Below are 70,581 nucleotides of genomic sequence, written 5' to 3'. Positions count from 1 at the left end.
AAAGAGGACTTAAAAAAAGAAACACCAAGAAACAATATCATTAATAAACATTAATGTGAACATATTAAATGAAATACTGCAAAAAATACAGCAACATATTAAAAAATTATTAAGACCAAAAACGAATTGTAGCTAGTATGGAAGTTTAGTTTAATATCAGGAAAATAATCAGTATTTAAAATTCCTATGCCAATGAAAAATCCTAACATATTATCATGTAAAGAGAGAGAAGGCTTGGTAAAATACAATAGTAAAAGGGAGGGGTCCAGAACAGAAAAGAATCTGTTTGTTTCTGGAATGAGTTCCCTTAGGGCTTTGTGCTTGAGTATAAGTTTCAACAAGGCTTGTTTAAAGGGACAATGAAAAGCTTATGGTAGGAGAAAGAAGGAATGAGGCAAGATCGGATTTAATCCTGAAATTGACCATCTCCTATTCTTTATTTTATTTATTTGTTCGTTTGTTTTATTTTTTAGTATTTTTAGTACCAGTAAAGGGCATTGGCTAGCTTTTAGGGGAAAGGGAGGAAAGGGAGATGATGACTTTTCCACCAATGTGAGTGAATTGGTCCAGTCACTAGGTGGGATGGATAGAGAGAGCCTTTAGTACTGAGGCAAGCAGGGAAGGGCACAGAGGGAGATCAGTTCAATCTTATAGACCCTCCGGGAGGTAGCTTCTCCTTGCTGTGTTCAGTCAGAAATCCAAGTTATGCCAACCACCCCCCCCCCAGGTTAAATTTCCTTATAAATCTATCCATGGCCCATGTCATTTTAGCTAACCCCCTTTTGGATTAGCCCTCCAAGGCATTCTGCCTATGTTTTCTCCTTCCCCTATCCCTCTCTTTCCTCTTTTCCCTTCCCCCCAAGCCTCTAATTTTTTTGTCCTATCTCATATTTACCATTCCTGTCTCTTCCTTTTGTCTATAACCTCTTCTAAATAAACCTATCTTTTGCCAAAGGGAACGGCCATTGTGAATTCCTCACATGGCAGGACCCCAATATTTGGTGACAAAGGCCAACATTGGGGGCCAATGCTCCTCTAAATCTCATCATTTGGTGTTAAGTCTCAAACTCATCATGAGGATAATTATTACACAAATAGCATATGGTTGTTGGGAGAACCAGGCACAGAATTGCCTAGGGGGGAAGAGAACACAGGTGTTTTTTTAGTTCTTATGGGAGTTCTTTGGGATATTCTTCACAATTGGGGTTGCAGGTTTGAATGCAGAGGTAGGGGAGATGGTTGCATTGCTACTTCTGCTGGGGTAGATAAAAGACTCAGAAAATGAAAAAGGAGCTGATTCATCTTGGACCAGGCCATCTTCCCCTTCCTTCTGCAACATTAGAACTTGGGTAGTCTTGTCAACATTTCAAGTTCATCCTAATTTATTTATTTAGTGCTATACCAATCAGACTCCCAAGAAACTATTTTAATGACCTAGAAAAAATAACAACAAAATTCATATGGAAGAATAAAAGGTGAGAATTGCAAGGGAACTAATGAAAAAAAACTCAGAGGAAGGTGGTCTAAATGTACCTGATCTAAAGCTATATTATATAGCAGCAGTCACCAAAACCATTTGGAATTGGCTAAGAAATAGACTGGTAGATCAGTGGAACAGATTAGATACAAAGGAAAAAAAGGGTACATCTATAACAATCTAGTGTTTGATAAACCCAAAGATACCAACATTAGGGATAAAAATTCATTATTTGGAAAAAACTGTTGGGAACACTGGAAATTAGTATGGCAGAAATTAGACATGGATCCACACTTAACACCATATACCAAGATAAGCTCAAAATGGATCCATGATTTAGGCATAAAGAATGAGATAATAAATAGATTAGAGGAACAGAGGATAGCCTACCTCTCAGACCTGTGGAGGAGGAAGGAATGTATGACCAGAGGAGAACTAGAGATCATTATTGATCACAAAATAGAAGATTTTGATTACATCAAACTAAAAAGTTTCTGCACAAACAAAACTAATGCAAACAAGATTAGAAGGAAAGTAACAAATTGGGAAAACATTTTTAAAGTTAAAGGTTCTGACAAAGGTCTCATTTCCAAAATATACAGAGAATTGACTTTAATTTATAAGAAACCGAACCATTCTCCAATTGATAAATGGTCAAAGGATATGAACAGACAATTCTCAGATGATGAAATTGAAACTATTTCCACTCATATGAAAGAGTGTTCCAAATCACTACTGATCAGAGAAATGCAAATTAAGACAACTCTGAGATACCACTACACACCTGTCAGATTGGCTAAGATAACAGGAACAAATAACGATGAATGTTGGAGGGGCTGTGGGAAAACTGGGACACTAATACATTGCTGGTGGAGTTGCGAAAGAATCCAGCCATTCTGGAGAGCAATCTGGAATTATGCCCAAAAAGTTATCAAACTGTGCATACCCTTTGACCCAGCAGTGCTGCTATTGGGCTTATATCCCAAAGAAATACTAAAGAAGGGAAAGGGACCTGTATGTGCCAAAATGTTTGTGGCAGACCTTTTTGTAGTGGCTAGAAACTGGAAGATGAATGGATGTCCATCAATTGGAGAATGGCTGAGTAAATTATGGTATACAAAGGCTATGGAATATTATTGTTCTATAAGAAATGACCAGCAGGAGGAATACAGAGAGGCTTGGAGAGACTTACATCAACTGATGCTGAGTGAAATGAACAGAACCAGAAGATCGCTGTACACTTCAATGCTGTATGAAGATGTATTCTGATGGAAGTGGAAATCTTCAACATAAAGAAGATCCAACTCACTTCCAGTTGATCAATGATGGACAGAGGTAGCTACACCCAGAGAAGGAACACTGGGAAGTGAATGTAAATTGTTAGCACTAGTATCTGTCTGCCCAGGTTACTTATACCTTCGGAAGCTAATACTTAATGTGCAACAAGAAAATGGTATTTACACACATATATTGTATCTAGGTTATATTTTAACACATGTAAAATGTATGGGATTGCCTGTCATAGGGGGAGGGGGGGAAGGGGGGATAATTTGGAAAAATGAATACAAGGGATAATGTTATAAAAAAATTACTCATGCATATATACTGTCAAAAATTATAAATAAAATTAAAAATAAATAAATAAATAAAAACAAAAAAAATTTCAAGTTCATCAAATTATATTTTTCAAATGATCTGAAAGGGGGTCTATTTTCTTTCTTTTTTATTAAAGCTTTTCATTTTCAAAACATTTGCATGAATAATTTTTCCAACACTGACCTTGCAAAACTTTGTTCCAAATTTCCCCCCTTCCCTCCCCTCTCCTAGATTGCAAGTAATCCAATATATGTTAAACATGTGCAATTCTCCTATAAATATTTCTACAATTATTGTGCTGCACAAGAAAATCAGCTCAAAAAGGAAAAATAAGAAAGAAAATAAAATGGAAGCAAACAACAAAAAAAGTGAGAATGCTATGTTGTGATCCACACTCAGTTCCTACAGTCTTCTCTCTGGATGTGGATGGCTCTCATCATCACAAGATCATTGGAACTGTATTGAATCATTTCAATATTGAAGAGAGCCACATCCATCAGAATTGATCATCTTATAATCTTGTTGATGTGTATAATGCTCTCCTGGTCCTGCTCATTTCACTCAGCATCAGTTCATGTAAGTCTCTCCAGGCCTTTCTGAAATCACATTGCTGATAGTTTCTTATAGAACAATAATATTCCATGACATTTATATACCTCAAGTTATTCAGTCATTCTCCAATTGATGGGCATCCACTCAGTTTCCAGTTTCTTGTCACTACAAAAAGGGCTGCTACAAACATTTTTGCACATGTGGGTCCTTTTTCAAGAGTGGTTTCTTTTCAAGGGAAATCAGACTTTTCAAATCAGTGTTGAATCAAGGTTCTGTAATTCTTTTCAATCCAGTTAATCCAGAAGTAGAATCCATATATTATAATAATTATATCCTTTTATATTATACATTATATTTTTTACATAATATACTGTTATAGTATTAATATTAATCCAATATAATCCATAATCCATAAGTGTGACTTATTTGGGGAGCTACTTATTGTTCTGGCTGGGGTGGAATATGATGGGGAGAATTATTGTTTCTCTCTCACATACTATTTAAATAGCTAAAAAGTAATTAAGCCTTGGTTGATAATTACCATGTTGTTGCTGAGTATTATCTGACTCTTTATGACCCCATTTGGGCTTTTCTTGGCAAAGACACTGGAATGGTTTCCCATCTCTTTCTCCAGCTCATTTTACAGATGAGGAAACTGAGCCAAACAAGGTGACAGCCAGTAAATAAATAGGATTTGGATTTAAATTCTTCTGACTCCAGGGTCACCTACCTGCCCTCAGTGTGATTAAGAATAGTTAAATAGGCAACATCCTAATAGGACATGACAGTTTTCTTCACTATTTCATAGGAACTTATATTTAGAGCTGCAAATGATTTTCTAGGTTATCTAGTTTAAGGATCATTTTGTAGATTAAGTTAGAAATACAGAAGTATAGCACTGATGCTGCACCCAATGTGGATACCTCATAGGCTCAACACTCCTGCAGCTCAGAATTCCTGAGCTCAGGAGATTCTCCAGAGGATGGGGATTGACTACATGAACTTTCCCAGAATCCCCTCTTTCCCATCCTTTCCCTCTTGCACTTTTCCATCTGTTACCCTACTTAGCACAGCAAATTCCTGTTACATGTAGAGATTATTGCTGCCTAAACTTTCCCAAGATGCTCCACAAAGAACTTGTTGAAGGGGAGCTGCTAGAAACAGTAGGGTGGAGTGGAGGTGGAATGAATAAAAGTTTCATATAGAAGGAGGCACTATAGCAGAACTTGGAAGGAAATTAGGGATTCTTAGAGGTGGAGGTGAAGTGGAAGTGAATTCAAGGCACAGGACATGGCCATTACAAAGGAACAAATGGGAAATAGAATATGTAAGGAACAGTAGGATGACCAATTCGAACTGTAGGATTTGTGAAGAGGAAAAAATAGGTGGGAGTCCGGTGGAAAAGGTCCTTAAATGCCAAACAGAATAAATTTGTATTAATTTGATTTATGAGGTAATAATGAACCCCAGGAGTTTGTTGAGATGCATTAGACTTGTGCTTTAGGAAAATCTTTTTGGCAATTGTCAGATATGATAGAGTGGAGAAAGGAAAGAACTGAGATGATAGGGAGCGCAGTTCTTTTTTTAATATTTTAATTTTTCCTCTTTTAGAAAAATTTTAATATTAGTTTAATAAAAAGTTTGATTTCCAATTTTTTTCTCTCCATCCCTGCCCTCCCCATCTCCCTGAGGCAATAAGCAATTCAATTATCAAAACATATTACCTCAGTCATAACAGTTATTTTCACCTTTTTTGTTGTTTGCTTGCTTGTGTTTTTATTTCTCATTTTTCTTCCCTTTTGATCTGATTTTTCTTGTGCAGCATGATGAATGTGGAAATATGTTTAGAAGAATTACACATGTTTAACTTATATTGGATCACTTGCTGTCTGCGGTGGGGGGAAAAGGGAAGGAGAACAATTTGGAATGCAAGATTTTGCAAGGGTGAATGTTGAAAACTATCTTTGCATGTGTTTTGAAAAATAGAAAGCTATTATTATAAAAAAATTACCACATTAGTCATATTGTGAAAGAAAACATAAATCCAAAGTAAGGAAAAAAAAACTTTCCTGTATGTAAAAATACGGAAAGTGAAAAATAGTATATGCTTCCATCCACACTCAGACCCCACCTGTTCTTTCTCTGGAAGCAGATAGCATTTTTCTTCTGGAGTCCTTTGGAATTGTTTTGAATCATTTCGTTATTGAAAATAGTTAAATCATTCACAGTTGATTATCATATAATATTGCTGTTACTATATTTTCCTGGCTCTGCTCAATTCACTTTGGATCAGTTCATATAGATCTTTCCAGAATTTCTCTGAAATTCATCTGCTTATCATTTCTTTTACTTATTTTAAAATACTATTTTATTTTTCAAATACATGCAAAGGTAGTTTTCAACATTCACTTTTACAAAAGCTCGTGTTCCAAATTTTTCTCCCTCTCTCCTCCTTATCCCCCATCCCCTAGACAGCAAGTAATCCAATGTATTTTAAACATGTGCAATTCTTCCAAACATATTTCCATATTAGTCATGCTATATAAGAAAAATCAGGTCAAAAAGGGGAAAATGAGAAAAAACAAGCAAACAATAACAAGAAGGTGAAAATATTATGCTTTTTTCCACATTGTCTTCATAATTCTTCCAGTTGCAGATGGTACTTTCCATTACAAATCTATTGGAATTGCCTTGAATCACCTCATTGTTGAAAAGAGCTAAATTCATCACAGTTGATCATCACATAATCTTGTTGTTTCAATGATTCTTCTCTTAGCATCAGTTCATGTAAGTCTTTCCAGGCTTTTCTGAAATCAGCCTGCCCATTATGTTTTATTGCACAGTAATGTTACATTATAATTATTTGCCACAGCTTGTTCATGCATTCCTCAATTGATGGACATCCTATCAATTTCCAATTCCTTGCCATCACAAAAAAGAGCTATTATATTTTTGTAAAAATAAGTCCTTTTATCTGCCATCTAGGAGGGGGGAAGGAGGGGATAATTTGCAACAGAAGGCTTTGCAAAGGTCAATGCTGAAAAATTATCCATGCATATGCTTTGTAAATAAAAAAAAACTTTAATAAAAAAAAGGAAAAAATGAAATTAAGTCCTTTCCACTTCTTCCTGGGACACAGAACTAGTTGTGGTACTGTTGGATCTCAAGGTATATGGTTTTATAGCCCTTTAGACATAGTTCCAAATTACTCTCCAGAATGATTGGATCAGTTCACAATTCCACCAACAGTGCCTTAGTGAGAGAGCTCAATTTTTAGCCTTTGTTATGTCACAGACCCTTCTGGTAGTCTGGTAAAGATTATAAACTCCTTGAAATAATATTTTTCAATGCATAAAGTATATGAGGTCACAAAGAAAACTATATCAAAGTGTAATTATCAAAACATTTTAAAAAGTTTACAGTCCCCAAGTTAAGAACTCATAAATTCTGTTATTTCAAAATTTTACATCAAGCTAATAAGAAACTGAATTAGTGGAGAAAGGGGGACAGATATGTAGGTAAGGACCCTCTAATTTGGGATTACCCATAATGCAATTCTATGACTGAATCATATCTCCCTTCTCTGGCTGGAAGGTTAGATTCTGGGAATCATATTACCTAAGACAGTGAGCTCTCCTTCCAGCACCTCTCCCCTTCCCTTAAAAGGCTAGCATTCAAGAACATCAGGAATGACCTCCTTCCTGGGCCAAGTGGATATGCACATAGCTGCCTCTTTCATGTGCTTTTGAAAGAAATCTAACTATACCCTAGCTGTTGCTGTCTTGTAGGCCGAGAGAGTCCATTCCCAGGCTCTTTCTTGGCAGGCCACGGAGCTGAGCTCATCCACTTCACCTGCCCAAAGTGGTCATTACTAGTTTCTGGAGGGGAGGAGGCAGTAGGTTCTCAGGCTCCCTCCTCATTTCCACCTGCCCTAGTGTTCCCCCAGACTACTATGCACCAATCAGTTCTCTGAAAAGAATAGGAAAAAAAAAGCAAAAGGATCCAGTAGCAACTCTTACTTTCCTTTAAAAGCCAGCTCAAGGGAGATTTCTTTTTATTTATTTATTTATTTTTCTCTTTATTATTATTGTAGCTTTTTATTTACAAAACATAGGTATGGGTATTTTTCAACATTGACCCTTGCAAAAACTTCTGTTCCAACTTTCTCCTCCTACCCCATCCCCTTCCCTAGCTGGAAGGTAGTCCCATACAGTTAAATATGTTAAATTATATGTTAAATACAATATATGTGTACATATTTATACAGTTATTCTGCTGCACAAAAAAAAAAAAATCAGATCTAGAAAGAAAGAAAAAAAAAACCTGAGAAGGAAAACACAATGCAGTAAACAATGACAGAAAAGAGTGGAAATGCTCTGCTGTGGTCCACACTCTGCTCCCATGGCTCTCTCTCTGGGTGCAGATGGATCTCTTCTTCACTTTGCATATGCAATTATTGTAAACATACTTCCATATTTGTTATATGGTGCAAAGAAAAATCATATCAAAAAAAAAAAGGGAAAAAAAGCAAACAAAAAAAGGTGAAAATACCATGCTTTGATCCACATTCAGTCTCCGTAGTTCTCTCTTTGAATGCAGAGGGTTCATTCTATTCCAAGTGTATTGAAATTGTCTTGGATCACTGTATTGCTGAGAAGAGTAAAGTCTATCACAGTTGATCAATCACATAATCTTGCTGTTGCTGTGTACAATGTTCTCTTGGTTCTGCTCATTTCACTCAGCACTGGTTTGTGTAAGTCTTCCAAGGTTTTTCTGACATCAACCTGCTCATCCTGACAATATTCTTATAGCCCAGTGCTGTTGTTTTATATTCCCCCTTTGTTACCTGTTCCCATCCTTCCTACATGTCTTGATAAGGAAAGTAGATGGTGGGTGGTACAGGTAAAGAGTGATTACACACACACACACACACATACACACACACATTTATGTGAGTAAACCTTCCTCCTAATTTGAGAACAGGTATCCTGGACATGTGCTTTGTCACCTTGTTTAAAAACAACCAGCAACTCGTGATGCATTTCTGATTACTGAAGCTATCTCCCAAGTGGTTGGCTAGCTGGGATTCAGGAGAAAGGTTCTCTTGTAAGAAATCCCCCTTGAGGAAAGGGACCCACATGGGCAAAAATGTTTGTAGCAGCCATTTTTTGTAGTGTCAAGAAACTGGAAACTGAGGGGATGCCCATCAATTGGAGAATGGCTGAATAAATTGTGAATAATAATATTCATATTCATATTATGGTATATTATAAGAAATGACCAGCAGGAAGATTTCAGAAAGGCCTGGAGAGACTTACATGAACTGATGCTGAGTAAAATGAGCAGAACCAGATCGTTGTATACGTCAACAAGACTATCCGATGATCAATTCTGATGGAAGGGGCTTTCTTCAATATTGAGATGATTCAAACCAGTTCCAGTTGTTCAGTGAAGAAGAGATCCATCTGCACCCAGAGAGAGAGCCATGGGAGCAGAGTGTGGACCACAGCAGAGCATTTCCACTCTTTTGCAAAACTTTTCCATAAAACTCATGTGAAAGAAAACATAGACCTCCCATCTTAATAAAAAAAACCAAAACCAAAAAAACAAGTTTAGACACAATTCTTTCTCTGGGTATGGATAGGATTTTTTATCATAAGTCCTTTGGAGTGGTCATGTACTGCTGAAAAATAGCAGTCACTGTGGATTGTGGATCCCTGTTCTCACAACATTGCTATTCCTTTGTATACGGTACATTTCACTTGGAGTTCATGGAGGATTTTCCTGTCTGTTTTTTTCTGAAAGCATTCTATTCATCATTTCCCAGGGAACAATAATACTCCATGACAACACATACTGCAATATTCATCCATCCCCAATTGATGGGCGTCCCTCAATTTCCAATTCTTTGCCCTGAGAAGAGAGCTGCTACCCGTGTTTGTACATCTGGGTCCTTTTCCTTTTCTCTTTTTAAAATTTCTCTTGGTATTTATTCATGCCTAGTAGTGGTATTCCCCTATGCTTTTGAGCCGGGAGAACATGGCAAAGACCACTTAGATTTACTTTGATCAGTACAATCACTAACCATTCTACCATGTTTCCAAAGGACTAATGAAGCATGCTATTCCCCTTCTGACAGGATGGGAAAGGAAGGGAACAGGCATTGTATAGCACCTACTGTGTGCCAGCAAATTATCCCATTTGATCTTCGCAACCACCCTGAAAACTACTGTTATCCCCATTTTCTAGTTGAGAAAACTGAGGCAGTCAAAGATGACTTGCTAAAATCACAGAACTAGTAAATGTGAGTGGCTGGATTTGAACTCAGGTCTTCCACAATTATACCACCTAGTTGTCTGATGGAGAATGAGCCATTTTTGGACATGACCAAAGTGATAATTTGTTTTGCTTGACTATTTGTTGCAAAGGTTAGTTTTCTTTATTTAATGGTGTTGGAAAGGTTAGGTGGGGAAGAAAATAGTTGGTAATTGAAAAAAAAATTCAAAATTTCAAAACAATTCTTAAATCTGTATTTGTATTCTGAGCCAAGGAAAACGATTTTTTAACGGAAAGGTCAGAATGGCCAGCAGGGAGTCCATCCTTTCTCTCCCCCTCTGCTCCCCAGAGCCAGCCTAGAAAGCAGCAGTCCAGTTAGAGCAGAGCCCCGTCTCTTTACTGGGGTGTTGGGTGCAGGGCCTGGCCAGACCTTGGATCTTGGGCTGCCTGCAGGCTCTCCACCGACGGAGTTCTTGGGCTGTAACTGAGGTTGTTGAGAAGCCCTCCCAGAAACTTCTGCAGGCCTCTCTTGGCCGGGCCGCAGCTCTCCCGGCGGGGACCCCGGCCCCCCTGGGAGCGGCTCCACGGGTGTCGGGAGCTGGAGCTGTCCCCGCCCCCCGCTCCCTGCCCCTTGGAGGGGTCCTGGGCGGGCAGAACTTGGGGGGTCTCGGGTTTAGGAGGCAGCTGGGAAGCAGCCTGACAGAAATTCCTTCTCCCCCGCTGGGGGGGCACCAGGGACCTTCTTGCAGGCTGCCGGCTTGTAGGCTTCTTGCTGCTAGAGGACTGACTCTTTCCCCAGCCTGCATCTCCTCCTCCCTGGTCTCCGGCTTTGGCTCTCCTGGAGTGTTCCCTCTTGCGGCCCAGGACCGCGGCCTTGGCGTGGCTCTTGCCCGGGGCTGGGGACCCTGGCTTCTCGGAGCCCCCCACTCTTGGCCTCCTGGGGGCATATGGCATCTTGGCAGCTGCCAGGCTCTTGTAATACTGACTCAGGGGCTGGGGCTCTGCGACCTTGGTGGCCTGGAGGTCGGGAATTTGGGGAGATGCCAAAGGGGCTTCTTTGCCCTCCCTGGCAGGGTCTTGCCCGTCTCTAGCTAGCTCCTGCAGCAGTGGCTGATGGGTAGCAGCAGGCTGGCAGAGCAGGGGCTGAGCACCTTGAGACATGGCCTTCTTTGCTTGGACGTGGACACAGTTGGGTGGGGTTCCCACAGTCCCGTGGTGGGTCAGGTTGGGGGCTGGGATCTGACAAGTTGGGGGACATAGCTCTTGTGGAATAGAGGTCGTAGGAAAGAATAGGCCCGGGAATGGGGGGATGGAGGCTAGGGAATGGGGGTCAGGGTTGTGCTGGTGCTTCTTAAACTGGCTTTGGGGTTCTTTGTTCCAGGCACAGCCTTCAGCTCCAGGGCCCGGGGCCGTCCGGGTGGGGAGAGGCGTCTCTCCCATTGCTCCCTCCTCCTGGGGCATCCCGGAGGCTGAGGGGGTCTCTGGTGGGCAGCGCTCATCCTCTCCAGTGTCAGGGGGAGGCCACATCTGGGATGGAGGCTCCAGGGGAGGGGTGTCGTGCCTTAGGGCCCAGGGCTGGACTCCCCACCCTGGGGGCTCTGATCCAGCCAAGGGGACAGGGGCTCCCTTAGAGCTTGCTCCTTGGGGTTCAGCCTGGGACAGTGCAGGCAGGACTGGGGTCCAAAGAGGCTGGGTGCGCATTATATCCCAGCTCGGGGCTGTCCCTTCTGGGATCTGAATGGGGCTGGCTCCTTGCAGCTCAGTCTGAGAGCTCGTGGTAAGCCCTGGGGCCGGAGGCCCAGCAGGCGTGTTGTACCATGGGCCCTCAGGGGCATGAAGAGCCATGGGAGCGGGGACTCTGGGACTCGCCGTCAGGCCGGTTCCTTGCGGGCTGAGACATGAAGCTGATGTCCCAGTAGCCCAGGGGAGTTCGCTTTGCTGGGTGTTGTAGCATGGGGCTTTGGGCCCAGGCAGAGTCATGGGGGCCATCTCGCTCCAGGTTCCCATGAGACCGGATCTTTGGGGACTGGGCAGATGTGGTGGGGATGCACTGAGGAGGGGAGTGGAGGGTTCAGGGTCCTGGGGAAGCTGGGTCTGCCACTGGTCTTCCAGTAGGGCCTCAGACACTCTTACTTTGAGGTCTTCCATTGGACCATTTACTCCTCGGGTTTCAGGAAAGGGGACTGAGGTTGAGCTGGGGGTCTGGGCCAGGGATTCGGGGAGCCAGGCTAATTCACTCTGTTGTATATCCTGGGACCCGGGAACCTCATATTCCTCTGAAGCCATCACTTTTGTGACTTCCAGGAAGTCAATTTCTTGGGGCCCCACTGGGGAATGTGGGGGAGAAAATAAAGGTAGCAGTGGATCTAGGATTGGCTCCTGGGACTCAGCAGTCCACCATGAGATTTTGGGGTCATTTGGGAGCTCAGGAAATGCCATTTCTGCATCCTCACAATTTGCATGCAAAGCAGGGAAGGGAGAGATTGAGGGCAGGCATGGGGGAGGAAGGGACACTGCTTTAACTAACAGGTTGGGTAGGGGGAGGTAAGAAAGCTCATTGAAGAAGATAAGAGGAGTGTCTGAAAACGGCTGTTGGGTAGTGGCCCCCATGGGGAAGGTGCAACCAGACTTTGAGACTATCTCTAAAGACTCACTGTGAAGAGAAGGGAGACCCCAGAAGAGCTGAATGCTTCCTTTTGCCTTGGCGCTTGAGGCAGATGGGGGACCAAGGGAGGAGGGGACCTGGATCAGGCCAGCAGGGTTGGGGAGGTAATAAGAGTTGGGCACTGGGTCTGGTGTCACTGTTCGGCCTGGGAATCTTTCGGAACCTCCAAAAGGCTGGTATGTCCCACCAGGACCCCAGAATGAGGGGCACAGACTCCCCACATTTTCACCTGGTGTCCCTAAGGTCTCTCTTTGGAACATGGGGGTCTTCGGCTCAGCTTCCATCTTGTTAGGGTAGAAACACCACCAAGGGTTCAGCCTCCTTTGTCTTAACAAATCTTCTTCTTTCTCCTCTTCATCCTCCTGCTCCTCCTCCTCCTCTTTCTCTTTCTTCTTATGGAACAGAAGTCCTTTCCAGCTCTGACGCTTCCAACTTTTGGCTCTCTCTAGGAGGTTATGGGAGATAAGGCATAGAAATGGAAGGACCTGTAGACAGAGGGAGAAGGGAATAGCGTAAGAACTGAAGGCCTGGCTGGGGGTGGAAAGAAGTGGAGAGTACTTCTGCCCCGTGTCTGGGGGCAGGACTCAGCGGTCACTCACGCAGTCCTTCCATGTGCCAGTGGTCGTTTGACCTGTCCGTACCCAGAGATCCGTGTCGTTTATTCTGCATTGTGTCTGATGGTCCCCGACTTTGCCTTATTACTAGTCTATGGCAATCACCCTAGCCGCTCCATGTCAGGGGCCAGGAGTTTCTGACCGGTCCCATTTCTAGGGTCCCTGGTAACTCTCCCTTTCTTGGGTTCCAGGAGTCCTCCTTTTCTCTGTCTGGGGACCAATAGTGCATCCCTGGCTGTGTATCTGAACGTCCCTGGTAACTCACCCAGTCCTGGGTGTTGGAGCTGGTGGCCACGTGAAACGGCCCGTCCGCTTTACGTCCGTGATCACTTGTCTTTCCCTGTATTTAGAAGTCGTTAGTCCCACACTCTTTCCTGTGTGTCCGGGGAAGGGATCAATGCTCGTTCTTACGTCCAGAAATCAATAATCTCTCAGTGTCCTGTGTCCGGGAGAAGTCAGCAGTTTATCACTGTTCTATTATTTTGGAATCAGTGGTCACTCTGCCTTATCTCCTGGGGGTTGTTGGCGGTCGCTCACTCTGCCTCACGTCCAGCAGCGATTTCTCATTCTACCTTTCACCTGTGGGTCAGGGATCATTCACTTTGCTCCTCTGTCGGAGGGTCAGCGGTCACTCAGTCTCTGGCATCCAGTGAAGGAGAATCACCAGGATCTGAGGGCTGGAAGCCGTCGCCGGTAGCAATCTTCCTTACGTCAAGTCTAAATGGACTTTCCTGAAATGTCCACACTTGGTTGCTAGTTCTGTCTTTGGGGGTGTGGCGGAGGTAAGTCCATGGCTCTTCCAGATGAGATGCCGTCTCCCTCTCAACCCGCTCTCCTTCAGGCTCAGCCCTCCCTGTTGGGGACCTCAGATGACGTGATCTTAACAAGATGCTTCACTGCCCTAGTTGTCCAGCTTAGGGACGTCAAATAGTCTTATTTTACAGATGAGGAAACTGAGGTTTAAAGAACGTAAATGACTTGTCCAACTCACACAGATAATAAGCGATTGAACTGAGCTCAAATTTAGGGGTCCCCCTTTCTGAACATTACTCTGCTGACTCCCTTTTCGTGTCTTTCCTAGAGTGCGGTGTCGCCTTGTCCCTGGCCTAGGAATCAGTGGTGGCTCACCCTGCCATAGTCAGTGCTCAGTGACCGCTAATCTTTTCCTGTCATGGGGCATCGATGATCCTTTACCTCAACTTATGTCCAAGAGGTCAGTGGTCACTTGCCTTGCTTTATAGCCAATAGAAAATACTCATTCCCCCTGCCCTGTGTCACGTGGGTGGCAGTGATCCATTTTGTCCTGTGTCTGGGGAAGGGGACGGCAGTCACTCACTGGGTTTTGACTCCCACCCCTCTTGGTTGGGAGCCATTGGTGATACTTTCTCCGAAAATGCCAAATCAGGAACAGCAAAAGGATCAGCAGGTTCCCAGGACTCTGGGGGCAACTGCAGCCACACTGGGAGCACCCCAGCGGCAGCAGAATTTCCTTTATCTCTCCCCAAATCAGGCCAAGTTGGGCCTTGACTTTGAGCATTCTCATCCAGTCCAGCTTCCCCAGGAGGCCCCTAGAAACAGCAACAGATTCCACTGATGTCACAGACCCTATAGAATCAAGGAATGTCTCCCAAGGTCTCTGCTCCGGCATCTCCTTTCTCGAATCTGGCTTTCAGACAGCCTTTCTGAAATATTTCTAATGCAGAGATCTGACCCTGTTGCGCTCTTATTAAAAGATAAAAAAACAAAAACCAAACCCAAAATTTTCAGGGGCTCCTTATTACTTTTTTTTTTTACATTAAAATTGATTTTATATCATTTTAAAAAATAGTACATTTTCAGCAAAATAACTCCTTGGACATGTATATATAGATTGTATTTAACATATACATTTTTTTTTTTTTCCCTGAGGCTGGGGTTAAGTGACTTGCCCAGGGTCACACAGCTAGGAAGTGTTAAGTGTCTGAGAGCAGATTTGAACTCGGGTCCTCCTGAATTCAGGGCTGGTGCTCTATCCACTGCGCCACCTAGCTGCCCCCCAACATATACTTTAACATATTTAATATGTTTTGGTCAACCTGCCACCTGGGGGAGAGGGGGTGGAGGGAGGAGGGGAAGCATTGGAACAAATATTTTGCAATTGTCAATGCTGAAAAATTACCCATGGATATATCTTGTAAATAAAAAGCTATAATTTAAAAAAATGGTACATTTTGGGGCAACTAGATGGTGCAGTGAATAGAATACCCCGAAGTCAGAAGAACCTGAGTTCAAATCTGGCCTGATACTTTTTTTTTTTTTTTTAATTTCTGATCCTGTAGCTTTTACTTTTTTTTTAAACTTTATTTCTTTTTAAAATAATATAATAGTATTTTATTTTTCCAAATACATGTAGTTTTCAACATTCATTTTTGTAAGATTTTGTGTTCCAAATTTTTCTCTCTCCTTCCCTTATTTCCAAGACAACAAATAATCTGATGTAAGTTAAATATGTGCAATCTATTTAAATGTATTTCCATAGTTGTCATGTTATGCAAGAAAACTCCCTATAGGAGTATCTAGGTGGTGCAGTGATTAGAGCACCACCCCTGAAGTCAAGAGGACCTGAGTTCAAAACGTCCTAGCTGTGTGACCCTGGGCAAGTCACTTAACCCCAATTGCCTCAGAAAGAAAAAAAAAAAGAAAGAAAACTCCCTATTACTTTTAAGCAACAGATACATCTTAGCTGCAATTACAGGTTTTGGAGGCAGAGAACCTGAGTTTGAATCTTGCCTCTACTATTTATTCCCACATGACCTTGCTTGACCTTGGACAGGCACTAGGTGGTGAAGTGGATAAGGAACCTGAGGAAGACTCATGTTTCTGAGTTCAAATATGGCCTCAGACACTTAGTAGCCATGTTAATCCGGGCAAGTCACTTAACTCTGTTGGCCACAGTTTCATCATCTATAAAATGAGTAGAGAAGGAAACGGCAAACCATTTCAGTATTCTGCCAAGAAAACCCCACATAAGCTCATGAAGAGTCAGACCTTGGAAAGGTCCTTTATCATTTCGAGCCTCACTTTCTCATTTATGTAGTAATTTAAAAGGTTCAAGCAACATCGTTTCTGGGCAATACTCATTTTATTAATAAGGCCAGCATACTTATTAATAAAAAGATGGTCATTTGACCATCTCTCTTAGACCAAAGTCAATCATGACGATGGACTCACAGTTTATATATCCTTTGAAGATTCCCAGGGTGAGAATCAGTCCTAATTGGTTAATAGCTAATGAGAGAGATGACAGGAAAAGATAATGATAAATGTTGGATGGGATGTGAGAAAACTGGACACTGATGCATTGTTGGTGGAGTTGTGAATTGATCCAGCTATTCTGGAGAGCAATTTGGAACTATGCCCAAAGGGCTATCAAACCCTAGTATACCCTTTGATCCAGAAGTGTCAGTATTGGGTCTAAATCTCAGAGATCATAAAAGAGGAAAAAGGACCCACTTGTGCAAAAATGTTTGTAGTAGTTCTTTTTGCAGTAGCAAAGAATTGGAAAATGAGTATTGGGGAATGGTGGAATAAGTTATAGTGTGTGAAAGCAATGGAGTATTATTGTTCTTTTTTTAATCTTTTATTTATTATTTATTTTATTTATAATTTTTTTGACAGTATATATGCATGAGTAATTTTTTTATAACATTATCCCTTGTATTCATTTTTCCAAATTTTCCCCTCCTTCCCTCTACTCCCTCCCCCCGATGACAGGTAATCCCATACATTTTACATGTGTTACAGTATAACCTAGATACAATATATGTGTGTAAATACCATTTTCTTGTTGCACATTAAGTATTAGATTCCGAAGGTATAAGTAACCTGGGTAGATAGACAGTAGTGCTAACAATTTACATTCACTTCCCAATATTCCTTCTCTGGGTGTAGTTATTTCTGTCCATCATTGATCAACTGGAAGTGAGTTGGATCTGCTTTATGTTGAAGATATCCACTTCCATCAGAATACATCTTCATACAGCATTGAAGTGTACAGCGATCTTCGAGTATTATTGTTCTATAAAAAATGATGAACAGACTATTTTAGAAAAACCTGGACAGATTTACATGAACTGATACAAATGAGGCAAACAGGGTCAGGAGAACATTGGACATAGCAATAGCAAGACTGTGTGATAATCACTTTTGATAGACTTGGTTCTTCTCAACAGTTCAGTACAAGGCAATCTCAATAAATGTTAAAATGGAAAACACCATCCACATCAAGAGAGATAACTATAAAGACTGAGTGTGGATCAATGCACATTATTTCCATTTTTTCCTTCTCTTTTTCTTTCTCATAGTTTTCCCCTTTTGTCCTAATTTTTCTCTCCTAACCTGACTCATGCGGAAATATGTAAAAAATGAATGTACATGGCCAACCTAAAAAAATTAATGAGAGAATTAATATTACAATGAGAGTCTAAGAGTGACATCATGTCACCTTTGGACCAAGAGGCTATCTCTATATCTAGAGCTCTTCCAGGCTTAGACAATTTATTAAGACAAAGGGGTCTGTCAGTCAAGTTTGATTTCATAGAATTCACCTTAGACTTCAATTTAGATTCTTTGTAAGGTTGGGTGAAGTTGGATAAAGGAAGTTAGCTGAAACTTTGGAGAATGAAGTCTTGGAATAAGGATAGAAAAAGGAGGAACTCTGAATCTCCCCAAATCATTACTATATTAGTAATCATTTCTCTCATCTATAAGATAAAAGAGTTAGAAGAGATAAGCTCTTTCATCTCTATATTTCTGATCCTATTTAAGGTTTGATATATTCTAAGCTGTAATGTGAATGTGTTCTCCTTTAGGGTTTCTCAAAGTTAGGAAAGAGATAAACTTAATGAGATATGGGGGCATAAAAAAGTCAAATTGTGAAAAAAGTATATAAGATATTATAATAATTTTATATTTTAAACACTAACTAGGAAAATCTTAACCTGGGATCCATAAGTTTGGAGGATTTTTTTCTAGTGTTGTAAGGGTAATTATGAATATACATTTATTCCACATATATACACATCTGTTCTTAAAAAGAAATCAGACATTTTAGGGTAGAAAGCTGTAAGTACAAAACTTTAGAGGATTTGTATACATAATTGCTAAGCGTTTTAAATTGAATGCCCTCTCTGCTTTAAAAAACAAATAAACCCTGAAGGTCATACTTCTAAATTTTTCTATCTTATTAATAAATTATATAGCAATATGATTATTTAAAAATACAGGCTATTTTGTCTAAATAAAAACTGATCTGTTAAAGTACAAAATCATAATCATAAATATATATCTATAAAATTCTTCCTAAGGTAGTGATAGGCAAGGATGCTATTTGAGGACTTCTGAGGTATACCTCCCAAAGTGATCCGAAGCACAGAATTCACGCCAATGTGAACATGCAAGTTCTAGAATCTGTGTGTTTAACCTCCTTCAAGGTTCTGAGATTAAAAAATATTTTAATAATTGCATTTCAATATAATTGGTTTCTTTTATATTCCCATGTATTTTGTTTTTTGTGTTAAAAGCGTTATTCTGCTTTAGCAGACTGTCAAATTTGATTGCATGGAATTCATCTTGGACTTCAATTTTAGCTTTAGCAGACTGTCCATAACACAAAAGGATTAAGAAAAATCCTCTAGTGAAACTGAGAGGAATTTGAACCAAAGTATTTCTATATTATTTAAATTTTTTTTATTATATATATATATATATTTTATAATATTATCCCTTGTATTCATTTTTCCAAATTATCCCCCCCTCCCTCTATTCCCTCCCCCCGACGACAGGCAATACCATACATTTTACATGTGTTACAATATAGTCTAGGTACAATACATGTGTGTGAATATCATTTTCTTGTTGCACAATAAACATTAGAATCCGAAGGTACATGCAACCTGGGCAGACAGATATTAGTGCTAACAATTTACATTCCCCTCCCAGTGTTTCTTCTCTGGGTGTAGCTACCTCTGTCCATCATTGATCAACTGGAAGTGAGTTGGATCTTCTTCAAAGTATTTCTATATTAAGGAAATCTTCCTAAATACAGGATTAGATAAGTGGGGTTTTTTTTGGTTGTTGTTTTCAGTCTTCTTGACACCTTTAAAAGTTTTTTTTTGTTTTGTTTTGTTTTTTGGGCAAAGATACTAGTGAGATTTGCCATTTCCTTCTCCAGCTAATTTTACAGATGAGGAAACTGAGGCAAACAGGATTAAATTAGTAACTTGCCCAGAAAGACCCAGCTAGTTAGTGAGTGAGACCAAATATGAACTCAGAAAGAATCTAACTAGCTATTTGTCTCAGGCAGACATTATCATGAAAATAATAATAGCATGCACCAACCAGTGTTGTGAGGATGAAATGATATATAATATTTATAAAGTGACTTTACAAATCATAAAGTGCTGTAGAAATTCTAGCTATTCTTCTTCTTCTTTTTGCAAGGTATTTGGGGTTAAGTGACTTGCCCAGGATTATACCTCTAGTATTAAGGGTCTGAGACCATACTTGACGTAGGGTCCTCCTGATGCTCTATCCACTGCCCCATCTAACTTCCATTTAGCTATTATTCTTGTATCTTACAGTATATGTTGACATTAGCAATAGGCAATTAGCATGAAGTTAAAGGTTTAAAAAATTCAACTAAGCATTAGACCTTCAAATTTCATTTACTTGTAAACTTGGGGTCCTCGTTCTGTTTTTATCTTGCAAGGGTAATTTCTGTATGTTTTATCTACTCTGTTGTGTCCCTGTTCCCTGTCACTCATCATGCTGCCTGTTTTGTGCAGTCTGTGATTTTTCTCCTAGCACATTTGGCTTTGCATTGTGATTGACACACAAAAACCTCTTAACAGATGCTTGCAGGTGGAGTGCTTCTCTTTATTGGAGTTTTGTTCCTATATCGTTGTCTGTAACTGATTCAGTTGCTCCTCAATGGAAGGGATTTTCCATAGGGATGGCAGCTTAGCATCTCTTTGCCTTCTCATGGTCTGAATGTGGGGTCATTTTAGGAGATTTATTCCTGAATTTTTATATGAATCCCAGGCATCTATCATGAACAAGGAGGAAGGAATTTAGGTGTAATTTTGTTATATTATGTTGATAAATAATATATATTTAAAAAAAAACAACAACAATAAATATCTCCCTAGATCCCTATGGGAAGCCTCATTTAGCCTAAAACACTAGATCTACTGTTCCCCGGCCCCCCATAAAGGACTTCATTCCACATGCTTTACTCTTTTATTTCTAGAATCTCAACTTTCCCTATTTTCTGATTCCTTTCTCTCTGACTAAAAACCATTTTTTAAGCATCACTATCTTGAAAAAAATTAATTAGAAAAAAACACAGAATATATATGACTACAACAATGTAAATAGAAAGAACAGACAACACATACATAAAAATACAAAAAAAATCAAAAGCAAATGTTGCAAAACTATAAAGAACAAGCATGACTTGAAAGAAGAGCTAGGAGACATTCCTAAGTCACTCCTTAGCATATGTGGGAGGTTCATACAAGTATTACACATATTTTCAGACTTTTTTTTTGCTTTTTCTTCTTTTTTATTTCTAAAAATATTATTTGTTATGTATTATAGTTCTCTGGGAAAAGAAAGAAGGATGGAAACATTTATTTGTTTATTTTTCTCAAAGGTATTTTATTTTTCCAATTACATTAAAAGGTAGCCTTCAACATTCATTTTTGTAAGATTTTGAGGGATGATATAAAACATAAATGACATCACTGAAAACTGTTTTTTCCCCAAAATGAATTATAGGTGGGCAGCTAGATGGTATTGTGGATAGAGCACCTGCCCTTAAGTAAGGAGAACCTGAGTTCAAAAAAATTTCAAATACTTTGTATTTGGGCAAATCACTTAACCTCATTGCCACTCCCTTTCCCCAAAAATAATTTTAAAAAGAATAAACCATGGAATCTTAGAACTGAATGAGATCTTAGAGATGCCTCATATAATGTTTCACAACCCAAGATGTACTATGGACTGATGGGTAACTAAGGATCTAAATTCTCTATATGGTGATAATGATAATGATTATTGCTAATCATGATATGAACCTGCATTAAAATTCTTTTAAACACTTAATATTAAATTTAAGTATTTAATTTTAAAATAGCAGTTTAAGTTTTACAATCCTGGGAGGTAGTGTATAATTATTATGATTGCCAATTTATAGATGAGGAAACTGAGGTTCAGATTACTCAACTTGTCTCTGGCTCATCTAATTAACAAATGCCAAAGCCTCAGACCTGGCAATTCAGAAGGAAACATTCAAGAGCCAGGGAATGAGAAAGGGAAGAGCAGACCACACAGTTAACAATGGATCCACCTGTGTTGCTATTATTTGTTTTATGTGATTTGTCATATTCTTTATTTTTTATTAGGAAATCACAAATCTGGCTTTCACAGGACAATAACAGCCCCAACCTAAGCTTTGGTGGCTCATTGTTTAGGTTTTGTAGGCTTAGAATGAGGGTAAATAGGAGTTGTTTTCTATTCTGTCCAGAAACTCTAGAGGATCATCTCCTCCCAGAGTGATATCTTTGTGATGGTAAATTGGGCCATCTTTTATCTACCTGGCCCTTTGCTTCAGACAAATCGAGACCTGGAAAAGATCTTAATTTAGAAAGGCCAAAGTCACCCACTGCATCCTGGGCCTTGGCCAGTGGCCTTGACCTTTGTCTTGCCACTGGATTTGGATGACTCTCCCTAGCTGAAATCCAATACGTAATCAGTCCACATCTCTTATGATATCTTTGGTTCTCTTTAAAAATGAAGGATGAATAACCACCAGAAATAGCACTTTTATCACTGAATAACCAATATCAATGTTACTAATATCATTGGATAGTAAGATATTTTTCACAAATATTACATTTTTCTATGTCTACCAGTAAGTTTTCTTTCAAAAAATCTGTGTAGTTGTATCTATGTGTGCATGTATGGAAATATAAAGAATATACACACATATAATCATTCTGACTAGGACAAAGCTCAACAAATATGAGAACTTTCAAATACAAATAATAAAAAAGGATTACAAATAAAGTCACAAATTACCATTATATACAGCTTGCTTTTGGGAAAAAAAAGTATAATACATTTAACATCATAGTTTCAAAATTGTCTTGCTTATCTATCTCCCTGTGAACTTCCTTTTCTTCTCTTTTAAGTATTAAAAATGTTTCAATGTCTCTCCTTTCTGTCTTTTTTTGGAGGGTTTTTTTGGTGGACATTACCATCCAGAATCCTCTTCTTCCTCCAAAATCTTGCTTCCCATTAAAAAAATAAAAATAAAAAAAATAAAACCCAAAACAACTCTTGTGATAGGTAAACAATCAAGGAGAATAAATTTAAGCATAATACATTCACATACTGAACTTGTCTACATCATATTCCTAAGCTTATTCTATAAGATTTTATGTTGCCCTAAATACCATGCCTACAATGTTGTTCACAACCACTACCTCAATGTAGGTAGCAGCCAGATGAGTATTAGTGCCACCTATTGGATAGACTTTTTTCCACAAGAAAACAATCATTATACATTGTCTTCAAATAATTGTTACACATTCTCTTTCAGGAAAAAAAAAATGAGCTGTCAGATATATCTTATTAAGATAGGATTACTACTACAAATAACAAATATAATCATGGCCCAGTTTGACCCAATAATTTCATCTTTGGGAAACTATCCTGAAAAATGTTATCAAAAGCACCAACAAAAAAGAGCTATTTATTCAAAATTGTTTACAGAAACATTATTTGTAATTGAAAAAAAAAAACCTGAATGTGACCTAAATGCTTGATATCAGGAAACTTGTTAAATATTGTGATATATTAGTGTATGAGTATGACATATTAGTGAATATATTAGTGAATGAGTATGAGGAATATAAATATAAATTTGCATGCTTGGGTATGGTCCATTGAAACCATTCCACAGAATGTGTCCTGAGACCTCCTGGTAACTTCCAGGGAAATGTGAGATTCTGTGAATGAAATGACAAAGCAGCCCCCTATCACTAGTCATTAAGCCAAAGGGAAAATTCTTGTGATCTCTCGTTCTAGCAACATAAACACTATGGGCCCCTAGCAACTAATGAAATGTGTTCATTCAGATGATCTGGATTTTGGGCTGGTTCTATTGTATTTCTTTGCTGAATATAGAGGACTGAGAAATAGTTTTGAGTGGGTTGATCTCACTTTGGAAGCAATCTTGTGAATTCAAGATATCTGGAAAACTTGGGTCCCTCAGTGAATTTTGACTGGCAGGCAGAGGAGTTTCTAGTTGCAAGAGAAGGAGCTCTTTCTCTCACTTGGCCAGAAGATTAAAAACTAGGAACTCTACCTCTGCATTGCCAGAATAAACAGATTTTGAGAATTTTAGAAAAGGTAGTTAAGGTGAATTAGGATCAACTAGAGTCCTGGAAACTACTTCATGTTTGATGTTTTAAATATAAAATTTCTTTCTTTCTTTCTTTCTTTTTTTTAACAGTGTCCTCATCAGTTTATTTATTTTTCATTAAAACTTTTTATTTTCAAAACATATGCATGGATAATTCTTCAACATTAACCTTTGCAAAACTTTGTATTCCAAATTTTCCCCTCTTTCCCCCACCTCCTCTCTTAGATGGCAAGTAGTCCAAAAATATCAAATTTCTAAGAGAGTATAACAACACTAAATTATTACTGCTTCTTGTTTAAATCTTTACTAATGCATACTTTTGAGTATCTTGTGTTATTTCTTTTATGTATGGGAGATAGCTGGCAAATATATGATTTACTAACTCCCCACTTTGGGGAAGAGGCTTGCTATTGGGCAAACCTAAGTTTTGGGTATTTTTCTCTGTATCTCTGCAGCCAGAGTAACTCCAAGCTTTCTCTCCATAGAAGGCCAGACTTCCCAAGGGTTGGACCTGGTGCACCTGTATAGTACTAGAGCCAAGAGGAAATAGAAAAAGACATGCACCCCACCCAGATCACTGGGCAGAGCTTTATGAAATAATGCAAAGTAGAAAAAGAAGGCACAGAAGAAGGATGTACACTTACTACAACCACATAAAAGGAAGAGCAAATAGAAATGCATGGACAAAGGATCCTGATGGAGATTTAGAGGGAATGACTGAAAAGTGATGCTATTTTGCACACTGAAATCCATTGACTTAAATGTAAATTCTTTAAAATTTCTAAAATTTTTAATAGCTATTTATTTTACCAAATACATGCAAAAATAGTTTTCAACATTTACCTTTACAAAACCTTGTGTTCTAAATCTTTCTCCCTCCCTGCCCATCCTTCTTCCCATAGACATCAAGTAATCCAATATAGGTTAAACCTGTGCAATTCTCCATATTTATCCTGCTGCAGAAGAAAAATCAGATCAAAAGATATAAGGAAAAAAATCCAAGCAAACAAACAATAACAACAACAAAAAATAAGATGAAAATACTATGCTTTGATCTATATTCAGTCTCCACAGTTCTCTGAATGCTTTTTCCATTACAAATCTATTGGAATTGACTTGAATCACCTCTAAATGTAAATTATTTAAAAAGCAAATTTAACTGGTTGTGTCAATGTTTTATATTTATTGTTTTGACTCAGTGAGTGACTCAAGAGATTTTTGATGTAACACAGGCAATTTATAATTATATTTTTAAAGTCACAACACATAAGGATCTGTGGATGTTGTAGGAGATCTGGAAAATACATAACAGTAATCAAGGGAAGTTTTCTAGAGAAAGTAGGCTGAATACCAGCATTGCCACTATTAAGAAGGCAAAGCCCACCCTTCAGGGTAGGGGATTTCAAGCGGAGCTGAAAGCAGAAAAGTTTTCTTAAGAGGAAAATCAGACATTAATGTGGAGGCACTTGAATATAAAATACAAAGGAACCCATAGCTAGGAGAGGCAGGGACCACAAAGGGTTTAAGGAGGGGTTAGGGTAAAAAATGGACAGTCTTTCCCAGGAACAGAACCAGAAGCAGGATGTATTATAGGAAGAGTTGATCAAAAAGGCTGGTTTAGGCTAGTTTTTTTTTTTTTTTGGGGGGGGGGGAAGTAAAGAAGGATGGTGAGCTCAGCAGGGTCAAGCATTGATCACCAGCAGAGGCTTTTGGGAGTGAGTTTTTCATTGCAGGTTTCTGATTGACTCCTTTTGGCAAATAGGTTTCCTTTGTGCCTGGGAACTAGTAAGGTAATTCATAAGAAATAGCATAAATCTAGGGGGTACTCACACCCTAAATCACTATAAAGCTTCTAGGTTATAGGCCTTAAGTTTGAACCTTTTCTAGGTAACACAAGTTAAGTATTGAATTTGGCCCTGAGGTTTCCACCTTTTGCTGTTTTATGAATTTAACATTACTGAATCCTATCTTTAGGAGTCATACTTCAGACCTTCACAAGTCCCTGGATTTAGAGATCTGGCATATTAGGTTCTAATTATATTCCCCCCCCCACTCCCTGCCTTAAGTGAGTAGCTGCCACAGTTAGACACTATAGATCATGAAAATGTTTATTTACAAAGAAAAACATAATATACAAAATTAGAAAATTAGAAATTTTAATAGAATAGAGAGTTAACATGATGTAGTGGGTAGGGAGGCGGACTCAAAACAAGAAAGAGCGAGGCTCAGGGTTTTTTTTAATAATAGTTTTTTATTTTCAAAATACATACAAAGATAGTTTTCAACGTTCACCTTTGCACATTTTTTTTCTTTTTTCTTTTTGACATTTTTAAAAATTAATTTTATAATTATAACATTTTTTGACAGTACATATGCATAGGTAATTTTTTACAACATTATCCCTTGTACTCCCTTCTGTTCCGATTTTTCCCTCCTTCCCTCCACCCCCTTCCCTAGATGGCAGGCATTCCCATACATATTAAATATCTTATAGTATATCCTAGATACAATATATGTGTGCAGAACCGAATTTTGTTGTTGTTGTTGTATCAAAGGAAGAATTGGATTCGGAAGGTATAAATAACCTGGGGAGAAAATAAAAAAATGCAAACAGTTTACACTCGTTTCCCAGTGTTCCTTCTCTGGGTGTAGCTGATTCTGTCCATCATTGATCAATTGGAATTGGATTAGCTCTTCTCTATGTTGAAGATATCCACTTCCATCAGAATACATCCTCGTACAGTATCATTGTTGAAGTGTACAGTGATCTTCTGGTTCTGCTCATTTCACTCAGCATCAGTTGATGTAAGTCTCTCTCCAAGCCTCTCTGTATTCCTCCTGGTGGCCATTTCTTACAGAGCAATAATATTCCATAACCTTCATATACCACAATTTACCCAACCATTCTCCAATTGATGGACATCCATTCATTTTCCAGCTTCTAGCCACTATGAAAAGGGCTGCCACAAACATTTTGGCACAGACAGGTCCCTTTCCCTTCTTTAGTATTTCCTTGGGATATAAGCCCAGTAGTAGCACTCACCCTTGCAAAATCTTAAGTTCCATATTTTCTCCCTCCCTACCTCTTCTCTCTCTTAGACAACAAGTAATACAATATAGGTTAAACGTGTGCAATTCTTCTATACCGTGTTCCACATTTATCATGCTGCACAAGAAAATCAGATCAAAAAGGAAAAAATGAGAAAAAAACCCAAGCAAACAAGCAACAATAAAAAAGGTGAAAATACTATGTGGCGATCCATATTCAGTTACCATGGTCCCCTCTCTGGACGCAGCTGGTTCTCTCTATCACAATTCTATTGGAATTGGCCTGAATTATCTCATTGTTGAAAAAAATCACATTCATCACAGTTGAAAAGCTCCGGTCTCGCTTCTGATATATATTGGCCGAGTAATTTATCCTGACAGGTTGCTCTAGACAATTCTCCAAGATTATAAATTGCAGAGATGGTATTGACTTGCATTGATAAAATAAATTTCTTTCTCTAGGAGTTCCCTGTGTCAAAAAAGATAAAAAAGTCTAGGTGGCTAAACTTGGATCCAAATCCAGCCTTAGACATTTATTAATTGTGTAACTTTGGGCAAGTCACTTAATCACTGCCTGCCTCAGTTTCCTCAGCTGTAAAATGGGGGCACTTACAAGATTGTTTTGAAGATCAAATGAAATAATTTTTGTAAAAACATTTAATGATAAAGTCCAGAGTAACTAAAGTGGGGTTAGCAAGGAATAAGCAGGAAAGAGCACTGTTGGGCATCAGTTTAATTGTATTGTCCCATCCTCTGTGGAAGTTGTAGAGAGCCCCACCTTGCTGAGTACAGCCAGAAATCCATGCCAAACCCCTGAGGTTAAATTTCCCCTATAAATCTGTCCATGGCTTAAGCCACCTTTTCTGAACCCCTTTTGTGTCAGTCTGCCACAGTATTCTGCCTCATGGTATCTTTCTCCTTATAGCTAACTCTTTTAGGTGCTAAATTCCTCTATGAATTTTGCCTGCCAGCTAAGAGCATACCCCATCCTTATGGGGTGCTACTCCCTTTCTCCTGGTTACTTGTGACTTCCACTAGGGCTTACATGCTCTCCCAAATCCATTTCATATTTACCATTACCGCTTCATTTTGTCTTAACCTCTTCTCCAAAATAAACCAGTATTTTGCCAAAGAAAATAGCCAATGTTAATTCTTCATATGAACAAATCTTATCTGGTACTAAACCTCAAACATCATTAGGAACTAGGAATTGCTATCCTGAATACATCACTCAATGCAGTGCCTGGTGTAAAGTAGGTAAGCACTTAATAAATGCTTATTCCCTTCCCCAATCTCCGTCTTTGTCTCCCCAGCTCCACATCCCTTTTCATCCCTACCATAACAGGGTGAAACTCACCGATCCCAGATTTCTTTCCTCCCTCCTTCCCTCCTTCCCTTTTTCTTTTTCTTTCTTTCTTTCTTTCTTTCTTTCTTTCTTTCTTTCTTTCTTTCTTTCTTTCTTTCTTTCTTTCTTTCTTTCTTTCTTTCTTTCTTCTTCTTTCTTTCTTTCTTTCTTTCTTTCTCTCTTTCTCTCTCTTTCTTTCTTCTCTCTTTCTTTCTTTCTTTCTTTCTTTCTTTCTTTCTTTCTTTCTTTCTTTCTTTCTTTCTTTCTCTTTCTTTCTTTCTTTCTTTCTTTCTTTCTTTCTTTCTTTCTTTCTTTCTTTCTTTCTTTCTTTCTTTCTTTCTTTCTTTCTTTCTTTCTTTCTTTCCTTCCTTCCTCCTTCCTTCCTTCCTTCCTTCCTTCCTTCCTTCCTTCCTTCCTTCCTTCCCTTCCTTCCTTCCTTCCTTCCTTCCTTCCTTCCTTCCTTCCTTCCTTCCTTCCTTCCTTCCTCCCTCCCTCCCTCCCTCTCTTCCTTCCTTCCTTCCTTCCTTCCTTCCTTCTTTCCTTCCTTCCTTCCTTCCTTCCTTCCTTCCTTCCTTCCTTCCTTCCTTCCTTCCTTCCTTCCTTCCTTCCTTCCTTCCTCCCTCCCTCCCTCCCTCTCTTCCTTCCTTCCTTCCTTCCTTCCTTCCTTCCTTCCTTCCTTCCTTCCTTCCTTCCTTCCTTCCTCTCTTCCCTTCCTTCCTTCCTTCCTTCCTCCCTCCCTCTCTTCCTTCCTTCCTTCCTTCCTTCCTTCCTTCCTTCCTTCCTTCCTTCCTTCCTCCCTCCCTCCCTCCCTCTCTTCCTTCCTTCCTTCCTTCCTTCCTTCCTTCCTTCCTTCCTTCCTTCCTTCCTTCCTTCCTTCCTTCCTTCCTTCCTCTCTCCCTTCCTTCCTTCCTTCCTTCCTCCCTCCCTCTCTTCCTTCCTTCCTTCCTTCCTTCCTTCCTTCCTTCCTCCCTCCCTCCCTCCCCTCTCTTCCTTCCTTCCTTCCTTCCTTCCTCCCTCCCTCCCTCCCTCTCTTCCTTCCTTCCTCCCTCTCTCCCTCCCTCTCTTCCTTCCTTCCTTCCTTCCTCCCTCCCTCCTTCCCTCTCTTCCTTCCTTCCTTCCTTCCTTCCTCCCTCCCTCCCTCTCTTCCTTCCCTCTCTTCCTTCCTTCCTTCCTTCCTTCCTTCCTTCCTTCCTTCCTTCCTTCCTTCCTTCCTTCCTTCCTTCCTTCCTTCCTTCCTTCCTTCCTTCCTTCCTTCCTTCCTTCCTTCCTCCCTTTTTCTCTTTCTCCTATCCTATCCCCCCCCCTCTCTCTCCTTTCTTTTTTTAAACTAACCACTTAGCATGACTCACCCTGGATAGACCTTTCATCTGGCACTTGTTCCAGACAATTATAATATCCTTCCCACCAGAAAACTGAATTAAATTTTTTTTATTATTCAGAATCATTCTCAGGTTGACAGTGGTGGAGTTAACCTTAACCAGTTAAGCCAAAAGTTCTAAACCTGAAGTTTGTTTAACTTAAAAAAAATTTTTTTCATTGATAACTGTATTTCAATATATTGGGTTTCTTTTGTGATCCCATGTATTTTGTTTTATTCATTTAAAAACCTTATTCTCAGAAATCCAAAGACTTCACCAGACTGACAAAAGGGGTCCATGACAGAAAAAGTTAAGACTTGACCTAATTATATCGTTTTTCTCCCTCCAGTTAAACAGTTGGGAAGGAAATGACACTTGGGCAGTTTCACATTATCTTAAAAACCAGAATAATTCAGTCAACTATATGGGGGCATTCCCATAGACCACAAAAGAAAATCTTTTCCTTTATTTGATAAGTTCAAAGAATCTAGAGAAAGAGAGGGGTTTATGAGGAAAGTGGGGGGTGGGGTATGAGCCATTATCCATGACCTCCTCAATTGCTCCTTTCTTCCCCTTTGTTACTGACCCAAATTCCATAGGCCCTGTGATGCAGCCTTGGAATTCTTACTGGCCTTGGTCATTCTTAGCACCCCAGATGTCCTTTGTGGGATCTGAGCTTTAGAGAGAATGGAAGCATGCCCCTTCGTTCTGAGAGATCTTGGGGTGACCTGGAGCATGATAGAACCACTGGTGGGTCATGTCCTGAATGCACGGGGGTTTGGCTCTGGCTTCTACTTCCTGGGCAGTGTGTTGCTACTTTTGCTGCTCTACCATTTCAATAAGTCTATCTATCAACTTCATTTCAAGAGGAACAAAATTTTCTCTAAGGTAAAGGGAACCAGTCAGATTCTGTACAGAGATGTCCCTCCTATTTCTTTCATGCTGATTCTTCTTAATTTCTACCTTTGCTCTATACCATTCTGCATTTTGCAACAATTCCCTCCCTTCCAATTCATACATGTTCTTGAGGAACTTAGGATAAATTAAGGAGATAGATAAGGGTATTTTGTTGTTTTCTGTACTATGTGACTCAATTTGGGGTTTTCTTGACAAATACTGGCGTGGTTTCCCATTTTTCTCCTCCGGCTCGTTTTACAGATGAAGAAACTGAGACAGACAGGGGTAAGTGACCTGGCCAGGGTCACACAGCTACTAAGTGTCTGAAGTCAGATATGAACTCAGGAAGAGGAGCTTTCAAGCTTGGTGCTCTAGTGAGCCACCTAGCTGACCCTAAGTGCTACGACATAAAGCCTGTATTGGAGTGGAAAGTGGAACTCGCTAGGATGTGAGGGGGGCCTATTTAGCATTTTCCTTCTAGGGAGAGTGCAAACCTTTAAGGGAACACTATAAAGATGGGAGAGAATAAAGGCTCCTGGTGCAGAAAGTGGAAATCACAGAAGGAGGTGCATGTATGGGGGGTTCCTATGAGCCACTGAATCCTTTATATTTTCTGTGGGGTGAAATAAAAGCTGTCCTCTGATCCATATTGTTCCTTAGAATACCTTCACAGAAACTGGAGACCCTTTTACTTATATCAGTGGAGACCTAGACATGATCTTCTGAGGCTTCTTGTAGGGGGGGCAAAACAAGGCAGAAATAGGATTTTAGCACAACTCCCCTCTCTCTCCCAAGACTGGATCTGGTCTATGTAAATCTAGAGCTGTTACAATTACATTATAATTATTACAATTATATTATATTATTATATTTTATATTATGTTATTCCATATAATATAATGTATTATATTATGAATGGAGTAACTAGTTGGTACAGTGGCTAGAACATTGGCTCTGAGTTCACATTTAGCCTTAGACACTTACTAGCTGGGCAAGTCACTTAACTCACACTGCCTAAAATAACAATTGTATTACAATTACATGAGCACCTTGAGGAGACTTGGGATCTTTTTAATTAGATGGAAAATGGAAGGGAATAATCAGGGAAAACTCCCTGGAGGAAGTAGTTGGTTCAATAAGTGGCCACTGGGGGAAGCCCTAGAGCCCAGAAAAAAAAAGAGGAGAGGAAAGGGAGATGATGGAGAGGGGGTAGGAGGGACCTTGAGAGGAAGGAGTTCTCCATCTTCTTCTGATTTCCCCCTCCCCCACCTGGAGATTTTTCTTTGTGACAATCTCCATAAGTCAAATTCTAGGGCTCTATGATGCAGAGCTGGAACCCCATCTGGAGTGGGACATTCCTAGGCTTAGAAGCATTTGTTGGTGTTGCTCTTTGGGAAGGATGGATGTCGGCAACCTTGTACAGGATGACTGTGGAGGGACGTGGGATCTACTACAGATACTGATGAACCAAATACTGACTCTAGAGGGTATTGGCTCAGTGCTCTACTTCTGCAGCATCATGTTCTTCCTTGTGTGCTTCTATCACTTCTCAAAGTCTCTATTTCTACCCCACTTTAGGAGGAACAGACATTTCAGTGAGGTAGGTCTCCTATGGAGACCAGCTTTTCTTTTTCCCTTTCCTTCCGCTCTTGTCCCCGATCTTCTGTGCCGACTCTTGACCCGTGTTAGCTTCTTCCCTTTCTCAGCATCACCTCTTAAAAACTCTTTCCCTCCATTCACACAGCCCGTCCTGGGTGAGCTCCTGGGTGGAGACAGAGAATGTGACGGTAAAACGCCCGAGTTGTCGTCCCTCACAGACCCATTCCCCATAAGTTACCTCTGCAAGCCCAGTTAGATCTTTGCACTGCTCATTATTGGAAATGAGAAAAGGGAAGACAGGACTGAACCTTTAGGAAAATCTGCATTTATCTAATGGGGGAGATTTTGACTTTGGAAATACAATTATCTGATAGGCACCATAGTCCTATAGGCCTGAAGCTAAGAACCTTTCTTTTGGGGGAGAAACTTCAAATTTTACTCATTATTATTTTATGTTAAAATGTCTTTTATTTATTGCATTTTTGCCTATACTACTGCCCTCGGCTTCTCCCCAGTGAACTTTCCCTTGTAACAAAAATTAAAACACACACACACAAAACAGGCAAAACTAACAAATTGTGTCTGACAACATATACAACATTCTATGCTCATAGTCTTCCGCCTCAGGGGCCAAGCTTAATTATTATAATGGCTCAACATTAAGTTTTATGTTATTATTTAGACTTCTCACCATAGGAAGCAACTATATGAAATAAAGAAGAAAACATAAGGAAAAATTTGTAATTTTCTTTAAGTGAAATACAAAATATCCTTTAACAGTTTTTTAAAATAAAGGTAGAGAAAGATCATAAAACTGTTAAAATACAACTAATAATAAACGAGTTCTATAAGAAGAGACAGAAACCCCAAAGACAAAAGACCATCTCAGAGAAGGTAAAGAACTATGTTTCCTGAAACAACACCACCATCTTGTGGTCTTTAGGAAGAAGCCTTTTAAAACTATATCCCATCTTACTCCAGAGATGAATGTGACAAAGAGCCTTGTAAATAATGGGCTAAGAAAAGACTAGAACTGTGAAAATATGTTGTGAATCACTAATATTTAGAGAAATGCAATTTTAAACAGCCAAGATTTAATCTTATATCATACAAATTAATTAATCTTAAGATTAATTAAAATTAATCTTATATGATACAAAAATGACCCAAAAACTGGCAAGTCAGCATTGGCAGGATTGTGGGAAGGTTAAGCACATCAATTCACTCTTGGTGAAACTCTTGACTGCAGCCATTTTGACTAAGATACTAATTTGGAGTTAGACAGCAGAAGTATCCAACCTTAATACACCCTCTGGTTCAGTGGTCCTACCATTACCAGACATACAGCTGCTGCTCACCACGACTACTTTTTCCTCATTCAGAAAAGAGACTGGGTGATCATAGACTTAATTTTGGAGAATGGCTGAAACAACAAGTATATGAATGTAATGGATTATTGCACAGGAGGAAATTGGGGATATGAAGAATTCAGAGAAACATGGGAAGATTTACATGAAGCAATGCAAAGCAAAATTAGAAGTTAAATCAAGAGAATATTAGAAGCCACTGATCAGAAAAAGGGTGTGGAACTTTGGAGTAACTGAAAAACTGTCTAAAGACCCTTGGAACAGATGAATCACGTCTTTCGGCTCATTATAGGGAGGCAGGGGACTACTAGGGCAGAATGTTGTATACACTGTATGATATAGTCACTAAACTGTATGTTTTTGCTTTTCTTTATCATTGAATGAGTTGATTGGGATGGGGTGGGGTTGGGTGAGTATTGAATTGAGTATTGACTAAAAAAACTTTGTTTCTTAAAAGAGTGGTAGATTGGAAGCTGGGAGATCACATAGGACATGATTACAATGACGCAGACATGAAGTATGAGCATCAGGATAATGGTCTTGAGTAGAGAGGAAGAGAGAAATTATGAGAGATGAGGTGGAGGAAAGATGGATGTGGTGAGTGGGCCTTGAGAGATAAGAGAACCTCTGCATAAATGATCCTTGAGAAGTAAAATTTCCTTCTTTGGATCTTTATTTCCTCATCTGTAAAATGAGGGGGTTGGATTAGTTGACCTTGAAGGTCCCTTCCATCCTTAAATCTATGATTCTATTAGCCCAGAGACTTTGCTGGGTGATGGTGGGGGTGGTAGGAGTAATGATTAGAGGGGAAAAAACCCTACTTTCCTCATCTTATGGCTTCAAAGTTCCCTCAATATTAATAATTGTTTCCTGAGCTTCAAACTACTAGGCCCTTTGAGGGTATTTTTATAGGTATATTTGAAGCATGGCCGGGTGTGCATATTGGATGATAATAGTAATAGCTAGCTTTTACAGAGTGCTTCAAAAGTTGCAAAATACTTTAACCTATGGATATCTCTGAAAGAAAACCGACTTATTGGAGACAGGCAGGTGGTTATAATTAGATACTATTTGGAAAGAACTGATTTGATGGCCCGGGATCAAATCAGAGATTCCCTTATACGCATCCTTTTAGTCCAGACTCCTTGGTTCTGATTCCAATTCTTTTCCATGCATAGGAGGCTGTAAGTAGAATCAGGCTGGGAGACTGGGACCTTTGGGGAAGGGTTTTGGTTCCAGGTGAGATCAGATTTCCAACTACTTCCTCATTTCTGTCTTTCAGAGTTTTAGACCAGAGAGCAGAGAATCTGCAGAGGGAGGTAAGGTCCTATGCTTTATGTCTTGAACTTCTTTGGGATTGGGTCACAAGTCTTGTGGTCCATTCCCTTGAGGCTTTATCCCCATCCCCACTCTTTTCCTCAAGTCTACTGCATCCTATCTCTACTCCTATCCCATGCCCACCCCCAGCCTCATTCTTCCTTCCCATCCTCTCATCCCCATCACTATCCTTATCCCTGTCTTAGTCTTCATTCCCATCTCCTTTCTTAGTCATAGACTCTTGAGAGCTAGCTAGAATGTATATCAGAGGTTATCTAGTTCAGCCCACCTCTGAACAAAATCCCTTCTATCACATAGGAAATGAACAGTTATAAGGGTTTTACCTAATGAAGGGAAATCCAATAGTTTCCAAGGCAAGCAATTCCAGTTTGGGGAAGCTCTAATTATTAAGAAATTGTATCTCATATTTAGTTTCTATCTCTATACATTGCTCCTGCTTCTGTCCTCTGGGACCAAACATTTCACATGACAGTTATCATGGCTCCTGAAAATATTTTTTCCTCTAAATTGTGTTAGTCAATAAGCATTTATTAAATGCTTACCATGTGTCCCGATACTGTGCTAAATATTAGTGATAACAAAGAAAAGAAAAGACAGTCTCTTCTCTCAAGGATTAATGGGTGAGACAACACAACAAATAACTAGGTACAAATAAGATAGATGGAGGATAAATTGGAAATAATTGGAAGTAATTTTAGGGGGAAGACACTTAAGATTAATCCCTCACACCCATGAACTTGAGGCTCTTTCTTAGGTTATTATCAATGACTCTTCAAAAATGCAACTCCTAGAAGTGAACACCATATTGCTATGGTATGGTGCAAATAGACCTAATCACCTACAGCACACTTCTTTTAATGGAACCCAAATTAGAAATTTTTTCTTTGGTAGCCTATGCCATACCTTTGACTTCCTTCTTTTCTTCCTCCTGCTCTTCTTCCTCCTCCATAAATAAAATGCTTATTGAATGAATTAAATCCATTAAAAATAGAAATGTTCCATGAAAAAATCTGATTAGCAGAATTTGTCCACAGTGGCATGTACCATTATGGTATCAATCTGCTATATATTCATTCCTTTACTTGTTTATCTTCTCTCCCCTCCTACTTTATATGGGCTTTCTAGGGTTTGCTCCTCACCACTAATCAGAGCTGACATATTTAGACAGCTTTGGATTCCAATTATTTCTGAGAGATTAACCATGGTCTTGGGGCTTTGGACTTAAAAAGAAACAAGAACCATTTTTGAATAAAGCAGAAAGTGTTTTCAGAAGGAAGAAGTTGAGGGGAGCAGATGGGAGCAGATGTTTTAAACTGAATCTCTGAACCACCTATTAAAAAAGAGCCATATGGGATCATGGAATTTGAGAGATTGATGGAACCTCAATGCTCATCTACTCCAGCTTTTTCATTTAATGGATGAGGAAACTGAAGTCCAGGGAAGTAAGGGATCAGCCCAATGTCACACAGCTAGCCAGTAGTAAAACTGAAACTATAATCCAGATTTCCCAACATAGTTCCATGGGTGATGTTTCCATGGTAATCTCAGTTTTTTTTTCCTCGTTGAATATCTACAGTTTTTCTCAGATCTTTTTCATGAATTTCCATTAGCCATACCTATACCATCTTGCATTTGTGAAATTTATTATTTTAACCCATGTTTAAGACTTTGCACTTATTAAATTTCACTATTTCTTTTAGTCCAGTGTTCTAACCTGTCCAACTTAGTCATGCAATATATTGATCTTTGTGTCATCTGTAAATTACACACACATTTTCTATGTCTTTATATAACTCTTTGATAATATTAACAAGCATGATTCCAAGCACAGATCACTGGAATACTCTGCGAGATTTCCAGAGGCACTTAGTTGGTACAGGGGCTCAATGCTGGACCTGGACTCAGGAAGATCTGAATTCAGATTCAGCCTCAGGTACTTATTAGCTGTGAGGCCCTGGGGAAGTCAATTAACCCTGTTTGCCTTAGTTTCCTCAACTGTAAAATGGAAATAATACCACCTTCATCTCAGAGGATCAAATGGGATACTTGTAAAATGTTTATAGTACAGTGCTTGGTATATAGTAGGCATTTATTTAATGCTTATTCTTTTCTACCCTTTTTCTCTTCCCCTTTCTACTAAGTTGACTTGTCTTTGGGTCTAGTCAAGTCACAAAATGATAAACATCTTTCCATTTTGTTCCCAAGAACAGCATGAGTATTGTTCACATGTTAAAGTTTAAGTATTGTTCTCTCAATCTCTCTCTCATTTTCTCTCTTTATATACATACCTATATAGGGGTATATATATATATATATATATATATATATATATATATATACCTATATATACACACGACTTTCTTCTTTTTAAAAAAGGAAATAGATTTAATCTGAAATAATCTATTTTTAATCAAGCCATTCTCATTTAGGATTCCAATTTCCTATTTTCTGTTCCTGTTAACCAGTATTTTAATAATACTTTCTAAAATTTTGTTAAGAAATATAAATCAAACTCACTGTTTTTTTTTTCTTGAAAGTTAGGATATTCCCCCTTTTCTACTTCCTTAGTAATTCTATCATTTTCCATGCCTACTTTTTAAAAGAAAAATGTTATATCAATTTTTTACATCACTATCATTTCCCTGTGATTCCTTTTTCTCACTCTAGAACCATTCTTATAGCAAAGAAAAGCTAAATAAAACAAATGAACAACATGAGTTATATCTGACAGAAACTGAAAATTAATTGAAAGTAAGTAGGCATCCTTTCCCACCAGTTCTTGGAAGTCATACTTGGGTATTGCATTGATCAGTGTTCTGTTGTCTTTCAATGTTGCTTTCCTTTGTTCTAGTGTGCTCTTTGTGTAACTCATTTTGGTTTTGTTTACTTTGTTCTACATCATTTCATATGAATATTCCCCAATTTCCTTGAATTTTTCTTACTCATTTTTTTTTTTTTTTTGGCTGAGGTAGTTGGGGTTAAGTGACTTGTCCAGGGTCACACAGCTAGGAAGTGTTAAGTGTCTGAGACCAAATTTGAAATCAGATTCTCCTGACTTCAGAGATGGTGTTGTAGCTACTGTATCATCTAGTTGCCCCTTCGATACATTTTGTATCACAATTTTTTCAGTCATTTCCCAATGGATGGGCACCTTGGAGGCATGAAAGGCTGCTAAGAGCACCAGAATTGGGATAAAAAAGACTCGAGTTCAAATTCCATGCCAGACACTAGCTGTGTGACCATGGGCAAGTCACTTAACCTCTGTCTGGCTATCAATTATAAAATATGATGGTTAGACTCCGTGGTTTCTAGGGTCACATACAGCTCTAAATGTATAATCCTTTGAAAACTGCTTCATAAATATTTTGGCAAAAATAGAATTATTTCCCTTTCTCTTGACTTTCTTGTGCTATTTACCTAGTGGTGATATCTGTGGGTCAAAATGTCTATGATCTTTCAAAGATCACTGGAAGTTGTCCAGCAATATTATTGGCTAATTCTCTCAGTACTCTTGGATGCATATGGTCTTAGCCTCATGACTTGGTTCATTTAGGCATCTAGAAAATCTCATAACATTTTCTGTTCATGACACAATGGATAAAGCATTGGACCTAGAAATTAGGAAGACCTAAAGATCAAATCTAGCTTCAAACACTTAACTCCTATTTGTCATAGGCTCCTCATCTATAAAGTGGATTACTAATAGCATTTACCTACCAGGATTGTTGTGAGGATAATACTTGTAAAGCATTTTGCAACCCTTAAAAAGTGCTATGTAAATGTTAGCTATTAAGTTATTTTTATTTGCTACCTTACAAATTCTATACTTTCCTGACCAAATAGTAGAACAGAAAACGTAAAGAGGAGGAGGTAGTGATGCTGCCAGCATGGGCAAATAACAGGAAATTTTCCTAGCTTTTAGAGTCATGGACCCCTTGAACAGTTTGATGAAACCTATAAATGCCTTCTTACAATAATGAATTTAAATGAATTACATAAAAATACATAGGATTGATTATAAAGTAAACCAAAGGTTGGTGAAAATAAAGATTATTTTTTCCTCATCCAGATTCATGGGTCCTCTGAAATCTGTTTACTCATGCACCCCTTGGATTAAATCCCTGTTTTATGCAGAAGCCGCTGTTCCTTAATAGGAAAGATGGCTGAGCAATAATACTTGGATTCTTCAAAGGGGTTTGAATAGATATAGTCTCCTAGTGCTTTAGCTCACGTTTCTACTTCAGTTTGACCCAGAGTTAAAAATATAAAACCATTGTGTCATAACATTTCATAAGTTAATCACAATTGACTGCTATTTGCCTCTACTACTTCCTGAGATGCTTATCTCTTTCTCAGCTCCTCTAGGCCCTAGAGGAAAGCCAATTCAAGATTAGATTATTATTTACTACAGAAAATCAAGATGAAAGAGATAAGGGTATGAAAACTTTGATCAGCTGATGTTGTTTAAATGTAAGAAAAAGAGGGGGGAGTGAACTTCCCTCCTAGGGACAGCCTTTGAATAAACTGGACTTCTCAAAGTCATGTTTGCCAAGGGAACAGCTGCACCCAGGGGCCATTTGTGGAAGAGAGCATCTGGCATTCCCTTCCTCTCTCCATTATTAAGAATTCCTTGACTCACCCACCCCCCAAGTATTTCTGGTTATTTATAGCCAGGAAAAATGGCTTCATTCCATGGTGAGTAGCAGCCCCATTTCCCCTTGTGTCAAAGCAGCCCCTACTTCTGGCTAATTGCCCTATGATGTCACCCAAAGATCATAGGGATATTTTATTTATTTGGCTTTCAACCAAACGAACTCCCTCTGTGAGCTCATTGGTCATGTTGCATCTTTGGGGTGTGACTTCTTGGTCCTGCTGTCTCCAACTCCCTACCATCTGTGAGTAGAGTCTAGGAACTAGGAGTAACATTAACAAGTTGGATTAGATGACCTTTAAGGTTCCTTAAAGCTCTAAATCATCTGTGTTCCCATGTTTCCTTTTCTGACTATATGCTCTCTAAAAACCTAAGGTATGTATCAAATTACATCTAACTTTCTCTCTATTATACTTTTTTAAAGGTAGAATGCTCACTTCCCTCCAAGGTTTCTATTATTTTTACTTCAGCAATAGACTTGTTGTTGGTGAAAAATTAGGTCCAAAATAGCAGCTTTCCATATGGATTCTTCCACTTTGGAAGAATGAAATTATTATTTTTTAATAACTTTTTATTTTCCAAATACATGCAAAGATAGTTTTCAGCATTCACCTTTGCAAAACTTTGTGTTCCAATTTTCTTCCTTCCTCCCCCTTGCCCCCTGCCAATATAGGTTAAACATAAGCAATGAAAAATAAAATAATTAAAGTGTGACAAGAAATTACAAACTGCTTTGCTTTTGACAGAGATAGTCTATTTGAGAATTCATGAGCTTGAACATACACACACACACACACACACACACACACACACACACTCTTTTCAGGGGAAGAAAATGAAAGCAATATCAGAATTGAAGTTGTTATCATTGATAAGAGAGGATAAGTCAACTATAACGCAAACCCCCATAATAGTTCCTTCTCATAATTCATCTTTGGGGACAAACTTGGTCATTGTAATTTTGGAGCATTCTATTTTGATTACTTTGTTGTTATTCTTTCCATTCTCATTGTTGTTGTCATTATGTATATTGTTTTCCTGGTTCTGCTTATTTTTATATCAGTTCATATAAATCTTCCCATGCTTCTCTGTATTCACCATATTCATTATTTCTTACAGCAGAGCAATATTCCATCACATGCATGTCCTAAAGAATTTTTAGCCAGAGAGAGGACTATGGGAACTGAGTGTGGTTCACAACATAGCATTTTCACTCTTTGTTATTGCTGGCTTGCATTTTATTTTGCTTCACTTTTTCTCTTGTGTGGCACGATAATTACATAAATATGTATGCATATATTGGATTTAACATTTCTACGATGTTTAACATATATTGGAATACTTGCCATCTAGGGGAGGGGAATGGGGGCAAGGAGGGGAAATTAGAATTCAGGGTTTTGCAAGGGCTAATGTTGAATGCATATGTTTTGAAAAATAAAAAGCTTTAATAAAAATTAGAAAAAAAGGGGAAAAATAATTTGTTTGGCCATTCTGTAGTCAGTGGTCATCTATTTTGTTTCTAGTTATTTGCTTCTAAAAAAAGTTTTGCTAAAAATATTTTGGTGCACATTAGCTCTTTCTGCATTTGAACTTCATGGGTTATATGCCTAACAGTTGTGTATTTGGGTCAGAGGGATTATCCATAACCCAAATCCACATTTTAATAACTTTAAAAACATTTCAAATTTCTTTGCAGAATGATTGGACCAATTTACACTTCTATTAACTGTTTGTTTATGTCTGTGTGTATGTATATATGGATCTGTGTGTGAGTATGTATGTACATACCTACCACAATCCTGCTAGCATTGACTACTCGAGACTTTGTCATCCTTGTCACTTTGCTGAGTGTGTGGTAAACCCTCAAAGTTCTTTTGATTTTCAATGTTTTTTATTATCAGTTATGTGGAACTAGTTTATGGAGAACTATTTGATTTTCTCCTTTGATGATTTATCCCAGCTTTGATATTTTTAGTTCCATATACATGCATATATTCATACATATGCATAATATAAATGTATATATGTTTAGGTATATATATCAGATCCTTATCAGAGATATGGGTGTGAAGATTTTTTTCTCCTCAATCATCAACTCCTCCTCTTATTCTGTTGTGTTGATTTTGTTGGGGTAAAGCTTTTCAATTTCATGTAGTTGAAATAATCTATTTTATTTTTGGAATCATCTCAATGCCTTATTTGGTTAAAAGTTCTCTTCCTATGCATATAGAAGCCATGTGGGGAGCAATACAAATCTAGCTATAATTTCTCCACCCCAGGCCCTAAGCAGGTTGAATGGTTCCTTAAAGGATACTCTTGTGATGCTACATGACTCCTGATAGTCAAAGATACTTCTGAAAGACTGGGGAGAAAGAGGTAGAATTCAAGAGAGATAAGATGAAAGAGAAAAGGCTTGAACTTTGGAATGGCTAATGAAAGTTGCAAATATGTGGGGAAAATGGCTCCCTCCCCAATGTGGCTTTTGATTCCCAGTACCAGTACCTCTAGAGACAGATAGATGAAGCATTTATTAAGTATTGTACTATACATGTTACCTTCCCCATCAGTATGTAAGCTCCTGTTGAGTAGGGATTGTTTGATTTATTATATTTCTAGCTTCTAGCATGATGTCTGGCCTGCAGTAGGAGAAGGGTACACACTCAGGAGAATGATGGAGGCCTTCAGTCCATTGGGTAAATCTACTGTGAACTTATAGTAGACATGGACAAATGCTGGAGGATCTGTTGTGATCTGAATCATTGGCTAGAACAACCAAACTGATGAGACCTCAGACCCATTCCAGTGATTAAGTACATTTTTTATTTATGCCTTTTGTTTTCACACCATAATCAGTTTTGAAAAAGAAAATCAAAATCTCCCTCCCTTCAAGACTGCACCCTCTTTTAAAACAACAAAAAGAGATTAAGGAAAAACTTTTGACTTCATAGGTGCGTTTGACAATATATTCTGCCCTGAGAATACTACAGGGTTATTACTGACTAGAGTTTGACTTGCTTTTAGGGGTCTTTCTGTAAAGGGCTAGAACTGAGTAAATGCACTTGGATAATGGAGCACGTGAGACTAATTGCCAATTGGACAATTCTCTATTAACATGTTTGAAGGATGACCCTCCCCAACTATTCTGTGCTGGCTGGATCTGGGGTGTGGACAAAGAAGGGGAAATGACTTGTATGGGTGGAGTAGGAGGAGGAAATTGAGGCATTCTCCTGGCAGTGGAGAGAGAGGACTGCAAAATTCCAAGAATAAAGTCATTTGGTTATCCTGACTCTGGCTGATTCTAGGAAGACAGGGTTCCAACATCTTTCCATGTACAATGTTTTGTTTTATAGATAGATATATATGTTGTTTGTCCTTCATTCTCAAATAGGACCGTGACATCAGGGAGGTAATGCTATGACATGCAAGGGAGGGAGGGCTGTGCAAGGTCACCTGTCTCACCTTCCCCTCCAGAGCCATCTGGATCCAGTGGCCAGATAGGATGACTGGAGATGGCCCCGGATAATTGGGAGACCTTGACCTTTTTAAGCTAAGGTCTTCAAGGAGTCTCAGTGTTACTGAGTCAGTGACCATTCAGTGATTAAGACTAGACAGCAATCAAGGCAAAGAATGGCCTCTTTCACCTAGTCAAGAAAAAAAAAATCTAAATAGATAAATAAGCCTTCAGGATTTCAAGCCAAAACAGAAATGATTGTAATTTACACTCACTCTGAGTCAATCAGGATGCAACCATGTCTTAAACCAAAAATCACTGATAGATGATGTATAGATATCTACAGATATTTATAGATATATGTATATATCTATATTCTCTGCTTATTTCACACTGCCTTGGTTCTTATAACTTTTTGTTTCCTGTTTTCATAATTCATCACTTTATTGCATAATAACATTCTACTATGTTCTCGTATCCCATTGTTTTTTGTTTCTAGTAATTTGTTTTTGCAAAAAAATAATGCTCTAAATATTTGAATACATATGGGACTTAGTCTTTCATTTCCTTGGGCATATGCCCAATAATTTACTGGATTCAGTAATCTCTTAATTGCTAAATCCAATAATCTTTTCTCATCCTCATTCTTCCTGAGCTTTTTTGTGTTTGATATTATTGACCATCCCTTCCTCCTTGGTACTTTCTCCTCTGGTTTTTCATGATTCTTCCCTATCCTGGTTCTCCTCCTTCCTGACTGACTGCTCTTGCTCAGTTACCTTTGATGGATCATTATTCAATGCCTTACTTCCTATTCATGTATGTTCCCCAAGATTCTGTCCTAGAACGTCAAGTCTTTCTACTTGCTCTCAGTGCTCCCACTAGTTCCCACAAGTTCAATTATCTTTATTTGAATAATTTCCAAAACTAGATATCTAGTCCTCATCCTTTTCCTAAGCTCCCATATATCTCTAGCTGTCTACTAGTATTTCCATCTATGTGGATGGGTGTTCCATAGGCATCTCAAACTTAACATGTCCATAATGAAGTCATTACCTTTACTTAACACTTGTCCTTCCTAATTTATGTTTTCATAAATGGTGATTTATCTTTTAGTCACTCAACTTTGCATCCTTGGAGTCTGGATCAACTAACTCTGACTCTACCTTACTTCTGCCCCCATAGCTATCCAGTTGCCAGGTTTTGTTGAAACTATCTCCAAAACATTTCCTGAACCCAATATTCCTTTCTCCTCTTCTCCCCCACAGACACACCATCCTCACGCAGTCTCTCAATGCCTCTCCTCCAGACTATTACATTAGCCTTCTAATCAACTGACTTCCCTTCTATTTCCTCTCCAATCCATTTTCCAAACAGCTGTGAAATTGACATCCCTAAAGTATAGACCTGATTGTGTCAATCAAGAAATTAATTAACAAGCACCACAGGCCAACTTTGTGCCAGGCTGCAAAGAGTCCCTGTAATAATCCATTTTCTGGGAGTTTATATTTTTATTAAGGAAAATAAACACATATTTAAGGAAATACAAAATATATGCCAAGAAATTTTATTTTGGGGGAGAAGAGGGGCTAGCAGCTGGACAAATGAAAATAGACCCTAGTAACACTTGAGTTGTGCTTTGAAGGAAGCTAGGGATTCCTAGGGATTACAGTAGGGAAGAAGGGCATTCCAGGTATGGGGAACAGATTGTGCAAAGGTACAGACATTCACAGAACAATAGAATTGGAAATTTGGAAGGGACCTTAACAGGGGGATGGAATCTTCTGTGAGAGAAACAGTGAATGGGCCCATTGGGTTGGACCCTGGTGTGTAAAGGGGAGTTATATTTAAATCTGGAAAAATTAGATTGGAGGGAGATTGTGAATGGGCTTTAAATGCTGATCCCCAGGGGAATTGGTATTTTTATATGAAAGATAAAGGAAGCATTGGAGCTTCTGGACCAAGGTATAGTCAGGTCTGTGCTTTGGGAATGTCAGTCTGGAAACTGGAGGATGGATCAGAGAGAGCACAGGCCAGATGAAACGAGATCAGGAGGGTCTGCTGGAATTGTCCAGGTGAGAGGGGAGGCTGAAGTTGAGTGCATTCAAGCGGGTAGAGAGATAGATAGATGCGGCACATGTCCTGAGGTAGATAGCAAGACTTGGCAGCTGCTTGAACACAGGGGTGAGGGAGAGTGAAAACTTGAAAATGTACCAGCTACTGGTATAGTCCTGGGTCTAGTCAGGAAGACCTGAGTTCAATTTTGAGCTCAGACTCTTAACTAGCTGTGTGACCCTGAGTAAGAGATTTAACCTGTTTGCCTGTTTCCTCTGCTGTAAAATGTTAAATAATTCACAGAATTATTTGAAGATTAAATAAAAATAATTTATTTTTAAAATTGCATAGCGTGTAGTAAGTGTAAATAAATGATTATTCTCTTACTCTTAGCTTTCAAACCCAGATAACTGGAAGAATAGAGGGGCCCTAAATGGAGTAATTAGGAAGAGGAATGATCAATAAGCCCGCCAAAGAAGCTTCCATGGCTCCTTCTTTCCTCTAGAAGAAAATGTCAACTTTCTGTTTGATATTTAAAGTCCTTTATAATCGGACACTAATGATATCTTTCTGGACTGATTTCAGATGAATCCCCCTCACACATGTTAAGTACAGAATATTCCACCTGTTGCTCCCCTTATGGGATATTCTGTCTGCCATTCTGGACCTTTCTTCCTGGAATATCTATGGGGAAAATGATTTCTCCCTTCCCTTTTCTCTCTGAGAATTTGTCTCTTCTATAGTTGTGAAATTGATATCCCTAAAGCATAGACTTGATTCTGTCAATCAAGAAATCAATTAACAAGCATCGAAGGCCAACTCTGTGCCAGATTGCAAAAACCTTCCCAAATAGTCTGTTTTCTGGGAGTTTATATTTTGTTTAGGAAAATACAAAATATTTTAAATTTATTATGGGGGATGATGGTAGAAGAGGCTCTAGCAGTTGGGCAGATGAAAGGAGACTTTATGTAGGAAGTCTGTCCCTTTAAGGCTTAACCCAAGAGTCAGCTCTTGAAGTCTAGGAAGAAGTCTATCCTGATCTTCCCTGTTGTTAGTGTAACTAACTCATTGTTACTTTGTGGATATTTAAATTTACTTCTCTGCACATATTATTTTCCTCGGGTAGAATGTAAGTTCTTTGAAGGCAGGAACCCTTTTTTTTTTTTTTTTTTTTTTTTTGTCTGTGTGTCCACAGAGTAGGCCTTAATAAATACTACTTGAAATAAACTGCTCCAATCTCTCTGAAAATCAGGCCTCTGTTCCAGTGGAACTACTTCCTGAAAATTCTTTTTATTTGAAATTTCTAAAATTTCTTATCTATTTCCTTTTTTTGGGTGTCAGATGACAAAACTAGGGTGACAACATTCTTTCTATTTCTCCATCTGTTGATCTTCACCCAAATACCTTCTATCGTGTTTCCTAACTCTCATTTCTAGGTTTTCTCACACAAATAGGTTGTCTCTTTGAAGTCCTTTGGCTTACCTGTAGCTCTCAGATTAGGAAGTTCCCAAAGGGAGAGAAGCTCATCAAAAAGAAACCAAGATTTTGGTCAATTTTCCCAATCAGGCAAACCAAAATATGGACAATTTATTCCCTGTTCTGAACTTGTGAATTGACTCAGGGTTGTTGGAAACAGTGGCCTCCCAACATATCTCCTGAGTGTTCAACATTTCTTAATTTCTACCTGACCATTTAGCATCAACTTAGATGGTTTCTAAAGATAATTTTTTTCCCAGCTGTAAATCTCATACTATTTTTCTGGTTTCATAGCTTGGAGGTTTTATCAAGAAGAATTTGAAAGCCCTCGGGAGCTACCCTCTATCCTGAAAAGGTGACCTATCCCATTTTCCCATCTAATCAGCTCTAGATTTCTGTGTCCATCATGGGGTGGGGGAGAATCAAAGACTTATTGAAGGGGATGTGTGGTGAGGGGGTTTATGGGGAGGGATGTGGGGATGTTTATGGGATGGGAGTAAGGGGTTTATGGGATGTGTGGTGGTTTATGGGATGGAGAGTGAGGGGGTTAATGGGATGGGAGTGTGGGGGTTTATGGGATGGGGGTTTGGGGACGGAACAGGAGGGACAAAGATAACTCAAATGTCCCTTCCCTAGTTCCTGCCACCTTAACCCTCTCCAGCCTTCAGCCAGTCATTCCTGTTTCCTGCAGCCACAAGGCCAAGCTCTCTGAGAAGGGCAGCATCCGGCAGATGCTATGCACAGATCCGGGCTGTGAAGTGTGCAATTCTGTGGCTTTGGAGGCTGAACTGCTCTTCAAATCCACTCTGCCCGAACTGGCCTCCTGGGCCCTGCCATCTGATCTCTCTCTAAATTTGCCTTCTGACCTCTCCCTGGTCCCTAGCTCCTCACAGAACACAACTCCACCACAATCCTCCTCACGGAATCCCTCTTCCTCCATGACAGCCAATATCTTACCTGGTCATGCTCTTTCTATTTCTCCCATCCACTCAATGGACCTCAGTTTCTCCCTGCCCCATTCCTCCCCTTCAGCTACTAACTCTCTTCAGGGCAAATCCCCCATCAGGGTCCAGACCTACTCCCAGTCCAGTACCACTTCCAGGACCCATATATCCGTGCTGGCTCACACCTCCACTGTTGTCCGCACTTCTTTGATGACAGACTCTTCCACAGAAACTACTCCTCCTGGGGCCCTGTCCCCACAGTTAACTCCTAAGCTCTCAAAGGCCCCCACTCCTTCTCCTTCAGTGCAGCCAAATCCCTTGGTAATCCCACCTGTTACCCAAGCTACCTTCATGGCTCAAATTTCCTCAGTGAATCCCACCACCCCAGTTACTCCTTCATTTAATCCAGCTATTCCTCAGGAATCACCTAGCCAATTTATTACCCATACATCCTTGCTTAAGGATCTCCAATCAGTCACCATGGCCGCCTCTTCAGTTCCCACTCCTCCTATTGCTCCCACTTTATCTTTCACTCCTACCCTTCCTGTGGCTCCCACCCTTCCTGTGGCTCCCACCCTTCCTGTGGCTCCCACCCTTAGTACTATCCCACCCGCTATGGCTCCCCAGCCTTCCCTGGTTCCCCCCCATCCGATGGCTCTCCCCTCTTCTGTGGCTTTCCCCCCTCGGATGGCTCTCCCCTCTCCTGTTGCTCCTTCTATTTTCCCCCTACCTCCTGTGGCTCCCACTCCCCTTGTGGCTCCCAACCCTTCTATTCCTCCGACCCTCTCTTTTGCTCCGACCCTTCCTGTGGCTCCCGTCCCCCCTGTGGCTCCCACCCCTTTTGTGGCTCCCACTCCTTATTTTACTCCCATTCCTTCCGTTACCCCGGCCCCTCCTTTTGCTCCTGCCCCGTATTTTGCTCCCACCCCTTATTTTGCTCCCACTCCTTCTTTTGCTCCTGCCCCTTCTTTTGATGCTGTTCCTTCTGTTGCTCCCACCCTTTCTGTGGCCTCCAGCCCTGCAATAGCCCAAACTTCCGCATTAGACAGATCATTTTTAATAGACCCTGCTTACCTACGGGCACATAACCAACTCTGCCATTCTTCTTACATGGCCCATACTACCTCACTGGATCTCAACTACTCGAGAACTTACACCACTTCTGTGGCTTCTACCCCCTCCTTTGACTCTACCCATTCATCAGCCTTCACTTCCTCCAAAGCTCCTTCAATGACTCCCCTGTTCTCCAGGAATCCTCGTTCCTTCTCACCACCTACCACTTCAACCCCCTTAAAAGCTCCCACCTTATCAACAAAACCCTCCAGGACCTCCAGATTCCACGGCTCCTCCCTCACACCCAAGGCCTCTCTAGCCCACCCTTCCTCGATGGCCAGAAGCCTGGGGGATAGCCCTACCTCTTCTGTGGTTCATCTCTCCTCTCTGGTCCAAATGCCCTCCAGGGTCTGTACCACTGTGGCGAGCTGCCCCGGCTCCATGAGGCTCACCTCCTCTCAGGCTTCCACCCCCTCCACAATCTGCACTCCCTCTGTGGTTCACACTCCCCTCATAACCTGCACCTCCTCTGCAACGCCCCCCATTTCTGTGACTCCCACCTTCTCACAGGCCTCCTCCACCATACAAGAGAAAAACACCTCTCAGATTCTCAGATCTTCCTTGTTCTGTATTCCCTCTGGAGCCCAGACCCATTCCACAATTGAAACCACTTCAGCAGCCGCCACCACCTTAGAGGAACAAACTGTTTCCCAGGTGCTTAGATTCTCACTGGCTGGGACTAGTCCTGGTGCCCAGCACCCTCCTGGGACCCACAGCCACTCCGCCAGCCACAGGCCACTAGTGAGCAGCAGCACCTCACCAGTTCACACGGCCCCGCCGAATAGGAAACCCTTGGTGGACCGTATGCACATCAAGGACCCGGCCGTTTTTCTGAATCCCTCTCTAGTAGACTTCCAGCCTCCTCGACAACCTTCCTTGACTCCAAGGCCCCCGAGTCATCCCCTCTCACCAGCCACATGCGAAGGACCAGACCAGCTGAGCACCATTCCCAAAGTTTTATCCCCAGAGGAGGATGCTCTGATATCCTCAGCCTCCCTGACCTCTGACATCAGTGAATCATTCTCAACCTTTTCGGGCTCCTCTCAATGGCGGAATTCCCAAGGGTACTTAATGCTCCCTTATTTGTTGCTCTGGGGTTCCCAACTGGAGCCCCTTTCTCTTGGACTACCAGAACCCTATCTCTGGGGGAAAAAGGGAGAAAAGGGGACTCTGCCCCTTCCAATGCCAGAAGAAAAGCTATGTGACAGTAAGACCCCAGAGTGGCAGGAGAAGAACTTGGTTCCTTTACGACTGAGGCTTTCTGAACAGGCTACGAATTCCAGAACCCAGCAGTACCCAGAGGCTAATGAAGTTCCCCTCCTCAGCCCAAGTGCCCAGGAATTCCTGGAGATGCACATCACAGAAAAGATAGCACTCCATATTTGGAAGGAAAAGGAGTTATTGAGCCAGCCGAGGCCAGATATCCCACCATGTTTCCACCGCAGAGAATTGAAGAAATTGTCCTTAGTCCTAGAAGACAGAGAGTCATCTGTTAAAGATCTGTGGACCCCCGATCCAGAGCCTTGGGGTGCCTCTGGGATAGAGCAGTCCTTCTTGGGTTCTGAAAGGTCCCTTGTCAATACCATGAAGCAAGAGCATATGCCCAACTCCCGGCAGCTTCACAGACCTATTTCCCTGATCTTGGCCCCCACCACCCTCCATTTCCTGAACAGACTCTGTTCCATGCCAGGGCGGGGTGCTGAGAGCACTCTGAGCCATAATCGACAGTGCATCCAGCTCTTTTGGGGTCTCCCCTCTCTACACAGTGAATCTTTGGCAACAACCTACATGGGGTCTAGCTCCTCATCCTGGCTGGGGACCACCATCAAATTGCCACCAGGGGACAATCCCTTGGTTTTCTTCAATGATCTTTCCTATCTCCACCTGCCTGGTTCAGCTAGTCAACCCTCTCTACCTTCTTCAACTCAGCACTTAACGCTGCTTCCACCTTCGTACCCAACCTTGTCCCGGTCACCATCACCATTCCCACTACTATCCCCAACCCTCTCTCCACCCTCCCCTTCCCCATCCCTACCCTCATCCTCCCCCCACATCAGGACCTTCAAAACTGACCCTGAAGAGAGCCCAATAAAGATCCCCACTATCTACCTGCCCAGGTTCCAGGCCCTAGAATGGCACCTGCTGCAGAAACAGCTCCAGTCCTTATGGGGCGTGCCCCGGATCGTTCAAAGATCGCACGAGGCCTTCAACCCTTTGCCTCTCCAGCTGCCCCAGATCCACAAGGCTGCCTGCCCCCAGGTTCATATCTCCAACTGGCCCCAAGAACTGCCTTTCATATCCAAAGATGTCAAGAAAATACTGGAGACCCATCTCCGAAGGAGGCTTGTCCAACACCACTGGGGCCTGGCCCGGAGGGTGGAAGACTCCATCAAACACCTTGCACCCCAGACCATACCTCAGCAAGACCCATCAAGTCCCAGAAAGCCCAAGTCTCCTACATTTGAAGGTCTCAAGCGCTCTGGCAAGAAGGATATGGCCAGTGACTCTGCAGCTGATCTAGGCACGATATCGGCAATAATTCTAGGGACAGGTCCAGTCAGTCATGCAGAGGAGAGCTCAAAAAGCGACCTTGAGAAAAGCCCATCCCCTAGCCAACAAGAGGTACTGCAGAAACACCTCCTTCAGAAGAGTGTGGCCATACAGCAGAAAGTGGTTCCTGAGAGCGTGAGCCGTTCCTGGGCCACTGCAAGGGGTCGGTCGGTGTCCTTACAGCCTACTCAGCCATCTCAGAGACCACCCAAAATGAGAGAGATTGTCCCTCCGGCTTCATCTACGGAAGACACAGCCACTCAAACCCAACCTCAGCCCCACTTACAGCCAGAAATGGAGCCCCCGCCACGGTCCCAGCCCCAGGCTCCTTCGCCCACTGAAGAAGTGATTTATGAGGTAGAACCCTGCAAGGACATTCCATTCCTTAATCCAGAGACTAAGAAAGTCCTTGAATCCCACATTCGCCACATGCACATCCGGTTGAAGTGGGGTCTGCCCAAAAAGGTCCTTGAATCCATCTACCTGTTTAAACTAAAAAATTCAGGCTTGCTCCAAGCTACTTCCCCTACTGGAGGCAGGTTTGATTCTAGGGTAGGGGAAAGAAACCTCCAGGAAATCTGGGTGGGTGGTGTTGCCAGAGAGGCCTCAGCAGTTGTATTAGATATCTTGGAGGCAGAGAAGGGTTCCTGGAATATTGGGAAGGAACTCTGGGAGGCACCACAGGCTGGAGGGGACTGGGAAGAGAATACATTTCTCCCTAGATCTAGCTTAATGCATAGGGGACCCAGAAAGCACATATCTGAGATTGCGTCTAGGAGGGAAATTTTAGAGCTGAATATGAAGCATCCAGTTTTACTTCCAAGACAGAAGAACCTAGCCTCCAGTTTCAGGAAGCAACTTCAAGCACCAGGAACATTTCCCCTCTTCAAGGACAATGAGGGAGCAGATAGTGACAGTATTTGCCTCCTTAAGAGTTCCTGTGTATTAAACAAATCCAACAATTTCTCTAAGCTAAATTTTCACCTGAAGAAAAGGATGGTGGAGAAGGTTTTGGGAATTCCCTTAAGAGTAAGGGAATCTAGAGAAATGGCCACAAGACCACCACCCCCTTCCTGTCAACTGAGAGAGATTGTGGCAGCTGAGGAGTCTGAAAGTGTTAAAGAGCCTTTACCTGAGACAGACAGTAAAGAGGTCATCCAGACGGCTTCACTTGAGACAGAGAGTAAAGAGGTCGTCCAGATGGCCGAGGGACAAACCCTCGCTTTAAGAACCCAGGATACCCAGGATCTAAGCTGCCTTATCTATAAAGCACAATTTGCCAATGAGGAAGAATTTGATCTAAAAGTACTAGAACCGAGCTACGAAGAGAATCTCACTAAAAACACACTGGTCCAGCCCTGTGCTCTTGGTTTTCAGGCCCCTGAGATCCCCCCGTCATACACTCTGGGGCAACCGAATAAGAACTTGACAAGTGCTGAGGGGCTTAGTACTCTTGTGAAGGTGGAAGAGCAGAGCCCTGGCTTTAGGGAGTACCAGAAACTTCATTCTCAGGTCATAGGCAAAAATCGGGGCAAACTGTGGCTACAGTCTCAGAGAAAAGGGAACTACAGTAAACTCCCAAGAGACCAAGGAATGGGGCTTGAAAAACAGGAAAAAGACCCTAATTTATTGAAGGGCCACACCTATACCAGCAGGTGGCCGCCTCAGGGTCCTATGAGCAGTGTTTTAGGGTTCCCAAAGCAGGAGGGAGTACTCCAGCGCAAAATCTCTTTAGAAATGAGTTTAATGGAGAAGATGAAGGGCTTCTTCAACTGGCTTCGTCCTAAGAAGAAAATCAAAGGGACAAAAGAGCCCTTAGCTAGAGGAGAGGTAGCAATAGCTGAGACCACCGCTAATCAAAGTCCATTCACAGTCAGGCCTCTCTCCAAAGGGAATAGGGCTCCTTTCGGCAGTCCGGCTCCTTCAGCTCCGGAGGATATGACTGTTGTTGGCCTGATCTTAGAGAAGAAGATGGGGTCGATGGACGATCTGTATTCTTGGGAAGAGGAGCAGCAGCAGGAGAGGGAGCTCCAGATGCTGGATGCCCAGACAAAGCCCTCTGGCAAATACAGGGAACTCAGGGCACTCCCCTCCGCTAGGCCTCGGGAGGGTAACGGCAAATCAAGTGGTCATGGAAAACGCTCAGCAGGCCACTGGAGTCTGAGCTGGGAGAGGCAGGCCCAGGACAGGGAGAAACGGGTTAAAAATAAGAAAACTGTGAGATTCAGGGATCAGCACCTGCCCCCAGAGAAGCTGGCTTCCATTGCTAGTGAGATGTCCATCTCTTCAGGTCAGTTCCGATGTCGCCAGAGAGGGTCCAGGTTCTCCAGGACTCTAGGCCACTCTCAGCACCACGCCAAGCCACCTCTTCGGGGGTCCTACTTTCAGAGATCCCCAGGCCCTTCTCCTCAGTATGGAGTATTTTGGCTCCCTACAAGAGAATCCAGTTTCCCAGGAGATAACTTGTTCTCATGACACATGACCTTATTAGACCTTCCAAAGAGGATGGTTACCATTTGTGTTAAGGGCTTTATCCTTCCTAAATACATTCTATTCTTCTAACAAGAGTAGCTGGTTTTTTGTCCCCTACTGGTGTTTGCTGCATTGCTTTGGGTGCTCGAGGCTGGGGGACAATTCATTCTTTCCACTGCCGGAGAGAGACATGCTCTTTTGGTCAGAAAGGCGTTTTGAGATCAGCTGCCGGCTCTCCAGAATAACTTGATGGCCACTAGGGGGCAGCTCACACCTGGAGCTGCCAATTAAGAGCCTCTTAGCTGGTCTCAAAGACTGGGTCAGGGAAGGTGGTTGAGAGGTTGACGAAATCCTTCCTCCTCCCCCAATTCCCTGAGTGGTTGAAGGATAACTTCTATTTTTAAAATACTTTATTTTTTCATAATACTGTCATTACAAAAAAATACAAAAAAACTACTATAAAAACATTCAGGGGCTCATTAAAATGAGAAAAACCAAGAAAGCCCCCACCCCAGTTTCTTAGGGTGTAGCCACAGACCAGGCCAGAGTCGTCAACCCCTTCTCCAGAGTTCCCTGCTGTCCAGGATATAAGACAGTTATACAGTGAGAGTGGAACGGCGAAGTGATATTCTGGGTTCCCCAGACTCCAGGGACAGGGCAGGACAGCTCCACAGGCAGGGAAAAGACCAAAGCAGCCTGGAGTTGGAGCGGACTAGGACTGGAAGGGCCGGCGGGCTCTTGCGGGGTTCGAATTCAGCCCCGGGGCGGGGAGGACGGGGCATGGCTGCAGTGACCCTGAATTCCCAGAAGGTGGGGACAACTCCAAATCCCCTCCCTTTTTGGATCAAGGCTAGCAGCACCACAGAGTTGCCCAGTACAAAAAGGTTAAAAATCCCACCCCAGCCCCTTAGCCTAAAAACACGTGGTGCAACATAGTAGGCGCTTTCCCCTTTTGCCCAGTCCCTCTTCCCCCAGTCCGCAGGCCCCGGTTTGGCTCGGGGAAGGTGTGGCGGTCAAAGGAGGGAAAGTGTTTTGAGGCGTGTTTGTCTGGCGAAGCCCGAGCTGCCTCCCGGTCCCACTTCTCCCCCGGCAACTCGGCGAACTCCACCCCTGGTAAAATACAAAGTGTCTCGTGCTCAGTGGCCCTCCCCACCCCCCTTCCCCTATCCCAGAGTATGTGTGCACAAATATGTGGGTAGGTGTGTGTACGTAAGCGAGTACACGAGAAGACTCATCCCTCCCCCCTCCCGTGTGGTGATGGTCCGGGGTAAGAGCGTCCTGTTTGAAGTCTTCTCCTCCCCCACATTTGGCGGGAGAGGGGGAGAGAAAGGAGGGCAGGAAGGACCTCGGCAGCGGGTAGGGGAAACGACATGCTATTTACAGGCCTGGATAGGAAACCTCTACATGTAGATCGTCAAGTAACAGTCAAATCACTCTCCAGCCGCGGGGAGCAGTAAAAGTGGATTCAAAGCTTGGGACAAAAAACAGCGACCCCTGACCCCGGGGGCATCCCTCCCTCCTCCCTTCCCCCCCTCACTTCCCACCCGAGACAGCACTGCCAGGTAGGGGCGGTAACAACTTTCTGAAAACAAAAGTGGCTTTTTTGCATTTTAGAAAAAGGTAGCCCGGAGGGGCGGTAGGGCCGGCTGGATAGCCTTTCTGGCTGCCAGAGCCTGGGGCCGGAGGGCGGTATTGCTGTGGAGGCCGGGAGCCGGCCCTGAGGCTGGGCCTAGGAGCAAGGCAGGTGCTGTTTTAAGATCTGTCGCGTCTGCGGAGCTATCCTGTCAGGGAAGCGCACTTTGAACTCCACTATGAGGTCGCCCCGCTGGGTGGGCACCTTAGGGAAGGGCAGCCCCTCCCCGCGTAGTCTCTTCACAGTGCCAGGCTTGATGACATCATTGCAGGGCAGGGGGATAACTCGGCCATCGATGGTGGGAATGTTCACAGTGCAGCCACACAGCGCCTGGGGGAGGGCAGAGAAGCAGGACGAGATGGAGAGGAGGCGGGACAGGAAGGAGCGCGCGCAGATTTCTGAAGCACGGTGGGGAATGGGGACGGGCCGCCCCGTGGCTTTTCTGCCCGGACGTGGGGCAGCAAGTCAAGTGTGGTGGGGCGGGATGTTGGACCCTAGGCATCCGGGAATTGGGGGATTTCGGGGGAACGTCCCACCCCCCGCTCTGGACTCGCAGTCCCGAGCCAGGGTCCCAGCTTACCTCCTTGAGGCTGATCAGAGCACTGTAGACCACGTTGGTCCCGTCTCGTCGGAAGTGGGCGTGGGGCTTATCCTTAAGTACAAAGACTATGTCGGCGGGGATGTTGTCCGGCGTGGCGTCGCCCTCTTTGGGGAAGGTGATCTTGGTGCCCTCTTTCCAGCCCCGCTTGATGACGATGTGGAGGATCTTGTCCTCAGTCCGAACGGTCCGCCCGTCGGGATTGAGGCGCCTCCGGGTGATCTTCATGCGTTTGGTGGAGCCGTGGTAGACTTCCTCTAAGGACACGCGCAGCTCGTGCACGACCGGGGGATCTTGTACCTTCCGCCGGGGGTGCAGGGACTCCTGCGCTCGTCTGGGGCCTCCACTCAGCCCATTGAAACCAAAGCGGCCGAAGGCGCCAAACGGATCCTCGTCTTCGTCCACATCCATGTCGTCCGGATCGAAGCCGTTGAAGGGCCGCGTGGTGCGACTGCTGGCGAAGAAGATGTCGAAGGGGTTGGAGCCACCGAAGAAGGAGGCGAACGTAGCGTGGGGGTCGCCATGGAACGTGTAGTGGAAGGAGCCCCCAGAGCCTCCGGAGCTGCCACCGCCGGTCTTCAAGCCTGGGCAGGGAGGGGGGAGGGGGAGGAAGGTAGGTAAGGACAGAAACACAACCTCCAGTCTCGGCTCTGCTCCTTCTGCCCCGCCCCCTCCAGCAAACGGGTCTCTAAGAAGTGAGAGCTGGGTTCCGGGGAGTTACCAGATACTCACTGCCGGCTCTCTGCATTTTTTATCCTCCCCCTTATTTTTTGGGGAAAAAAAAGACTAGCCGGGAAATGAGGAAAACTTTGCCATTTGTGAGCATGGGAGAGCAATATCTGGTTTGGAGAAGAAGAATTATCCCTCCCCTGTCCAGAGCGTACTCATTATTTAGTGTGATCCACGCTGAGATGGTTTGCCCAAAGCAACCCAGCGAACAAGCCCAGGATTAAGACCTAGTGCTCCAAAGTTGGAACTGAAGTGATTGACGGGACAATGTTGGAAAATTACCCATGCATATATTCTATCAATAAAAAGCTATAATAAAATTAAAAAAAAAAAAAAGACCTAGTGCTCTTGACAGCTTTGTACACGATGCTCTGGGCACCACTTTAAACTCTCATGCCCTTCAAACGGCCCAAAGTCAGTCCTTCGAACCAACTGAGAGGTGGAACCAGAGAGGTCGAGTGTTTGCCTCTGATTCATACATTGAGAATTAAGGGTGGGGGGAACCTCCTAGATTCTTGTTAACCTCTAGGAGAAGAGGACTCATTAGCCATGAAAAGGATGAATGGCTAAGGGCGGTAATAAAGGATCCAAGAAAGGTTCTTGGTCCTCCACAGGGGCTACTGGGGAACTTTCGAATCCTTTCCTTTCCCCACCCACAACTGCAACTAAGGATAGGCAAAGTGGGTGGTTGGCTTTGGTGAAACCCAAGAGAGGTCATAGGAGGGATGATATTTAGTAGCTGATTTTAAAAATTTGATTTTTTTTTTTTTTTTTTTTTTTGGTCAGAAAATTCCACCCTCCACAGCAGCTAGGTATTTATTTTGTGATAAGTGGCATGTGCTACAGTTACAGTGAAGGCTCGAAGCTTCTGGTGAACAGTAATATAAAAGGGGAAGCAATTTTTCAACACTGCCTAAGACACACAAAAGGCTTCTAGCAGCTCTGTGCCCACCCCACCCCCTCCTCTATCGTGGGAGCCAGATTGAGATATAGATGGTAAGGAAGACCAACCCTCCTCCCTCTCCAGTCCCTACAGGGGAAGCCTCAGGGCCCAGAGGAAGAAACAAGCTGAATATATTCATGAGCAGAGAAGAATAATTTTTCTGGAGGTTTCCAAATGCTGCCCATGGCCCCATACCAAGTGTCTGAATGGCAAAATAGCATTATTAGGCCTTTTCACTCCCACATGCCATGGGACCTAACTGGGAAATAACAGGATGGCTGTCCCCTTTCCTGAAATTTCATTCCTCACACTGGCTGCACAGTGGTAGAGACTTCATTTTCTTTGGAGCCTTTTACCTGGAGTTCCCAGCAGGCTCCTCCCATCCCCCTCCCACAAAGCAGTGCCCAAATTAGCCTGTTACTTCCCTGGCAAAGGCTTGAGGGTCATGAGGACAGGTTTAGGTTTCATTTTTCAGGAGGAATCAAGGTTGGGGGCTCTTGGACAAGGTAGTAAAGATTTCAATCCCCCTAAGGCTCCCCCCCCACCGGGATTCCCAATAGGCTCCCCCTCCCCCAGCAGGCTAGGAACAGGCTGTCCTCAGCCGTTCACAGCTCACAGCTCTTGGTCTGTCTGCACGACAGGCTTCTTGTGGGGGTGGCTGTGGAGGAGGCAGCCTGGAATGGCAGCCAGAAATACTACCAGCCTCTGGCACTCTGGCAGACTAGGGGATGTGGTATATTAACTGTTTGAGTCAGCCCCTCCTCCCAGTTCTTGAAGGAGAGTCAGCATATCCAAAGAGGTAGGGAGAGGTGAAAAAAGGCAAAGAACAGAAGGATTGAGTCCACATACTTTTCCAAAGTCACTGACTCTCTAGGAACAGTGAGTTCTACCTCTAACCTTGATTCCGAATATGGTATAGACCACAGGAGCCCATGTGCCAAACTTGGTAACTATAGTGGAGAGAGGTGGGAGGGCCCCTTACCCCTCTATTTCTCTCTCCCCACCCTCATCCTCCAGGCAGCTGGATTTTTACCTAGATTAGGGGCCCTGGAGTGGATGGATTCAATTCTCAGGCTTGGCCACATGGTGGTTTATTGACTGTATACCATAACACTGCCCAGTCCCGCCAGAAACCAGATTAAAATGTAATTGGAAAATCTTTAACAAAATAAAAGTACCAAAAAGCTAAAAATTATTTCATTTTAAAATAGGCATTTTGTGGCCTGCATTGACAGGGAACCTTATGGATTAGTGTCCCTGGTCCTATTTTGAGTTTGACACTTCTAAAGTTGTACACTACCCTGCTCTGGTATCCCTGGGGATTTATTGGATATTCTGGGAGATTCTTGGTGAATCATGGAGAGAGTTGGTGAGTCTGGGAAGGGAATGTCCAAAGACTAGGAGAAGGGGGCAGGCAAAAGGAAAGGGGAGGGTAGAGAAAGGAAAAGAAGGTTCCTCTTGGGGCTGGCAGCCCTAGGTTCTGCTTGAGACAGTGTTGTCTTAATATAGCCTAACAGGTGCCTGTTGCTGGCACTGTGGGGCCCTGAAAAGGAGGACCAGAATTAGCAGCTACATCATGCTTATGAGATTTGCTAAGAGGTATTGCCAGGGCCACTCTTCCTTCAGCTTTATTTGGGCCTTTCCTTCTCCCTGACATAAACCTTCTGCCTTGCTGTTGGCCACCTCATGTTCTGCAGGCATCATGCCAGTGATAATCTCTACCTCCCCAAGACAGTAGCAGGGGTGCTCTAGAATTGTTGAGGGAGATATACACTCCCTGATAGCACCATGCTTTAATTTGTAAAAAAAAATATGTGGTTAGTCTTGGCTGCCAAACCCCAGCCCTGGTTATAGCAGTTAAGTCTCAGCTCCTAATTGACCCTAGCATGCAGGCCAGCAGGCAGATTGCTTCTCTCAGGATCTCAGGTACCCTTGATCCCTGGGTCTGCAGTATACTGGGCTAGAGGCCACATCTTTCATTCTTCCCTTGGCCCTAGTTTGTTTATATAGAGGTCTTCAGAGGCTAATACTCTGCTGATGAATACAAATGTTATGTGCCTTTCCCCATTTTCCCATCCAATGGGGCAGTGCTGACTTCAGGGATGGCCTAATAAGGCTGGAAGAAGAGGTGGTTTCAAGAATGGCAGAAGAATCCCAAGGCCCCAGGCATCATAGTGACTAGATCCTATGTCTTACCTCTTGCTTGTGTTATGTGGGCCTTAAACTATGAAGACTGGTCAAGTGATGGTGGTAAATAGAGAGTTTAGAGAGTTCAGGGTAAAGGAAATGGATCGCAGGGTCCTAGAATGTTGAGAAGAGTAGCAGGAGTCTTAGTCCTAGCTAGTGAAACCCAGGATGCAGAAAAGGGGTTAGGCTCAGGGAAGTGATGAGGCAGCCTTCCTCTGACCCTTGCCTCAGCCTCAGCACCCAAATGGCAGGGATTCTTCCCTGTTACTAAGGAGCTCAGAAGGAACTGGGTCACATAGTTCTCTTCGGTGAGAACAAGCATACTTCACCCACAGGGTTGCCCCAGGCCAGGTGCTGAGAAGCTGAGGGCATTCTTACCTTCTTCCCCATACTGGTCATAAACAGCTCGTTTCTTGGGGTCACTCAGCACATCATAAGCCTCTGCAATCTCCTTAAACTTCTCCTCAGCACTGGGCTCTTTGTTCTTGTCTGGATGGTACTTCAAGGCCATCTTCCGATATGCTTTCTTGATCTCATCTTCATTGGCTCCAGACTGGATACCCAGAATCTTATAATAATCCTTCCCCATTACAGCAACTGGACCAGTACTGGCCTCCTTGTTCCTGAAAGAAGCCCAGGTCAAATCTAAAATAGTCTTTAGTCTTCTAGCCCCTTTCATCTACCTGCCCTGACCTCCCCCCAACCCTTAATTTTACCCTTCCTTTGACAAGTCTCCTCTCTTGGCCTCAATTGCCTCATCTATGAAAGGAGATAATCGGACTAGATGAATAATAAAGTTCTTTAGAATTAGATCCTGAGGCCTAGGGATATGAACTCACTTCCAAGGTCACCCAGCTCCTTGGTGGTAAAGCTGAGACAAGAAACTTTCCTGCTCTAAATGTTAGCTTCCATACCAGAAGCTCTCCCTCCCATCACCACAATCACTCGACCCCTTTCCAGCTCAGGGGCTGAACTGAGCATATTTTTGGCTTTAGCCCCTGAATTCCAGGAGCTGAAAAGTGAGGAGGCTGTGGCCTACTTTGTGGGGCCCAGCTGAGACCTGATTCATTAGTCAAGTCTTAGAGTTGTCCAGATCAAAGGCATCGGTTATGTGCCAGTGCCTCAAAGGCAGCTCTCCACTGGGTCTCTAGATAACCAGCTGGTAGAATAGGATAGGAAGTATGTTTAGTAAGGTTATACAGGGCAACATTTTTTTCTCGCAACATACTGGAAGTGAAAGAACAGTAGCTAATACTGCTGAAATGGTATACTTCACATAATATTAAATTTGACTCATGCTACACATGGACAAGAAATGAAGGGAAGGCATTCTGGACTAGGATGTCCTAGCTGGGTTGTCACAGGGATGCTGCAGTCCCTGGTGAGAGGGGATGCAGAATCAGAAGGTAGCATCTATCTGGTTAATGAGTGAATAACTGATGGATGGCTGTTCTGAAAGGGTAGAAAGTCTTTGCTCAATAATGGAACTTTAGGATGGTCCTGTGAGAATATTCTTTCCCCAAAAGCCTCCTAGGAAGAGACATATAGGTCACCTCTGAGTTAGCCAGTCAGATTGGGAAGTTAAGTCAAGGGTGCTAAGGGATCCCAGGATCTCTTTATCATTAGAATCCCTTGGTTTCTGTTCTAGTCTGCTTATTCCCAATCTCACATTCACATGTGATTTGAGCCCTACAAGTCCTCAAAGACAGGATGAGTCACAGCCCTTGGCAAGGAATTAGGAGCTTCTGTCTCCATCAGCAAGAGGATCAATTCCTATCCTAAGGTAGCACTTCAGTTCACTCACTATCTTTTGCCCCACAAAACACACAGTAGGCACTGTTAATTCTGACATAGAGGCAACCTGGCAGAGTCAGAGTTCCTTTTCCTGTCCCATTCTGCCTCTGTTTGCAACTAGCTGTTTTAAGCTCTCCAAGCCTAAAACCAGAGGGGGATTCCTGAAAGCCCTTTTCTCCTATTCAGACATCCTAAGTTTGCCTATATAGGTTCAATTCCAGCTTTCAGTGGCTATATAGCATGAAGTGCCAAAGTCCCAGTTGTCCCCACTGGCCTTCTTCTGCCAGGCCTAGATCAAATGATATCTGGTCACAGATGGCTTAGGACAGCCATAGCTCCCATTGCTTCTTACCACATGTACATGTATATGTGTGTGTCCGTAGGGATGTGCATATTGTGGAGAGGAGAGGGTTTCTTCCTTTTCCTGGCCAGGGATCTCTCTGGGGAATAGCCAAAAAGCCATTCTCTGGCTCTTCTAAAGCATAGCACAATTACTGCCAATGGCTAGGGCAGGGGCAGAGCCTTTCTAGCAACGCCCTGGGCTAAGGCCATAGCCACTGCCTCTTGCCCTCATGACAATCTAGCACCAGCCCTTGAGTGGGATTTGGAGGGTGGGAAGACAAGAGGGAGACAGTTATATCCCTCCTACAGGTAGGAAAGGAGGTAATGTCTCTAAGGTCTCTTAAGGTCCTGGGCTCTCAGGGCTAGAGTGGCTGTAGCTCTTGCCCCCACAGTTGCTGGCAGCTGCTGGGCTGACTCATGCCTTTGGGAGCCTCTTTGTACGAAAGAGAAGCATTTATATGAACCCGGGCACCCCTCCTTCCACCAGCACGTCATGCCAAACTGCACAGCTCCTGGCGGCCCCCCACGCGACAAGCTGGGGGTTGCCATTTTGAATCACTGGCATATGGGGGAGGTGGGGTAGGGAGGGCACACAGAAAAGAAAGTGCATCTGGGGGTGGGCAGCCATTTTCGGAAGCAGCAGTAAAATCTTATCTGAGAAGGAGCTGGCAGGGGGAGTGCTGTCATCTCTGTCCCAGCCCACATCTCCTTCCCCCATCATCCAGGCCTCCCCACCCTACAGTTACTCAGGGCCTGGGTGTCATTCCCCCACCCACCAATGCCAGCTCACAGGTGAGGCATCACAGCAGGTCAGTGTCAAAGGACAAACAAAACAAGTTCTAATCTTGAATATCCTCATGCTGTCCCCAAGTCACCTCTGCCAACAAACTAGTTCCTTTCCTCAGAACCCAATGCCCAAATGAACAGGGTTCAAAAAGGTCTTGAACCCCCCTGATGGAAGGGGGAAATGAAGGGCAAGCTCTTTTATAGAAGTCCTCCCTCCCCCTCCCCAGCAAATTTAGCATGTCTTTCTAGGCTAGTAGGTAAGAGCTTAGAGGGGCCCTGCTTTCCTTCCCCTTTTCCTCCACCATGTGCTCAGATGACAAAGAATCTCCAAGGCCTTGGAGAGCAACAGCACTGGGGTTGCTATGATAGGAGGAAAGGATAAAATAAAAGTCTTTGATAAGCTATTGGAGGCAGGTATGGGTAAATGAAATACAAATGGCAAGAGCAAGTATAAAGGGATACGGAATAGAGCTGTCAGTGGGAATCTGTAATGCAGGGGTATGAGATCAGGTGCGGTATGAAAGAATGGCATGACTGGGATGATATGAACAGGAGAATGAGATAGAATGTAGGATATATGAAATATAAGATGAGGTATGAGTATATACGAGATATGGGAGTGAGGGGTAAGTGGATGGGAAATGAGGGGATATAAGGGAATGAGGGACTGTGAGATAAGGAGGATGAAGACATGGGAGATATCTGGGGAGATATGAGGCTATTGAGATATAGTGGATGGGAGATAGATTATAAGATATGGGGGGATGAGTAGATATGAGATACAGATGAAATATTGGGGTTATGAAATCCTAAGGAATAAGGGAAGGGAGAATGTGATAGAGGGGAGAAAAAAGGAGGAAAGGGGGGAGGATAAGAGAGTGTAAAACATCAGAAGATGGATATGAGATGAATGAAGTGCCAGAGATGAGGTAAGACAATTGAGGTGAAAAATGGTGAGCTGTGATGAAAGGATGAATGTCCTTCTGCCATCATGACAGAGGGTGAAAATACTTTTTAAAGGGACTTACCGAAACTTTACAAACCCATTCAGCGTCCATGCACGCAGTTTTAACGGCTCCAGCTGAATTTTAAACATCAAGCTAGCTAAGAAGTCTTCTCCCCAGAAGTGTGGGAAGCTCCGGAAACCTCCTCTCGCCTGGATTGGGGGAGCGGCTGGGGATGCGCAGGAGAGCCCGGTGCGCTTAAACATGCCCAGCAGTGCCCTCCTCTGCCCTCACCCACCTGGCCACCAGGTGCTCCAGTAGCCAAGTCCTCCTCAGGGCCACATGTCCCGCTCTGGCCTCGCCCTGTAGGCTCACTGAATGTCAGCGGACTGCCGCGGGCCGCGTGAGACCGGCTGCCTGAGAGAGGCTAGTGTGTGTGCTCCATATGACTGCGAGTGTGGGATGGAGAGCAGCAGCGTGGAGCGCCTCACTCACCGGGGAGAGCCTGACCCCAAATCACCAGGAACCTGCTCAATGAAGTCACTTGACGTACAGTGTCTCCTCCTTAATTGGTCTCGGGGTGGGGCTAGCTTCAGACAAAAGGCGCTTCGGGAAGGGTGGGGGCGGGGGTCTGGTGTGGGGGGAGTGTGTGGGGAGGCTAGAGTTCTCCCTGGATCCCCAAGTCCTATAGCCAGGGTGAGGGGCACTGACTGGCTCGGTGCAGAGTGGTGATGTCACTGGGGGCTGTGTGTGGGGGAGGGCACGGTGGGGGTGCCCCGTGGTGACGGAGACCGCTCCCAGCCGCCCCCGGCCCGATGCCAGCCCCCAGCCCTCCGCTCCACGGCAGCCCCTCCTCTGCCTGCCTGTCCCTCACCCTCGCCCCCGTGGGGAGCCTGGAGAAGGGCTGCGGGGCCCCACGGTCGCCGGGGGCCATGTCTAGTCTTCAGTCTCTCCGGTCCTCCCCCCTCCTCCTTCCGAGCTGTCCCGGGAGCCGGCAGCCGGACACTCCAGGGAGCATCCAGGGGTCAGCAGGCAGCTGCCCGGCTTGGAAGGGAGCGCCCGCGGGACTTTCCGTCCCTGGGCGGGCCGGGCAGGTCCTGGAACCCGAGCTCCCGCGGCTGCGGCGCGGCCCCCGGCTCCCGACCTCCCAGCAAAGCCCCGCGGCGTTGGTGGCGGCGACGACCCCCAGCCCTCTGGCACTCCCCTCGGCGCAGGTGCTCGGCCTCCCGCCTCACGTCTCTAAGCCCCCAGGCACAGACCACCATAGCGACCCCCGGACCCTTCGGCTCCCGTGTCTACTAGTGCCTCCGGCTCTTTTTTAGCCCAGACACCCTGGCCTTGGGACCACCCCGGCCCCCGCCCGGCCCCGGCGCGGCGCCCTCACCGGTGAGAAGCTGTGGGCGCCGCCGCGGTCGGTCAGACTGAGCCGCTGTCCCGTCCCGTCCTGTCCCCTCCCCCCGGATTCACCGCTTCCACCCGGGACCGAAGCCACCGGCCGCTGACGGAGCGGGGAAGGGTGGGTGGACAGGGGGGGAGACCCGCCCCCAGGGCCCCGCCCCCGCGCCGGCCATTGCGCGGAAGGCCCGCCACTCAGCACGGTCCTTGACATGATTGGACGGTACTGAGCGAGAAGGGGGCACAGGGAGGCGTGGGGGGACGGACGCCTACTTTCAACGGCGGCCTGCGGCCGACCCCTCGTCTGCACAAGGCTCGCATTCCAGGCTTATGACTGGAGCTTTTAGAAGTCAGTCAACCACGCCTCCTAGCTTACCAGTCACTTCATTGGTGAAGGAAGCTGAAGGTAGGATCCTCATATGATCTTCGATTGCATTGGTCCAAATGGAAGATTTAGCCCCGCCTCATGCTAGTGTTGGCATTTCTTCACCAGCCCAATTGACAGGCCTTTGAGGTGGAAAACGCCGGCCACCCTACTAGTCTCTAGAGAACCTTCTGGAAGCCTCGCAACGTCATAGGCAGGTCTTAAAGGGAACGCGGCTACCCCAGCCCTACGAGAGCGCCCCGGACTTAGCTTTGGGGGTGTTTTTGCCTCCTCCCCTCGAAAAAAACCAAAACAAACAGCCTCTCCGAGGGAATGGGAAACGGGTCGCAATGCATCCTGGGAGTTGTAGTCCATTGGGTGGGTTCAAGAAGTCGACGATGGGAGGAGCGGGACTGAGGAAACTCCTAATTGGCTCCGCCTACAAACCCGGCCTCAAGCTTCGCCCTCCGGTACCTCAGTGCCCTAACCCCTCACCCAAGAGCAGTTGTCCCGTAGACCGTGAGCTTTCCGAGGGCAGGGTCATTTTTCAGTTAGTTTTTCAGATCTGGCACACTACCTGTACATTAGCACCAAATAAACGTGTGATGAATGGAAGTGACTGGGGACCTGCGTGGGGGCTCGGGACCCGCAGTGGAAGAGCTCAGAGTTAGGGAGAGAGGATGGGGGGGCGTTCCCGATGCCCATGCTGAGGGGGCAGCCCCGGCCTGTCTCCCTAAAGTTCATGCGCCCCCGCGCCCCACTCAGAACCCGCCCCTGCCCCCACCTGACCGTTACCCAGGGTCAGATCCTCAATTCAGAGGGTGACCCGGATGCAGCCCCCAGCCCCACTCCCTCTCCACCCCTCGGCCCCCAGTGCCCTGGCCTAGGCTCCACTGCGGATTCCTCGCCATGCCCGCCTGGCCCAGCCCTGGCTCCCCGCTGCCCAGGCCCTAGCTGGACTCACAGGAGTTCTATGACAGGAGTCACAGGAGCTGAGTTTGAGTCCTGCCTCTGTCAGTCACTACTTTGTGATCTTGGGGAAATCGTTTGGCTTTTTCTGGGTCTGAGTTCTCTCCCTGTGGTGTGCTGGGGCCCTCCGTCCCCCCAGACCCAGATGCCCTGCCAGATGCAGGCCCTGAAACGGCCTCGGACCCCCATCCTCGGCTGGGCCCAGAAGTCCGGGCTCCACGCGGCTGCCAGAGGTGCATGTCACTGACCTAACCTTGCACCCCTTCCTTCTGTCTCAGTGTCTCCTCCGCCAGCCCTGGGCCACTCTGCTTGTCCCTCTTCCATTGGCCCCCAATCTCCCTCCTCCGGTTTCCTGTCTCCCATCCTCCTGTCTACCCCCTCAGCCCGTCCCTAGGACTTGGGGGAGTAGAGCTGCGGGGGTGGCTGCCATCGGAAGCTGCCTGAGCAGACACAGTGCCTGGCGCACACGTCACTGTCTCCCAGGGCCCATCTGTGCCAGCGGGAGATGGGGGGCGGGAGGGGGTGGGGAGGTGGAGGGGGATGGGGGCCGCCCTGACAGAGGGGCCTTTACACAGACCGGGTGGGAACTGCTTCCCCTAGGGCATTGGACTCGTTCTTCATTTCCATTCTTTTATTTCTTCCAGGGGCAGGAGATTCAGGCACAAAGCAATATTCCCATTAGACTGAGCTGGAACCTGAGACCTTAAAAGGACCCAGTCCTGGATTACACTGTAGGATGAAAGTGGGACCCGAATTCCAGAAGGTTTCTTCATTTGACCTTCCCTCATTCACACCACCTCTATCTGTGGGCTAGGGGAGAGTGGGTAGTGTGATGTAATGGTGCAGGTGTGGGGGGGGTGAGGGAGGGAAAGGGAAAATGGGTGAGGGAACAGAGACGGAATAAGGTAAAAAGTCTAATAAAAGGAAGAGGAAATGAGCAAGGTAAAGGGATGAAGGGGGTGGCGAGAGGTGGAGGACGGAGAGGGGACAAGATCTGGCCTCCAGGTGTGGGAAAGGTTATAAGGAATTGTTGTTGAGTTGCCTATCCCAGCTGCTTCCTACTTGTTCTTCTCCCAGCCCCCACCTCCTCTAATGCTAGCGCTTAGTCTCTGATTTGGGGGCTTAAATACTTTTTACTTAAACATAAACACTTGTCGGTGTGTGTGTGTGAGGATGCTCACGTCCCAGTGTACGTGCAGCTTATGTACATGTGTCAGGGTTTCTCTGTGTCCATGCAGACATGCGCACCTGTGCACACCCGAGAGAAACGCTAGCCTATCGGCTGCCATGCCCTGGGCGTTCTTCTCCGTCAATCCGGGCAAGGGGCTTAGGTATAGACAGGCCCGGTGGGAGCTCTGAGAAAACTAGGGAAGAGGAGATAGGCCAGTGGTGGGAATAATAGTGGTATGGCCAAACCCATGCTAGGTAACTTGTCTAGCACATACAGGTCACTAGGGTTAGGGTAGAGAGAAGGCACGTGGAAGGGGCAGTGGGAGAATAGGATTTGTGTGAACTTGTATATGGTTTTCCTCTTTCTCTCTGATTACTGACCCTACTTGACTCTAACCCCATGTGTGTGATTAAATAAATCTGCCTATGAGTATGTCTTTGTCTATCAGAGTGTGTGGCTTATTTGCAATTGTGTGGTGATGTCACTGTGATTATATGATTACATGTGCTAGTGTGTAGATTATTCTCTCTGAGCCATCTGTGGTTGTGTGTGATTTGTATGATGTGTCTGTTGGTGGTTTGCTTGTGTTAACTTGTGGGTGATTTTGTGTAAGTGTATGTGCATGAGCATGTAACTTATGTATAGTTATAGATCTGTATGAACGAATGAATGTGAATTTGTAAACACGTGTCAATGATTATGTGTCTATAATAGACTATGTGTGTGCAACTGAGTGGATATATTATGTGTGATCCTGCATATATTATATTCATGATGATTTGTGTAATTGTAAGGGATATCATCACTTTAGATCTCTGTGCCCTCCTTCTTAGCCCCTTTGGAACCAGAAATGTTGGAGGTCTGAAGGTGGGAACAGAGGGAAAGCTTGAGCTTGACCAGGACATCATAAGCCCCAGGATCTGCCCATTTTTCTTCCTACTGCTTCCCCATGATTTCCTGAGTCCACCCCACATTTGGCGGGGGGCTATGAGGGGGTGCCCAAGGGCCACATCATCCAGCTTGTACTCAGCTTCCTACCCTGTTGCCATGGCAGCAGTTGCTAGGGGCTCCCACGGTTGCTAAGTTCTGGGGGCGGGTGGAACAGCTGCCAAGGCCCTGGTTGCCATGGGAGATGAAGCAACCACAGGGGAAGGAGAGTCTCCTGTGGCATTTCCCCCCACCCCTTTTCTACTTAGCACTGGCTGGGGGACTGTCTGTTCCTTCTATCTGTCCATTTCCTCAGCCCAAGTCCCTACACTGTCCTTACCTGCCCACTCTCAAAGAGAATTTCTTCAAAGGGAAGAAGGAAGAACTAGGGAATAGGGAAAAATTCAAGGGATTTCCTTCCCTCACTGAAGGGACCCTTGCTTCCCCTAATATCTAATCTCCTTTCCTTTTCCCTCTTGTTTTCCCAGCTTCTCTTGCTCAAACTTTTACATATCCCTTTCCCTTTCTTTCCCTCTCCTTCCTACACCTGTCTTCCCACAACCTATCTTACTTCTGGTTTACTTTCCCTCTTAATGCCTCTTTGTCTCCTCTTTGTTCTCCTTCAAGTTTCTTGGACTTCCTTTTGGATAGAGGGCTGGCCTTAGAATTGACCGATTCAGGTCCTTGGACCAACTCAGTCCTTGAGTTCAAATCCAACCTCTGACATTAGCTGTGTGACCTTGCACAAGTCACTTAATAGTCATTTAATAATAGTCATCTGTAAAATGAGGAGGTTGAATTCTATGACCTCTGTGATCCCTTTCAGCTCTAAATCAATGAACCTATGATCTTTCGGCTTCCCTTTCCCAACCTCCTCAGCTTTCAGTTTTTTGCCACTATAATACTATAAAGAGATCTAAAGATTTCATCTCTCCCTTGGGTTTTATGGGAGGAGCAGGGGCTATCTGATAGATAATAATATGAACATGTTAATATGTAGTTTTCTAGGTCAGTATGTATCCCCAAGGGATCCTCATGTACATACTAAATGTACTAAATGGCCCCCTGTTTCTATTTGAGTTTGACACTGGTCTAGAGGAAAGCAAAGGGGATTTGCCCCCAACTCAGCCCTGATCCGGGATATGGTTGTGAAGCTCTGGTTTGGAAGGATAAAGCCTATCATGGAGAAAAAGCTTTATGGTTCCCTTCTCTGAAGAAGGGCTAAATGCTAGGATGCTTGAATGCTGTTCATGCCCCTGTGGATCCTATTTTCAGCCTGCAATATGTTCCATTTCCCTCTACTACCTGTTTTCTCACCACTTTCCTTTTCCTCTTTTAATTTACCAACAGGGACCACATTGGAAAGGCTACAAACTGACCTCTAAGTCTAATTCTAGCTGATCTATAACCCTAGCCACGGACTGACCGGAATCCTGGCCATATGCTAATTTATTAATTCCTTCCATAATCTTATTCTTTAGCCCCAGTCACAGAATAATCATTGAATTTACATAATATATTCCTAATCCTGGCCAAAACTCATCTATCTTGACCAGAAGTTAGCCACCTAATATAATCTACAGTCCAAGTCAAGGTTAGGGACTGACTCCAAATGTTGGCCATAAAGTGGCCTCTAGACTGAGCTCTAGATTGATCTATAAGTCTAAAGATATCCCTGATCCTGGTAAGACATAGATTTAGAGTTGTTCTGCTACAACTTTATCTACTATGCCCATCTATATATGAACTAAGTCATGTATCAAATTCTAGGAACTATGCTAGGCACTATGGATTCAAAGTAAAAATGAAAATAATTTGCTTCCTGAAGGTGAAAGTTTGGAGTGAGGGACTGGAAAGGAGAGGAGGAGGATATGGAAGAGAAAGAGAGAGTAACATGTTTATACAACAGAATATGTATTCAACAGGACATACGGGGAGCATAACAGCATCCAAGAGTCTCAACACTCAAATGCTTTTCAGGGAGGAAGAGCAGTAGGAGAACCAAACTGGGTAGAAACTGGGGCCATTGAGAGAGGCTTTTCGTAGTAAAGAGCTTTGAGGGATTCAATAAGTTAAGGAAGGAGGGTGTTCCAAATATGGGAGACAGCCCAAGCAAAGACATAGGGAAGGATGAAAGAATGTTGTTTACAGGGAACAGCCAATAGGCCCATTTGGCTGAAATGTTGAGAAAGGGGAATAAAAATGGTAAGTCTCAAAAGATAGGATAGAAGCAAATAGGAAAGGCTTGAAAGGACAAATGGAGCAGCTTGCATTTGATTCTACAGACAAAAAGCAGCTACGAGAGTAGAGAAATGACTTGGCCAGATCTGTGGTTTTGGCAGCGTGTGGAGGATACTTTGGAAGTGGGAGAGATCTTCCCACATAACAGGGAGACTTTTGCAATAGAGAGTGATGTGGGTCTGAATTAGAATTGTGACCATATGAATGAAGAAGACAGTGATGTGAGACATTGTAGAGATAGAATTTATG

At 43.2% G+C, this 70,581-nt stretch overlaps 3 protein-coding genes and 2 long non-coding RNA genes across 9 annotated transcripts; 3 read left to right on the top strand and 2 right to left on the bottom strand.

Annotated features, from left to right (window-relative positions):
* Positions 1 to 10,132: 10,132 nt before the first annotated feature.
* Positions 10,133 to 14,828, bottom strand: SPATA31G1 (SPATA31 subfamily G member 1). Its single transcript, XM_074280703.1, has 2 exons — positions 14,517 to 14,828; positions 10,133 to 13,051 (listed from the first exon to the last, which is right to left on the bottom strand). The coding sequence occupies exons 1-2, from the start codon at positions 14,826 to 14,828 to the stop codon at positions 10,298 to 10,300; spliced, it is 3,066 nt and encodes a 1,021-aa protein (XP_074136804.1). The 3' UTR covers positions 10,133 to 10,297.
* An 18,546-nt stretch (positions 14,829 to 33,374) lies between these two features.
* Positions 33,375 to 49,222, top strand: LOC141550061 (uncharacterized). Of its 3 annotated transcripts, none has more exons than XR_012484510.1 (5): positions 33,375 to 33,614; positions 33,720 to 33,859; positions 34,545 to 34,581; positions 46,525 to 46,585; positions 49,135 to 49,222. It is a non-coding gene; the product is annotated as an uncharacterized LOC141550061 (long non-coding RNA). The 3 variants fall into 3 exon arrangements; XR_012484509.1 differs by lacking the exon at positions 49,135 to 49,222 and adding an exon at positions 46,867 to 46,953; XR_012484508.1 differs by lacking the exon at positions 49,135 to 49,222 and adding an exon at positions 46,922 to 47,008 and having other exon boundaries at positions 33,376 to 33,614.
* Positions 49,223 to 49,258: 36 nt separating this feature from the next.
* On the top strand, positions 49,259 to 53,399 carry LOC141550058 (uncharacterized). Its single transcript, XM_074280263.1, has one exon. It carries the CDS (start codon positions 49,359 to 49,361, stop codon positions 53,310 to 53,312), a length of 3,954 nt encoding a protein of 1,317 aa, XP_074136364.1. The 5' UTR covers positions 49,259 to 49,358; the 3' UTR covers positions 53,313 to 53,399.
* A 1,489-nt stretch (positions 53,400 to 54,888) lies between these two features.
* On the bottom strand, positions 54,889 to 65,226 carry DNAJB5 (DnaJ heat shock protein family (Hsp40) member B5). Of its 3 annotated transcripts, none has more exons than XM_074280265.1 (4): positions 65,037 to 65,226; positions 59,778 to 60,022; positions 55,523 to 56,124; positions 54,889 to 55,272 (listed from the first exon to the last, which is right to left on the bottom strand). In XM_074280265.1, exons 2-4 carry the CDS (start codon positions 59,986 to 59,988, stop codon positions 55,039 to 55,041), a joined length of 1,047 nt encoding a protein of 348 aa, XP_074136366.1. In that variant the 5' UTR covers positions 59,989 to 60,022; positions 65,037 to 65,226; the 3' UTR covers positions 54,889 to 55,038. The 3 variants fall into 3 exon arrangements, with proteins under 3 accessions (XP_074136366.1, XP_074136367.1, XP_074136365.1); XM_074280266.1 differs by lacking the exon at positions 65,037 to 65,226 and adding an exon at positions 64,650 to 64,991; XM_074280264.1 differs by lacking the exon at positions 65,037 to 65,226 and adding an exon at positions 63,350 to 64,035.
* Positions 65,211 to 67,596, top strand: LOC141550062 (uncharacterized). Its single transcript, XR_012484511.1, has 2 exons — positions 65,211 to 65,494; positions 66,638 to 67,596. It is a non-coding gene; the product is annotated as an uncharacterized LOC141550062 (long non-coding RNA).
* The last annotated feature ends 2,985 nt before the right edge of the window (positions 67,597 to 70,581 follow it).

Source organism: Sminthopsis crassicaudata, chromosome 1 (genome assembly GCF_048593235.1).
Source record: "Sminthopsis crassicaudata isolate SCR6 chromosome 1, ASM4859323v1, whole genome shotgun sequence".
Classification (NCBI taxonomy): Eukaryota; Metazoa; Chordata; class Mammalia; order Dasyuromorphia; family Dasyuridae; genus Sminthopsis; species Sminthopsis crassicaudata.
This window is presented reverse-complemented; position numbering and strand designations above follow the sequence as displayed.

What these genes read in the sequence shown, in the direction of transcription:
- SPATA31G1 (XM_074280703.1), bottom strand. Translation starts at nt 14,828, where the DNA reads ATGCCGGAGCAGAGACCTTGGGAGACATTCCTTGATTCTATAGGGTCT. An exon ending in GGGGTGGGAGTCAAAACCCA is followed by an intron (nt 13,052 to 14,516) that starts GTGAGTGACTGC and finishes CTCTGTCTACAG; the next exon opens with GTCCTTCCATTTCTATGCCT.
- LOC141550058 (XM_074280263.1), top strand. Translation starts at nt 49,359, where the DNA reads ATGCTCCCTTATTTGTTGCTCTGGGGTTCCCAACTGGAGCCCCTTTCT.
- DNAJB5 (XM_074280264.1), bottom strand. Translation starts at nt 63,531, where the DNA reads ATGTTTAAGCGCACCGGGCTCTCCTGCGCATCCCCAGCCGCTCCCCCA. An exon ending in AATGGGTTTGTAAAGTTTCG is followed by an intron (nt 60,023 to 63,349) that starts GTAAGTCCCTTT and finishes GGCTTCTTTCAG; the next exon opens with GAACAAGGAGGCCAGTACTG. An exon ending in CTCTGATCAGCCTCAAGGAG is followed by an intron (nt 55,273 to 55,522) that starts GTAAGCTGGGAC and finishes GCCCTCCCCCAG; the next exon opens with GCGCTGTGTGGCTGCACTGT.